Raw genomic sequence first — 72,089 nt, 5'->3', positions numbered from 1 at the left:
TCTTAAGAGCTAGCAAAGCATTATCCATAAGAACTTTACTCTCCTCTGAGTTCGATCGAGTTCATCTGCACTCTCACACAACCTATGTAGCAGGCTTGTAACGGGTAATGAAAGATTTTGTCACCAGAGCTTTTGCACGTTGTCCATATGTGGTTTTCTTGCTAAATTGCACTTTAAAATGTCAGATTTCCAAATATCACTCCACTTCTTCCCACTTGTAAATTCTCCAGCAACTTTTGCATCACCACAAAAGACACAGGTAACACCAGTTTCTATATTGGTATAAATATTTCCCCTGAACACTCCTGAGGAACTGAGGATATATAAAAAAATCATTTTGAACCTCTGTAACCTCTGCCTAAAAGAATAATTGGGACTGAATAGGAATTTCTGAACTGATGTAAACTGTATCTTCAGCGGTTAACTAAGACAGGCTCATTCCCAGTTCTCTGCAGCTTGCAGAGAGACACACTGAGAGCTGATAACATTATACATTGTACCCTCGTTTGAGTAAAGGGAGGAGGACTTGCTCATAAGGACAGGAATGAACATCTGTCTGTAATTGAGTCAGGGCTTTGCAAAGGGAATAACTGATAAGGACGGGACAGTACATACATCTGTAATTAAGACCTTGATTCAGTGAACTCTCTTATCTAAGTAATTAAGTTTTACACCAACAGACGGTGGGCATACCAGTTCAAATAACATCTTGCAATAGTACTGTCTGGGGTTACTATGTATAAATGTCTGGGTTCATGTATAAATACACAGCTGTAACCTGACAGAGTCAGTCCACTTGTCAGATGGTGGCAGTGCTTACGTGCCTTCCCTTTGACAACTGGGTCTCAAACTCCTACAGGAGAATGCACAATAAACCGTGGTGACGATAAGAAGCTGGTCTCTCGTGTTTTATTCAGATTCAACTTTAACATTTGGCGTCACCAACAGGATCCCAATATAGGGAGTGCCAAGCAGACGGGCTGAGTAAGTGGGTGGACCACTCTGGGGACTGCGGAGACTGACCGGGCACCCAATATGGCCACTGGGGGGAGCCTGGGATATTACCTCATGAGAACAAGCAGTAAATTTGATATGGAGAAAGAACTGTGGAAAGAAGTGGAAATTACTGAAAAGGGAAAGGAAGGAAAAGGCAAATGTAAAGTGGAATGGTACATTATTAGCAAGTTGGAGGAATAATGCATGTGACAAAGGGATAGAGGTATGTGCCGCAGAAGGAAAGTCAAAGGTTGGGAGAGGCTAAAAGCAGAGCGTGAAAGGGTGGATTGGCGCCGAAAACGAGAGCAGGGAAACAACGTAAGCAAACCAAGGCCGGCCTAGATAGGACAGCAGGGCTGGAATGTCAGTCTGAAGTTCGAACTGATAGGGAAACAATGGATCCTGAACACATGTCTGGCATACCGACCCTGTTTGGGGACAGTGACCGTGATGGCGACCCCGCAAGATTTATTCGGTCTCTGCTGCATGATTCTCTCAGCTGCTGAGGGGTGGAAATAGAAGGCAGAATTGAGATACCAAACCTATCAGGAGTTACAGACGGGAAACCATAATGAGAATGAACAGACAGACCAGATTATTCAAGCCTTGGAAAGGGCTCTCCAGCAACCTGTAAACATCACTGAAGTACTTAAATGCAAACCGAAGCCTGCGGAATCGGGACCAGACTATCGGGAGCGATTTATGTCCTGCTACGGCACTTTCACAGGAGACCAAGCATTTAAAGATGGGAATCCATCCCCCCAGTTTAACCCCTAACGGCTCCAATGCTTACCAATTAAGTTAGCCAACATGATTAAAACAAATAGTATGGATTGGCCTGACAAGGACCGAAATGGAATGTGACGAGCTTTGACCCAACTGTCAAATCCCGATCAACCCCGAAGGGAACTATTATTAAAGATGAATCTGTTCAGCAGGAAGGAGGACACGAGAGGGCTATATGTGGGGATCAGAAATGGGAACAAAAACATACCAAGGGACAGGTGGGGACAACAGCCCATTTAGAAATTGACAAACAAGTATGCTTCCAACCAAGAGTACCACCCCTCAGGAAGAGCCCAATGTAATATTGCAAGTTGCTCGAATTCCGGTTCCATTTCTGATTTATATGGGGACAACCACAACCACTCTCGATCAGGAAATGGTATCGGAAAAGGGAAAACAGCTATCAGACAATCACTCTGTCTGGGTTCAAAGGCAGGGTACGTACATATTCACGTACTCAGCCACAGCAGGTGGAATTCCAGGGGAACCAGTGTGAAGTTTCATTTACAGTCACCACCAGTCGGGGTGTAATCTAGCAGGGAGAGACTTGCTCTGTCCGTTGGAAGTCGAGATTCTCTGTGTGGACAAGGGTGTCACCCTGGGACTAGTGAACAACCGACATCTTCCCCAGTTGCTGACACCCCCCCAGTGGGCACTTAATCTGGACTCCACTGTGTTTGAACCCCTTCTGCCAGCGGCCAACCCTCATGTGACTCTGTGCTATGACCCTCCGGGGTGCTCAACTGAGGAAAGCCAGTATTATGCCCCCCTTGAGGGACAGAAGTTCCCAGTAATGGTGATTGGAGAGATTAAAGGATAAGAGGGCAGCGCATTACTGCCTGAAGTTCCTGATTTGCTTTGGCAACAGACAGGACTGGTCCTTCCCCATATCACTGTTTCAGTTTGCCCTGGGTTAAAGCCAAGGTGCCCAGAGTTCTATTCAGAAGGTTCAAAGGAACATCTAAACAAGTCTGATGCATTTTGGAAACAAGTCGTGTGGACCGATGAAGTTAAAATAGAGCCTTTTGACTGCAATGAGCAAAGGATTGTTTGGAGAAAAAAGGGTGCAGAATTTCATGAGAAGAACCCCTCTCCAACTGTTAAGCACGGGGGTGGATCGATCATGCTTTTGGCTTGTGTTACAGCCAGTCACACGGGGAACAATTACTGGTAGAGGAAATAATGAATTAAATTAAATACTAGCAAATTCTGTGAGCAAACATCACACTGTCTGTAAAAAAGCTGAACATGAAAAGAGGATGGCTTCTACAACAAGATAATGACCCTAAACACACCTCAAAATCCACAATGGACTACCTCATGAGGTGCAAGCAAAAGGTTTTGCCATGGCCCTCACAGTCCCCCGACCTAAACATCATCGAGAATCTGTGGATAGACCTCAGAAGATCAGTGCATGCAAGACAGCTCAAGAATCCACAGAACTAGAACCCTTTTGCAAGGAAGAATGGGCGAAAATCCCCCAAACAAGAATTGAAAGACTCTTAGCTGGCTACAAAAAGCATTTACAAGCTGTGATACTTGCCAAAGGGGGTGTTACTAAGTACTGACCATGCAGGGTGCCCAAACTTTTGCTTCAGGCCCTTTTCCTTTTTTGTTATTTTGAAACTGTAAAAGATGGAAATAAAAAAGTTTTCTTGTTTAAAATATTAAAGAAATGTGTCATCTTTAACTTATGCCTTTTGGAAATCAGTTCAACTTTTACTCGTTTAACTATTCACAGTAACAGAAACTTTAACCGGGGTGCCCAAGCTTTTGCATGCCAGTGTAATTGAGCAGGCCTCTTTTGAATCAGCTGTCTCTGCCCAGAAGGCTGAGCTGTTTGCTCTGACTCCTGCCTGTATCCTAGCAACAGACTAAAGTGCGGACTTTTACACAGACTCCCGTTATGAACTGACTACGGGGCTTTGGGGATTCCTGACTTCCTCTGGCCACCCCATTAGTAATGCCACCTTTGTAGACAACTTACTCACCGCTCTACAGCTACCTCGAGTTTTGACTATTATTAAATGTGCTGCCCATACTGGGGAATGTGATGACATATTTAAAGGTAATGCTGGGGCTGATGCTGCTGCCAAACAGACAGCCTTGAATACCACACTTTTAGTCCCCTCGGGAACCCAGCGAGCAATTAGACAAAATCTAACGATGGATATGCCAGACATCGGTGAAATATGTAACTAACTGGAGGACGAACACCCCTGAAGGAGAGCACAAACTATGGTCCCAAATGGGTTGCCACCTCGAACCTCAGACCGATTTATGGGTGACCCCTGCGTGAAAGGTCTGTGTTCCCTCCGTGTTCTTACCAATTTTGATAGATTATGTACATAATTGTACACACTTGGGCAAGGAAGGAATGGTTAACACATTATTACAACCTTGATTTCCAGAAAGCAGCTGAAAAATGAGCCAAAGCATGCTTAAATTGTAAAAAAAAACAAATGCTGGAAAGGGGATGCCTTGTGGTTCTGGAAATACCCCCTTGCCTGGTGGACCTTTTTCTTGTTTGCAACTTGAGTTTATAGAATTACCTAGAGTACATTGTTATAGGTATTGCTCAGTGATAGTAGATGGATTTAGCAGATGGATTGAAGCTGTTCCTACAACTAATACCACCACTATGACTGCTGTGAAAATATTGCTAAAATAAATAACTCCTCACTATGGACTTCCAGAAATGATCAGCTAGGACAATGGGCCAAAATAAATGAGGAAATCTGTAAAGAACTTGCTATAAAACAGCAGTTCCACTGCACCCATCATCTGAATGCAGCGACATAGTGGAAGGAGCCAGTTGAAAGATAAGTTGGCAAAACTTAGACAAGAAAATGGATTGACCTGGTTGAAGGTTTTACCCTTAGTCCTATTCCATATGAGAATCACGCCATCAAGTAAGACAGGGCTGTCACCTGCAGAAATTATCTACGGGAAGCCCATGAGAACCCCATGGGGATCCCGACCTTGTTTGCCGCTCCTCCCTCAGAGCTTACCTGCAACATTGGATATGCACACCTTGGGGGAGGAGATGGGAAAATTAACTAAAACTCTCCAAGGCTTGCATTCACAGGTATGACAGGCCTATCGAGAGGACAAAACCCAAACTAAAGGTCACCACTCCACCATCAAGACTGGAGATTTTGTCCTGCTCAGGAACTGGGATGGTAAGAAGTTGGGACCGAGGTGGAGAGGACTGTACCAAGTGCTACTGACAACACCTCTTGTAGTGATGGTGGAAGGGCAGGTCCGGCGGATACATCGAACGGACTGTAAACACGTTACTGGCAGAACTGATAAGGACTGAATAATGTACTGGTTAATGCTGATTTTAATGACCCTAAGGGAACCTGTCCCTGTCTTGGGAGGCCCCCAGTTTAACAGTTTACTGTCCCTCTGCCACACCAAGGCTAAGCACGTGGAGCGGGGAGCATGTTGGGTATGTGATGAAATTCCCCAACATGGTCAGACTATGATCCCTATGTCACTGGTGCCCCTGAATACTAGCGCAGTAAATTCAGTTATGGTGTTTTCTGATAGCCGTAATGGTAGCATTGTCAATTGCACCATATCCAGGTCTGGAAGGTGAGACTGGGGATGGTGTTGCTTTGAGGGTTGGAGACGTAGATCTCCTCCACAAGACCCCTCCAAGCTATGGCCGGGGATAAGAGTTACATCTCCAGCAGTGGCCAGTACTACTTGTTGGTGTAACCAGAATGAGAGTGCACCCTATCAAGTGGGAAGTAGTAACTGTACCAAGAGTCAAACTTATGATACCCCTGGACCACTAAATGGAACTTATTGAGTTTGGGGAAATAGGGCCTATCCCTGGCTGCCGGGAGAAAGAACAGGGCAGCGGCATGGAACCACACCCTACCAGACGGGTTCTCGAGGGGGGACGAGGGTCAGAGTGGTTGTTGCTACTTGGCCGACCTTGTGCCACACTTGAGGATCCTGGCTCAGCCTCAGGATCACCCCCACTGGAATAGGCAATGAAGGATTGCCTGATAAATTTGGTGGATTGCTTTAATTATGATTGAAATAATAAGCAGGGTGGACAAAGGAGAATTGGTAGATATTGTGTACGTGGAATTTCAGACCTTTGACAAAGTGCCACACATGAGGCTTCTTAACGAGCTCTGAGCCTGGTTGGGCGGCGATGAGGAAGGAGCTGATCTCGGGTTTGTGTAAATCGAAGGGCAGTTGCAGTGGGAAAGGGCTGGGTCCGAGCCAAACGGCTGCATAGTCTGGGCCGGGAATGTAGGATCAGTTAGTTCTGGTTCCCCAAGCTGTGAGAGTGGATGTCGGTGACGAGGATCTGTCTACATGTACGGGTGTGGGGTAAATGGTGGGAATGTTGTGGGGTTACCGATGGGGTGGAGGGAGGTTGGGGATGTGGGTTATCGGACACAGTGCGACCCGGGCGGATGAGTCCTAGGGCAGATTTAGTTGTGAGCAAGGGCGGATCTGGTCCATTGCATCAGACAGCTTTCAGGAAGCAACAAATCTCTCTTTATATTAATCACTGTCTAATCTTGCTGCTACCATTGTGTTTGTCACAGAGCCCAGAGTCTGGGAACAGCTCAATGGTAGGAAGCAGATAGTGATGATGGGAGCAAACATGAGGAAATCTGCAGATGCTGGAAATTCAAACAACACACACAAAATGCTGGTGGAACACAGCAGGCCAGGCAGCATCTATAAGGTGAAGCACTGTCGACATTTTGGGCTGAGACCCTTCGTCAGGACTAACTGAAAGGAAAGATACTAAGAGATTTGAAAGTAGTGGGGGGAGGGGAAAATGTGAAATGATAGGAGTAGACCGGAGGGGGTGGGATAAAGCTAAAAGCTGGAAAGGTGATTGGCGAAAGTGATACAGAGCTGGAGAAGGGAAAGGATCATGGGACGGGAGGCCTCGGGAGAAAGGAAGGGGGAGGGGGGAAGCACCAGAGGTCGACAGTGTTTCTCCTTATAGATGCTGCCTGGCCTGCTGTGTTCCACCAGCATTTTGTGTGTGTTGGTGATGATGGGAGGCTGTTTATTGGAGTCAAGGCCCGTGCCTCCTGGAGCTCCCCAGGGTGACACCCATTGCTACTTGTCATCTATGTCAATAATCTGGTTGAGAATGTACAGGGTACGGGTAGTGAGTTTGCAGCAAGTAATTGCTAACAATTACCTCCTTTTGCAGGATAGTAAATATAAACACCCCTCTTTCCCTCTCCACACTCAGAACCGACCAAAAGCTACTTCAGAAGATGCAAGCTCTTCAAATCAGCAAACACTGAGGGAATGTGAGTGACTTTAAAGAGCGGGGATACTGACAGTACATTATTGCAACTGGGTCTGACAGACTTAACTGATACATTCATTCTCACCTCAACTATTCCCTACTTTATTTTGTACAGATACCGTAAATTCCAGTGTATAAGCCGAGAATTAGGCCCCAAATTTTGGTCCTAAAATTAGGGGGTCGGCTGATACAGAGGGTGCCAACTTTGGAAAAATGAATACAGGGAAGACAGGTTGTATTTATTGGTTGTTTTTGAGTCAAATTCGTTCCACTCTCAACGCATTAATTCTTTGGTTTGTTTAATATCACATCTAGTGGCTGGAGCACGGAGATCAAACCACCGGGGATGACTTCAATGTCCGTGTTTTCAGCTTTCAGTGCTGCTTTTGTCTCACCCGACAACTGCGCTTTGAACACGTCCCAGACAAGTAGCGACTTTTCCTTCCCAAAATCTTCAGGATGTCTATGCCACGCCTCTTTAACCCACGTCAAGCAACCCGCTTCGTCCATCCAGCAGCATTCTTGAACATAAACAACACCCCGCGGGAATTTTCTGAGCAATCTTTGTTTTCTGTCTCAACACAAGATCACATCTATTCATAAATCGGGTGCACCAACTTCGCGTAGCTTTGAAATTTTCACTGACCTCACGGTGTTTTCGGCCCATTTCAATGCTTGAACTTAAATCATTTCTCTAGTAACAATGTATCCGGATGATCGCTGGTGATTCACTCACTCTAAAACTTTTTCTTCCAGTTCTGGCCACTGGCATGTCTTCCCACGGTTTGCACATTTCTTCTTTGGCATTTCCCTCAGCGTGTCCTCTGCCTTTCTCCGCTCTCTCACACTCTCTCGTTTACACTAAACTTCTTAGCCGCTGCAGAATTATTTGTTCCTTTAGCAAAATCAACAACCTTCAGCTTGAAGCCAGCATCACATCGCATTCGTTTTAATCTTTTGTACATGGTGGTCGCAATCTCAATACTGAGTACACGTACTGATCCCGCCACCCCGTGTTATGTTTTAACGAGATTATGATGGGTGATAAATGGTTTTGCGGGGGTAATATTTCAGAGGCTTCTTCACCATTGGAGACCTAATCCAAAACTTTCCTCCCTGATTTATTTATTAAGAATTTGCTTATAATGCTCTTCAATGTGTAAGCCTGTTTTCTTAGCAGGTTCACAAAATTTTCAGGTTCCGGATCCGGCAAAGCTGAGTACAGGCATGTGAGATCTTGTGATTGTTTCTGGTTAAATCAAAAACCTTTATAAAAGGGGTCGGCTTATACAAAGGTAACATGAAAAAGTCCCTTTTTTAACCTTGAAAATGGGGGTCGGCTTATACTCCGGAATATACGGCATGTAATGTCTAAAGGACCAGTGTCTGAGTAAATGAGACTCACCAAACTTTCTCCTGACTGAATCACTGGAAACCCTGAGTCAGAAGGGTTTCTCTCCAGTCGGTGCTCTCAGTCCTCGGGCTGGTTCACTTGCTGCTGTTCCCTCATCTTCAGTCGTGGTTTTCTTCCAGTTGTGGGCTTTTCTTCCAATAAATCTCTCACTGCAGGTATAACTTTAACATGAGAGATAATGAAGCACGTTAACAATACAAAGGAGAACAAAATATTTCTGCTCACTGAAATCTAAACAGTGAAGACAAATATAACGATCTCAGTGAACAAATCTGTAATTGTCCCTGACACATCACAAAACCTGATATGGGATAGGAAGGAGTCATCGTTCAGTCATGGTCAGATATAAGATGTAGGAACATAATTAGGTGATTCGATCCATCGAGTCTGCTCCACCACTCAACCATGGCTGAGATTTATTCCAACACCATATTCCTGCCTTCCTGCTGCAACCCTGAAGCTACTTAGCAATCATGAGTATATTAATCTCTGTCATAAACATACCCAAATGGCAGCCTCAACCAACCTCTGTGGCAACAAATTCCACTGATAAGCCATCTTTTGGCCGAAGAAATTTTTCTCATCTGTTTTAAAGGGAAGCGTCTTTATTCTGAGACTGTGCTCTCAGAACCCAGACTCTCCATCTAATGGAAACATCCTCTCCATGTCCACTGTATCCAGGCTTTTCAGCATTCGGTAGGTTTACTTAACCACCCCCTCCCCTTTCACCCCCGTCTGAACTCCATTGAGCACAGGTCCATAACCATCAAATGCTCCTCATACATAAAGCCGATCATTCCTGAGATTATTCATGTGAACCTTGTTACCAACAACTGCACTGAACACATTCCCAAGTATAACAGAAAATCAGGAAATTTAAACCACTCCAGAGTGAATGGAATAAAAAGAAACCGGAATCATCAGAGTCGCTCAACAGGTAAGGAACTGCTGTGGAGAGAACAAAAAATTTGACGATTCAGGTTCACAATCTTTTGTCAGAATGGATTCAGAATTTTTCATTTTTAGTGCAGATCTCCAGCAACTTGAGTTTCTGTTTGATTTCCACTGTCTGACAGACAGGTGACAGCGAGGAGGAATTTCCAAACACAGTTCAAACACTGAACCCCCCAGGTCTATTTCTACTTGTTCAAACACAGAACAGCCCATTTACTCACAGCCTCCCCTTGAGAGGGATGGAATATAAACTCATTCTCTCCTAAGATTAGCAGCACTGCTTCCAAAGGAACTCCAGAAAAAAAAACACTTGATCCCAGACCAGAAATACTCGCTCAACACCTCGTAAACCCGGGCAGCTTGATCCCCGGGTCCATGTTACTTGGATCTAAACAGGGGTGCAGTGCTGCTGGAGCTCACCGGAGCACCACCCCAGCACCTCTGTAAAAAAAAAATCAAAACAAGCGGGGAATTTAACAGCGGCTGCATATTAAATAGAGGGAATTTTATGGAAGCGGGGGTTGGGGATAGGGGTTGGTGGATGGGGGGGGGGGAATGCCACTAATAACATTAAGATAAGATCGTTTTTGGTGAAATCCTGGAGCTGTGACTGTGGTGGTCTGTGGATTATTCGCTAATACAAAAGTAATTTTTTCCTCACTAACAACCCTATGGCTGCTAAGCAAACAACGTTACTCCACTTGCTTGGTAAATATATTATATGATTATTAGTGAATGCAACTGTGCAATACTTTGTCATATTATTAAATTAAGTGTTATATGTTTTATTGTACCACCATTTACTGAAATGCAGTGATTGGCTATAATCTTCTTAATGTCTTAACTATCACCGTATTTCTGTGGAGCTCTGGAATTCATATATATTTCTTTCATGTTTGTTTAGTGTTTGACATTATAAAAAGCCCAATTTGTGTACGTGCTCATCACATGAATGGGGCAAGGAGTCAAGGAAGTTGCCCAGTACATGAAATGAGCAGGTACACAACTGGGTGTGACAGACAAGGGGCGATTGATAGATTCGTGGCCTAAGGTGGAAGGAGTCGATTTTAGAAAACCTAGCAATTTTCCATTATCTGAAACAGAAATACCGCAAAAGTTACTAACTTCAAACTTTCTGCATAATCACTCAAAGAGTTGAACTGCAAGTGCATGTACCGTGAGCTGTATAACTTTAGCCATTCTAACATAGGCCACTAACTTATCAATCACCGCTCGTACAGCTCCGGCAGCTAAAAGATTGGCATTGTACCACTGCTCCAGCCGTCCGGCAGAGCTCGGGCCCGGCCCTTTCCCAATGCAACCGGCCCCCAATTTACAGAAATCCGCCGAGATCAGACCCCACTCCAGTCGAAGAAACCCCCAACAGCCGCAGTCGGCACTGCGCATGCGTTTAACAGGAGGTTTTTCCGCAGCACCACCGGTGGCCGGAGGTCTGCACATCGTCGCCAGTGGCCGGAGGTCCGTACAGCGACACCAGCGGCCGGAGGTCCGTACAGCGACACCAGCGGCCGGAGGTCTGCACATCGTCGCCAGTGGCCGGAGGTCCGTACAGCGACACCAGCGGCCGGAGGTCCGTACAGCGACACCAGCGGCCGAAGGTCTGCACATCGCCACTAGTGGCCAGCGGTCACTGCAGCGCCTCCTGTGATCGGAGGCGTGAGGGACAACGGAGAGGCAAATCACAAACGCGGCAAAGTCTGCAGATAATACACACAAAATGCTGGTGGGACACAGCAGGCCAGACAGCATCTATAAGGAGAAGCACTGTCGACATTTCGGGCCGAATGTCTCTTCCTCTCTGACATTACAGGACAGTCGACCCTTTTCGATAGATGCTGCCGGGACTGCTGAGTTCCGCCAGCATTTTGTGTGTGTTGTTTGAATTTCCAGCATCTGCAGATTTCTTTGTGGTTGCTCTTTAAAGTCTGCAGATGCAGGAAATCCAGAGCAACACAAACAAAATGCTGGCGGAACTCAGCAGTCCCGGCAGCATCTATCGAAAAGGGTCGACAGTCGTGTAAAGTCAGAGAGGAAGAGAGGGAGTGGGAGGGAGGGAGATTTGTTCACCGGAAAGAGAAATCGATATTCATGCCATCAGGTTATGGGGGGGGGGGGGCGCTACCCAGACGGAATATAAGGTGCAGATCCTGGACCTAGAGGGTGGCCTTAACTTGGCACAGGAGGAGGGGATGGGTTGGCACGTGGAATCAGGTGTCATTCGACGTGTCGAATGAAAATGTTTGGACACAGGGAAGTCCCGCTCGGAGCGGATAGTTCAAAGGTCAGTTTATTATCAAAGCAGGTATCCATAAACAACTCTTGCGTTTTTTTTTCTCCAGAGAACCACAAAACAAAAAAAGCATGAAAGTCGTTCAGAGAGAAAAATCAAACTCCCATCCCACCCCCCGCATCAAAAAGAACGGGTTCCCGATCATCGACCCCCGAAACCCACCCCTCCCGCACAAAAGGGAACAATAACATCGATCCGCCCCCCAAAAAAACAACCCTACCCCGCACAACTGCGGAGGAGCTGGTGTCACCAGTGTAGAGGCGGCCGCATCGGGAGCAGCGGACACAATAGGCGACCCCGGAAGATTCACAGGTGAAGTGTCGCCTCACCTGGAAGGATGTTTGGACAACGGAGAGAGTTCGGCCATCCGGCCCTTTCACTGTGACACCCCGAACTCCACATCAAATCCGTCCAAACGAATCTGGGCGAAATTTAATGACCAATAAATATAATTCCTCTCAGCGATCAGCTGTCTGAATGAATGACTGACTTTAAAGAGGAAGGGGTGTCTATGGTCCACATTGTCAGGGTGTTGAGTTTACCAGGAGACAAAGACTGCAGGGACGAGAGATTTTCTGTTGACTAATACACTGTGTGTGGACCCCGCTGGCAATTCTGGTGGTGTGACCCGAATCGAGACAAACACCACGCTGCCCACTCCACCATCAACACGGCACAGCCGGACACATAACAGGGAACTTTACATCAGACAACACTGGATTCATTGATGAAACCCGTGATTAATGTTGTTGTCCCACTGAAATCATCAGAAACGTCCATTCAGGTGTTTTCAAATGGGAGCGCTCTCCCACGGGTGACGTCACATAGGTGAATCCACACGACTGACGTCACACATAGGTCCCCACACCGGGACCTGCCCTCGCGTGCGCGGTGTTTACGTCACCCGCGCGCTGGAGAGCTCGAGCTTTATCTGTTTAACGGCTGAGCTACCAATCACGTGACCATCCCCTCCCCCACCGCTGAAAAACAAAGCTTCAAGAGCTTCGCTTTTTCCATTGGTGCGCAGGAATGTCAATCACTGGTTACACCCAATAGCGGAAGCGGACAAGCCGACAGGGCGTTCCTCTCGCTGCGGTGCCGGAGTCTGGACAGAGCGGAACAAATCTCAATGTAAATGTCCGCTTTCTGATTTCTATTTCCCTCCGAGGGAAGTTGGGGAGTTTGTGAAGCGTCTCCTGCGGCCGGAGTCTGATGTATCACTGAGAGGTAGGAGGAGACCGCTCGGCCCGTCGGTTTGATGCCGGCTCCCCGGGGTGAGGGAGGGAGAGGGGGATTTTACTGAAAGGATGAAGATGGTGAGAGACGGGTCGGACAGGATGTTTGTCCCGGTGGGGACAGGAGGGGCTCATCTGTGGAAATGTCTGAGACCACGGTGGTGGCGAGCAGAGGGATTCACCACATTGGAGGGCAAACACCGGCAGACTGTTGCCCTGCAAGCGGGGCCAGTGATCCGGGCAAAGTGACAATTATTTGGGATTTGTTGAGACTGTCCCTGGAATATGGTGTAAAATCCCGCTCCCCATACTAACACGGGTTATACAGACCAAAGAATAAACTGCCGGAGGAACTCAGTGGGTCGGGCAGCATCTGTGGAGGGAAATGGACCGTCAACATTTCGGGCCGAGACCCTCCCTCTGGACTGAGAGTGGACGGGAAATAGTCAGAGAAAAGAGGTGAGGGGTGGGGATGGGGCAAGAACTGGGGAGTGAGAGGTGGCTCCAGGTGAGGGGGGAGGTGGGAAGGTGGAAATAGTGACAGGGGTGGGAGGTGAGTGGTTGGGGCAACATGGCAACATCGTCCATTGCTGCAGACGATGGAAATAAATTCCATAAAGGATTAACAAAGAGGTTAGAGAGTATTTGTTATAGAGAGTGCAATGAAGATTTACCAGACTGGCCCCTGGAGTGGTGGGTCATCATCAGATGGAGAAAGATCAAATGTGATAACCCTTTCATTTAGAGAATCGAGGACTGAGAGGTGAACACATTGAAATGCACAACATCATTACCAGTTGAACCAGGGATCCCAGTCTCTGAAAAATGGGGTGGACTGTCTGGGACTGAGATGAGGGGAAATGTCTCCCCTCTGAAGGTGGCGACTGTCTGTAAATTACCACCCTCAGTGACCGTCCTCACATAAAACCGAAGCCAGCAGATGTGTGGAGACCAAAGGGATCGAGGAAATGAGGATCGGGCAGAAACATTTGTCTGAGATGGGAGAGCAGAAACCATCTCATTGATGGTTAGAGGGGCTGAATGGCCTCTTCCTGCTGTTTCTCACTTGATGTCTCAGTGTTCCTGTCCAGTGAGGCTGGAGGAATGTGAATAAACTGATTTAAATGAAACCTGCGCACTTCCTGTTTGGGTCTGAGTTGTGTCTTGGACTGGGATGTGAATCGAGCCCATGACTTTGTGACCTGGAGGTGGAGGGAAAGGGATGGGGAAGACATGGAGGGAAGAACGAAATATGTATCTGGTGTAAATATGAAATAATGTGGGAAATGCGGCCAATGGGTCGGGCAGCGTGTGAGGGTGAGGAGCAGAGTCACTGGTTCAGGTGGTTGACCCTCCAACCGCCACCTGATCCCGTTTCCTGTTCACGTTTCTCTGCAGCATCTGTGGGTCACTGCTCTACGTGTATGTGTAGCTTCATCTTTCACCCGTACAGACAAGGCAGTGAGATCCAGATCTGTCACTTCCTCTCATGGTGGGTGGACAATGTTTTTTTCTGCAATACGTTCAGCATGTTTCATTCCACTGTTTTACCTGCTGAAGTGCAGCCGATGTTGCTGGATGTGTGACCCATTTATGTGAGAATTTAGCCTTTTGATTTATCTCAGCTTCTCATAAATGTGTACAGTTCAGCGAAGCTTCACTCCAGAATTTCCAAAGCAACAACCCAGTCAGTCAAATAGTTCCACACTATTAAAATAGTTTATTACATTTTTTGTACTACTTATATAATTTAACCTTTTAATATGTATATTCTTATTTTAACTCACAATTGTCAATATCTATTGTTATGAGTTAGGTTCTACTGCTGCTGCAGAGACAACAAATTTCATGACATATGCTGGTGCTATTAAACCTGATTCTGATATTGGAGACCCACCACCGGTCACCTGATCCCAGTTACCGCAGATTGTAATGCGAGATTGAAGCCTTTTCTATTTATTTGCATTCCTCAGAAAAGGCAACAGTTAATTTTCCTTCTGTGATTCCAAAGCAGAAGCTCAGTCTGTCTAATCTTTCCACACAATTAAAATGGGGATATTGTTATTATCATCATGTACTGAACTACAGTGAAAAATTTGCCTGATGTACCATCCACACAGATCAATACAATACAACAGTACATTGAGTTGATATACGACAAGACAATAACTGTAACAAAGCATTATGGCTGCAGAGAAATTGCAGTGCAGATAGACATATGGTGCAGTGTCATGTCAAGTTACATTGTGAGCTCGAGTCCATTTTATCATACATTTGGCTTATAACCACAGACAGGAAGCCGACCTTGAGCCTTCTGGTATGCACTTTAAGGCTTTTGTATAGCTTCCTTGAAGGGAGAGCAGGTTGGCTGCAAGAATGTCCAGATTGTGAGGATCTTTGTGTTCTTATCCTGCTTTTCCGAGGCAGGGGAAGTGTAGGAAGAGTCCATGGAGGGGAGGCTTGTTTCTCTGATGTTCTCTGTTCTCCAAAGCTCTCTGCAGTTCCTTGCAGTCATGAGCAGAGCAGTAGCCATACCAAGGCGTGAAGTTTCAACAAGAAGCTCAGAGACCTCGGCCTTCACCCTGTCTTGTGTAGCTGGATCCTGGTCTTCCTGTCAGATCGCCAGCAGGTGCTAAGTGTGGACTCCCTCACTTCTGTCTCTCTGACCCTCAGCACACATACCCCACAGGGTTGTCTCCCTGGCTTCCTCCTTTACTCTCTGTGCACCCATGACTTGTGTCGCCACTCACAGCTCCAATCTGCGAATTAAATTTGTTGACGACACTACACTGATTGGCCTAATCTCAAATAATAACTTTCAATCAATCTTCTGACAAGGCTCGGTCCAAACAAACTTTTCACCCTTCTTCAGGAGATTAGTTAGCGGAAGAGCGATACCAGCAAAGTTCTTAAAGAACTTACAATAATATCCAACCATTCCCAGAAACCTTCCAAGAGCCTTGTTACCAGTCGAAATAGAAAATTCAGAAAATTGCCTGGACTTTTGCCTGAACAGGAACCAATTTGCCTTGACCTACAACATTGCCGAGATATGTCACAGTGACATGGCCAAATTCACTCTTAGGTAAGTTAACTGTAAGTCTGGCCTGGGAAAGCCTGTCAAACAGCTTTTCTACTGCAGAGATACGGTCATTCCAAGTGTCACTCCCTGTGACTACGTCATTAGTATAGGTATCTGTGTGTTCCAACCCTCGAATTACAGAATCAATCATTCTCCGGAATGTTCCTAGAGCATTTTTCATTCCAAAGGGCAAAACATTGTATTCGTACAACCCAGAAGGTGTCACAAACACAGAAATTTCTCTACCTTTGTCTGTCAATGGAACACACCTATACCCTTTCAACAGATCAATCTTTGTAAGAAATTTAGCTTTTCTAGCCTTATCGATGTAATCGTCCAACCTACGGATAGGATATGCATCTGTTTTTGTTACTTCATTTACCTTTCCATAATCAGTGCAAAATCTAGCAGTGTTATGCATATATAGGTGTAAATATATATTTTCCAAACTTAGCTGGTAAATGATGCAGTCTTACGCTGGTGTGGTAAGGATATTTAGTTCAGTTCACGGGATTGAAGTGAGTGAGAGATCTGGCATCCAAACAGGTGTTGTCGACCCTCTTCCGATGTCCTCCAAATCTTCCAAGTTAGCCAAACATGACCAACTTAAGAGCACCGTCTTCAAGTGACAGTCTACCAACCCAGGCAAGGGTTTCTAGCAGATTTCACAGGGCCGCTCTTACACGCACTAATAGTCACATACTGATTCCTCTTAACTGATCCTCAACCTCCTCCCCCCACCCCCCGTGGGCATTTAAAACTTCAGTGACAACTCTTCCCACTAGCCTTTGTGTGTCTGCCTGTCCTATGAAACAAACAGCAACACTCCTTTAAATACCATTGTGCTGAACACCAGCTGTCCATCATGCAGGCCCTCCGCTCTATCTGTCTCTGTAACAAGCTGCTTGTGCTCTTCTCTCTCTCTCTTTTACAGACATGGTTCTTGGAGGCACAGTCCATAATCACAGGTCTAATAATATCATTGTTCAGCATATATTCAATTTCTTGCTCAACCAATTTACACTTTTCTACCTTCATGCAATATGGGTGTTGTTTAATCAGTTTGGCTGGTCCGAAATCTACGTCGTGTACTGAGACCGCGGTTTGCTTGGGAACATTGGGAAATAAACCTTTAAACTTCAGAATTAATTTCTTCAGCTGTTGTTGTTGCTTTGGCTGCAGATGAGCCAACTTATTATCAATGTTTTCTTGAACAACCGAGTTCATTAGCCTAACTGGGACCGTGTTTGGCTTGTGAAAAGTCTCAGATGAGTTAATTGTTTCATTCTCAGGGTTGCCAGATTCATATGTTTTGATAATAAAACCCACAGATGGTGCCTGCTTGTCAAAATAAGTCTGTATCGTATTTATGTGTAGCACCTGTGTTGGTTTGCATCGGTCGGGTGTCTTAATAACATAATTCACATCATTAACGAGAGACTGTTTCATACGGTCCACTGAATTTCGCCTTAACTGGATTCATCCACATTGGAAATAAGGCAACCACCTCACCCCCCACCTGGTATTTTCTTTCACAAGCCTGCTTATCAAACCAAAACTTCATTTTGCTTTGAGAAATCTATAAGTTTTGTCTTGCTAGGCTACAGGACTGGTGTAGTTTGTTTTTGAACTTCAAAACATAGTCTAAGAAGTTAACATGTACATCCCATCAATCCACTGTTCCTTTAACAAGGTCAAAGGTCCCCTCACGCAGTGACCAAATACAAATTCAAATGGACTAAAGCCCAGTGATTCCTGTACTGACTCTCTTACTGTGAACAAAAACAAATATATTCCTTCATCCCAGTATTTTCCATTTTCAACACAGTATGTCTTATTCATTGTTTTGAGGGTGGAATGAAATCTATCTAAAGCCCCTTGTGATTCCGGATGGTATGCAGATGATGTAATTCATTTAGCTCCCAGTTCATAAACCACCTGCTGGAATAAACCAGATGTAAAATTACTTCCTTGATCAGTCTGGATTGCTTTAGGCAAACCAAATAGAGTAAAAAAACTTAGTAAGAGCCTTTGTCACAGTTTGAGCTTTAATATTCCTGAGAGGTTTTGCCTCTGGGAATCTGGATGAGGTACTCATAATAGTTAGCAAATACCGATGGCCAGCTTTAGTCTTTGCCAATGGGCCAATACAATCCACTATAACTTTGGAAAAGGGTTCACTGAATGCAGGTATAGGCCGGAGTGGGGCCACTGGGGTGACCTGATTAGGTTTATCCACAACTTGACAAGTGTGACAGGCTCTGCAAAAGGTCACAACATCTTTCCTCAAATTAGTCAGTAAAGTTCGTTCATAATCCTTTTTACAGTTTAATTCACTCCAAAATGGCCACCTAAGGACATACTGTGGGGCGAAGTTAAAGTTTACAGGACTGAAAATTTAGGAACTACAAATTGGTGAACAATTGCCCATTTCTCACTCACAGGTGTAGCAGGTGGCATCCACTTCCTCATTAACACTCCATCCTTGGGATAATACCCGACTGGCACTTTCTTAATCTCATCATCAGAGAGAGCTGTTTCTTTTAAAGCTTCAATCTCAGGGTCTCGGTTCTGTTCTGCTATAAACTCCTTCCGAGACAGGGATAAGTCTTTCTCATCAGACTGTCTACATGAATCCTGTTGAAACAATGACGACAGAAAAGTCCCTGACAAGTCAGCATAATTTGAATCCCAATTTTGGCTATCACTGGTATCAGAATCATGCTGCACAGAACTGTCTGCGTCGGCAGACTTTTTAGCCATACTGTGAGTTACTGCGCAGGAAGGATAAATGTTAACATCCATCTGTGGGTCGTCAGTGGTTGGTTTAGTTGTCAACTGCACTACAGGAACAACTTTACCATCTGCCAGGTCATTCCCTAACAGCAAAGTAACATCTTCCACCAGTAAACTGGAGCACAATCTGATCTTAACAGGTCTGGAAACCAACCCTGACTGTAAAGGTACCTTGGGCAATGGCACAAAAACCACGCCGCCCCCAATACATTTAATAAGATTTACCTCACCAGTGTCAGTCTCATCACCAAACTTTAGAACGCTGTCTCATATAAGTGACTGAGAAGCCTCAGCATCTTGAAGAATTTTCACTGGTACCTTCGTAGACCCTTCCTTTACTAATACAAACTCATCAGACATAAAATAATCAAATACCTTCTTAACTCGGTCAGACCTCTCAGTCCTTAACTGAGTCTCAACAGAATGTTCAGAACCCTGTGGGGTTATAGGTGCTTCAACATACTGAACACAGGCATTTGGGACTGCCTCCTTTTTCTTTTTCTTCTTCAGGATAGAACAGTTAGCCATCATATGAGCAACTTCTTACAATAGTAACAAGTAAGACCTGAATATTTCTCCTTCAACTGCTTCCCTACATCCTTACTCGTGTCACTAGTCCCAGCTTTAATTTCTGGTTTACCCTAGTGATCCCTGCTACTCTTTTTGGAAACTCTTATTCTGGGTAAATTTAACATTATGAGTTAAAGCGAACTCATCTGCTAATCTAGCAGACTCCTGCAATGTAGCAGCATCTTTTTCATCTAAATACGTCTTTATGTCATCAGGGACGCACCTTTTGAATTCTTCAATTACAACCAACTCTTTCAAGCTGTTAAAATCATCATTTATATTTTTATATCTGCACCAGCCAAAACACAAACTTCTCACAAGAAAATTCCATATAAGTCTGGTTCACAGATTTCCTTGAATTTCTAAACTTTTGCCTGTATGATTCTGGGACCAACTTGTAAGTTTGAGCATAACCTGTTTCACTATGTCATAATCAGCTGCTTCATCAACTGTCAAAGCAGAATAGGCTTGCTGAGCCTTCCCCTCAATTACACATTGTAAGAGAATAGGCCAACCCTTTTTTGGCCACTTTAAACTCCGAGCAACCATCTCAAAATGCTGAAAGTATTTATCAACCTCTGCCTCGTCAAGTGGAGGTACCAATTTAACTTCCCGACTGTCCTCAAACTTATCACCAGAGTCTAACGCTAGACCCCTTTTCTGCAATCTCTCTATGTTTTCCAGCTCGAACACCCTCTGTCTTTCTGCTTCCTCCCTCTGTTTTTCTGCCTCTCTAGCCTCAAACTGCCTCTGCCTTTCCGCAGGCTCCATCTTTAATTTTTCTAACTTGTAATGGAGCTCAAGCTCACTAGGTTTACTTTCAGGAAACACCTCCAACTCCTCCACTTTAAACACACCTCAGATACATGATGTTCAGCTTCTTCAATAGGTTCGACAGCACAATCTCACCCTCACTGCAGAACTCCACACCAGGCTTACTTCCCTCACAGGAAAATATCCACTCACAGGAGACCTGGCCCACGCCCAGGTTTACGGCTGCACAGGTGGAAGGTCAACTGAGGAAGATCTGTACCAGCAAGGCGGCTGGACCGGATGGAGTTTCCCCACGATTACTGAGGGCCTGTGCAACTGAACTGGGAGAACCACTACAGCGCATCTTCAACATGAGTCTAGATCAGAGAAGAGTACCCAGACAGTGGAAAACATCTTGTATTGTCCCGGTACCGAAGAAACCACAACCAAAGGAGTTGAATGACTTCAGACCTGTTGCCTTGACGTCGCACGTGATGAAGACCAAGGAACGGCTGATAATACAGAATCTGAGGCCACAAACCAGGCACGCCCGGGATCCGCTTCAGTTTGCGTATAAGGAGAAGGTGGGAGTGGAGGATGCTATCACGTATTTGCTGCACAAATCACTCTCTCACCTAGATGGGGTCAGTTGTGCTGTGAGGATTACATTCCTTGACTTCTCTAGTGCCTTTAACACCATCCAGCCCAAGATCTTAAAGCACAAACTAACGGAGATGGGAGTAGACTCTCACATGGTGGATTGGATAGTGGACTACTTGAGAGATAGACCTCAGTATGTGCGGTTGGGAGACTGTAGGTCTGACACAGTGGTCAGCAGCACAGGAGCGCCACAGGGAACCGTACTCTCTCCGGTCCTGTTCACCCTGTACACATCTGACTTCCAATATAACTCGGAGTCCTGCCATGTGCAGAAGTTCGCTGATGAGACGGCCATAGTGGGGTGTGTCAGGAATGGACAGGAGGAGGAGTATAGGAAACTGATACAGGACTTTGTGATATGGTGCAACTCAAACTACCTGCGTCTCAATGTCACCAAGACCAAGGAGATGGTGGTGGACTTTAGGAGATCTAGGCCTCATATGGAGCCAGTGATCATTAATGGAGAATGTGTGGAGCAGGTTAAGACCTACAAGTATCTGGGAGTACAGTTGGACGAGAAGCTAGACTGGACTGCCAACACAGATGCCTTGTGCAGGAAGGCACAGAGTCGACTGTACTTCCTTAGAAGGTTGGCGTCATTCAATGTCTGCAGTGAGATGCTGATGATGTTCTATAGGTCAGTTGTTGAGAGCGCCCTCTTCTTTGTGGTGGCGTGTTGGGGAGGAAGCATTAAGAAGAAGGACTCCTCACGTCTTAATAAGCTGATAAGGAAGGCGGGCTCTGTCGTGGGCAAAGTACTGGAGAGTTTAACATCGGTAGCTGAGCGAAGGGCGCTGAGTAGGCTACGGTCAATTATGGAAAACCCTGAACATCCTCTACATAGCACCATCCAGAGACAGAGAAGCAGTTTCAGCGACAGGTTACTGTCGATGCAATGCTCCTCAGACAGGATGAAGAGGTCAATACTCCCCAATGCCATTAGGCTTTACAATTCAACTGCCAGGACTTAAGAACTTTTTTTTTAAAGCTATTATTAATGCTTTTTGAGTTAGTGATTTAGATGCATATCATATTATTACTGAGTTAAGTATTGTATGTACAACAAGTGTATGGGACATTGGAAAAAATGTTGAATTTCCCCATGGGGATGAATAAAGTATCTATCTATCTATCTATCTATCTAATCCTCTGCATCTGTGCCTTCCTGATTGTCAATTTCACCTTAGCAAGTTTAAACCTTTTCACAATACACAACAACATGATCCTTCTGGCGTCCTCTAATGCCTCAGAGGTTGGTGCTTCCAGACATTTATCAACATCCATTGCTGCTGATTTTGCACACACAAATAAATCAAAAGGGATTTCCCCAATGAAATCAATAATTAATTAATCAACACGCCCTCAAATTTGTTCATATCCCAGATGCAGGCCCCAATTTTGTTATGAACAAATATTTAGAAACTAAAGCTTTAGAAATTAACCAGCAACAATAGACTACTCCTGGAGCCTAGTTTTGATGTTAAAACCACTATCTTTATTAGTATTTACTTATAATAAAGTAAATTAAGCAAGATAAACAAAAGTTAACAGTTTTATGTGTATATATGTGTGTAAATTGTTACGTACCCCAAAACTGGGTCACTTACCAGCAAAGATAGAGAGGTCCGTTGAAGTCTGATGGTACTATTTTTAACAGTATTTATTGATAAAAATACACAAAAATAATCTCAATGCAAACATAGATATATACGTCATCAATACTAAATCTAAAAGCGCGGGTATAATAATAATCAATAAGAAATAACTCTATCGTTGTGTAGGGGATAATGTATTGTCCGATGGAAATATAAAAGTCACTCAAGTTCATGCAGGCTGCAGCCTTTTGTTGGAGTCAAGAGAGACAGATGTTTTAAACTTGCCTGCTTTCCTTTTTATGATGTCGATCCTTCGAGAGTTCTGTTTTTGTAGTCGGTCCTTTAGCTAAGCCGTTCCGTGGAAAACTCGTCATCCGAGCAAGGATGGACACACATACAAGTCACCACCGGCAGTCACTATTAAACGCTGTCACGGGATTTCTATTGTTTCTCCTGGTGCGTCTAAAGGGGTTGTTCCCCAGACCCTCTTTTATCCTTACTCATGGGGTCTCAGATGTCAATCAGGTTGGGATGATGCAATCTCTCAGCCAGCCCCCTCGGCTCATTCCCTGAGGGCTTCAAATAAATAGTACAGCACTCAATACACAATTCCGTCTCCAAGAGACAATGGCCATTTCCCGTGGCTTTGTATTGCTGAGGGGCCAGGACGTTCCAAACCCCATGTGGATTCTGCGTGTCTTTCTCTCATTTCCTGCGTCTCCTGACCTGAATTAATAGCGATCTTGCGATTCTCAAAAAGGTGGGGGCTACTTTGTACCCTTCAGCCCCTCAGAGTTGGGGCACAGGCGTAACAAAATATAACTCCCAAACTATTGAGCTCGGGGGAAACAAGGCTTAGAGTCTTGAGATGGTAAAGTATGGAAGTTCAGTTCATCCACGGAATAGGTGATGAGAGAGAGATATTTGTAATCCAGGGTAAATGTCGAGAGAAGGCAATTACGTCGATTTCCAAAGGTTCCATTGTGGTGAAACGAGAGAACAGTTGCTGTAGATTTTATGCTTCATCGTTTCAAATCCACATACGAATTATCACCGAAAGTGACTTGTCACAATGGGTATCGCCTTCAAGTGAATTATCACACCACACCCAGCCAAGCGTTAACACATAAGTAGTCTTCACAGGATACCCCAAATCCGATCCACACCTATGGATCAAATGAGGTGATAACCACACATTCGATGTATGGTGAATCAACACTTAACCCACCCTTGTGGGCATAGGAAAGCTCTAAACAGTGACCCTTGGCTACTAGTTCCCTGGTTTCGATCCTTCCATTTTTCCTCCTTCATCTCCATCTGACTCTGAGTGTCTGAGTCCTCGGTTAAAACTAAACAAGCTGTGAGCGATGTAAACAAGCTGCAAGCCCGACTGATTTGCCTTCTTAATCACTCGCTCTCTTAAAATGAATGTTCTCAGCAAGCAAAAGTAAGGAATTAATAAGAATGTGAACTGACTGGTGTGCCAGTAGTTGGGATGACTGAATGAATCCTTTCCAACATTCTGAGCAGGTGAATAGTTCAAAATGTGTGAACTGACTGGTGTTTCTGTAGGGTGGAGGACTGAGTGAATCCCTTCCCACAGACTGAGCAGGTGAACAGTTTCTCCCCAGTGTGAACTCGATGATGTACCTTCAGTTTAGATGACCGAGTGAATCCCTTTCCACAGACTGAGCAGGTGAACGGTTTCTCCTCAGTGTGAACTGACTGATGACTCAGCAGGTTGGATGACGAAGTGAATCCCTTTCCACAGACTGAGCAGGTGAACGGTTTCTCCCCAGTGTGAACTCGCTGATGTTTCTGCAGGTTGGATGACGAAGTGAATCCCTTTCCACAGACTGAGCAGGTGAACGGTTTCTCCCCAGTGTGAACTCGCTGATGTTTCTGCAGGCTGGATGACTGAGTGAATCCCTTCCCACATTCTGAGCAGGTGAAAGGCTTCTCCCCAGTGTGAACTCGCTGGTGTATCAGTAGGTTAGATGGCTGAGTGAATCCCTTCCCACATTCTGAGCAGGTGAATGGCTTCTCCCCAGTGTGAACTCGCTGGTGTGTCAGTAGGTTAGATGACTGAGTGAATCCCTTCCCACAGAATGAGCAGGTGAATGGTTTCTCCCCAGTGTGAACTCGCTGATGTACCTTCAGTTTAGATGATTCAGTGAATCCATTCCCACACACTGAGCAGGTGAACGGTTTCTCCCCGGTGTGAACTGACTGATGTCTCTGCAGGCTGGATGACAAAATGAATTTCTTCCCACACACTGAGCAGGTGAACGGTTTCTCCCCAGTGTGAACTGACTGATGTCCCTGCAGGCTGGATGAGTAAGTGAATCCCTTCCCACAGACTGAGCAGGTGAATGGTTTCTCCCCAGTGTGAACTCGCTGATGTACCTTCAGTTTAGATGATTCAGTGAATCCCTTCCCACAGACTGAGCAGGTGAACGGCTTCTCCCCAGTGTGAACTGACTGATGACTCAGCAGGTTGGATGACTGAGTGAATCCCTTCCCACACACTGAGCAGGTGAACGGTTTCTCCCCGGTGTGAACTGACTGATGTCTCTGCAGGTAGGATGACAAAGTGAATCCCTTCCCACAGACTGAGCAGGTGAACGGTTTCTCCTCAGTGTGAACTGACTGATGACTCAGCAGGTTGGATGACTGAGTGAATCCCTTCCCACACACTGAGCAGGTGAACGGTTTCTCCCCGGTGTGAACTGACTGATGTCTCTGCAGGCTGGATGACAAAGTGAATCCCTTCCCACAGACTGAGCAGGTGAACGGTTTCTCCTCAGTGTGAACTGACTGATGTCTCTGCAGGCTGAATGACAAAGTGAATTTCTTCCCACAGACTGAGCAGGTGAACGGTTTCTCCCCAGTGTGAACTCGCTGATGTACCTTCAGTTTAGATGATCCAGTGAATCCCTTCCCACAGACTGAGCAGGTGAACGGTTTCTCCCCGGTGTGAACTGACTGATGTCTCTGCAGGCTGGATGACAAAGTGAATTTCTTCCCACAGACTGAGCAGGTGAACGGTTTCTCCCCAGTGTGAACTCGCTGATGTACCTTCAGTTTAGATGATTCAGTGAATCCCTTCCCACAGACTGAGCAGGTGAACGGACGCTCCCCGGTGTGAACTCGCTGGTGAGCCATTAGGTCAAATGACCGAGTGAATCCCTTCCCACAGTCTGAGCAGATGAACGTCTTCTCCCCAGTGTGAACTCGCTGATGTACCTTCAGTTTAGATGATTCAGTGAATCCCTTCCCACAGACTGAGCAGGTGAACGGCTTCACCCCAGTGTGAACTTTCTGGTGTCTCTGCAGGGTGGATGACTGAGTGAATCCGATCCCACAGACAGAGCAGGTGAACGGCCTCTCTCCAGTGTGAACTCGCTGATGTATCTGTAGGTGGGATGACCAAGTGAATCCCTTCCCACAGACTGAGCAGGTGAACGGTTTCTCCCCAGTGTGAACTGACTGATGTCTCTGCAGGCTGGATGACAAAGTGAATTTCTTCCCACAGACTGAGCAGGTGAACGGTTTCTCCCCAGTGTGAACTCGCTGATGTACCTTCAGTTTAGATGATTCAGTGAATCCCTTCCCACAGACTGAGCAGGTGAACGGTTTCTCCCCAGTGTGAACTCGCTGATGTACCTTCAGTTTAGATGATTCAGTGAATCCCTTCCCACAGACTGAGCAGGTGAACGGTTTCTCCCCAGTGTGAACTGACTGATGTCTCTGCAGGCTGGATGACAAAGTGAATTTCTTCCCACAGACTGAGCAGGTGAACGGTTTCTCCCCAGTGTGAACTCGCTGATGTACCTTCAGTTTAGATGATTCAGTGAATCCCTTCCCACAGACTGAGCAGGTGAACGGTTTCTCCCCAGTGTGAACTCGCTGATGTACCTTCAGTTTAGATGATTCAGTGAATCCCTTCCCACAGACTGAGCAGGTGAACGGTTTCTCCCCAGTGTGAACTCGCTGATGTACCTTCAGTTTAGATGATTCAGTGAATCCCTTCCCACAGACTGAGCAGGTGAACGGTTTCTCCCCAGTGTGAACTCGCTGATGTACCTTCAGTTTAGATGATTCAGTGAATCCCTTCCCACAGACTGAGCAGGTGAACGGCTTCTCCCCAGTGTGAACTTTCTGGTGTCTCTGTAGGGTGGATGACCGAGTGAATCTCATCCCACAGTCCGAGCAAGTGAACGGCCGCACCCCGGTCTGAACTCGCTGGTGTGCCATCAGGTCAGATGACAGAGTGAATCCTTTCCCAGAAAATCAGCAGATGACCAGTTTCTGACTGGTGTGTCCACATGTGGGATGACAGACTAAGTGCTTTCTTACACACAGAACAGGTGAATGACCTTGCTCAGTGTGAACTTGCTGATGTACCTTCAGTTGAGATGACTGTCTGAATCCATTCCCAATGTCTGAGCAGAAGAATGGGCTCTCCCCTGTGTAAAATGACGGGCGTGCCAGTTGGTCAAATGACTGAGTGAATCCTGCCCCGTAGTCTGATCAGGTAGGATGGTCGATTGAATCCCTTGCTTCACTTCTTAAATATCTAGACAGAGACAGGAAAACTGGTGTGCCATGTCTGAGCTTCCGGGAGACAAATTCCTTCTCGTTTTTAACCTGTAAAAAGATTTACAAAATCCATCAATGGGTGTAGGTCAACACTTCGGATGAGATTGCCAAGGTTTGAGTTGCCAAGGTTTGATCCAGCATCACACTGTTACAGTGAGGTTCCACCCAAGTTGCACAGAGAAATCATCTTCTAACTGGGCACAGTGCTGGTATCTGAAATAACCATCAATTCCCTGATGCTCTTCTTGTTTCTATAGGAATGGGGCATTTCTGTGGTCTCCAGTTTGTGCCTTGGCTCAGTTTGGCTCCCTCCATTGGTATTATTCCCTGTTCCTGCTGAGCTGCATGGGTGCCTGGCCACAGAGTAACTGAAAAATTCTCACACAAATAGTCTTTCTTGACGTGCAGCTGGGATTTTCTTATATGTATTATTAACTTAAAGTGCCACAATTTTAATGCCTTATAAAAATTTCTTGCTGAGATGAATGGTTGGTCCGCACAGCTGTTAAAGGTTCTTGCAGAAAAGTACCAACAAAGAAACAGGCCCTTTGGGCTATCTAGCTTGTGCTAAACTATTTAAACTCCCCACTCCCACACCCCAACCATTCAGGTACCTACACAAAACTCCTTAAATGTTGAAATCCAGCTCGCATTCACCATTTGTGTTGGCTGTTCATTCCACACCCAGATGACCATCTGTGTGAAGAAGTTTCCCCTCATGTTCCCCTTAACATTTCACCTTTCACCCTTAACCCATGGCCTCTGGTTGTAGTTCCACACCATCTCCGTGGTAAAAGCCAACTTGCATTTTATCTATGCCCCTCTATCACAATCAAATCTCCCCTCAATCTTCTACATTCCAAGGAATAAAGTCCTAACCTGTTCAATCTTTCCTTGTAACCCAAGTCCTCCAGACCTGGCAAAATCCTTGTGAATTTTCTCTGAACTCTCGGAACCTCTTTTACAACTTTCATCTATCTACTGTTGTCAGTGCTTTGGTTCATGAAGGCCAATGGGCTGAAATCTTTCTTTCCGTCTCTACCTAACTGTGATACCACTTTTAGTGAATTACAGACTTGTATTCCCAGGTCCCTTTCCTCTACAACACTCCTCAGTGCCCAACCAGTCACTGTATAAGACCTACAGTGGTAGGTCCTACCAAAGTGCAACACCTCACACTTGTCTGAATTAAATTCCATTTTCCATTTCTCAAACCATTTTTCCAGCTGGTCCAGGTCGCACTGTAAGCCATGATAGTCTTCCTCGCTGTCCACTACACCCCAATCTTGGTGTCATCCACAAATTTACTGATCCAGTTAACCACACTATCATCCAGATTACTGATATAGAAGACAAACAACAACAGATCAAGCACTGATCCCTATGACACACAACTAGTCACAGACCTCCAGTCAGAGAGGCAACCATCTGCTACCATACTCTGGCTTCTCCCAAAGCCAGTGTCTCGTCCAATTTACTATCTCATCTTGAATGCTGAGTGACTGAACCTTCTTGACCAACCTCCCATATGAGACTTTGTCAAGTGCCTTGCCGAAGTCCATGTAGACAACATCCACTGACTTGCCTTCATCCAATTTCCTGATAACTTCGAGAAACTCTATAAGATTGGTGAGCCATGAACTACCAAGCACAAAGCCATGTTGTCTATCCTTAATCAATTCACATCTATCCAAATACTTATATATCCATTTCCTGCACATAAGTTCCAATAACTTTCCCCCTACTGATGTCAAGCACACCAATGTACAATTTCTTAGTTTATTTTTAGAGCCTTTCTTGAACAGCGGAACAACATTCGTTGTCCTCCAATCCTCCAGTACCTCACCTGTCACTAAGGATGATTTAAATATCTGTGCTTGGGCCCCGACAACTTCTGCACTTGTCTTCCAAAGGGTCCGAGGGAACAATTTGTCAGGCCCTGGGGATTTATCCATGGCAATTTGCCTTCAGACGGCAAACACCTCCACCTCTGTAATCTGTACAGGGTCCATGAAGTTGATGCTGCTTTGCCTCACTTCTATAGACTCTGTGTCCACCTCCGGAGTAAATACGAATGCAGAAAAAATCTCCCCCATCTATTTTGTCTCCTCATACGGATTACCATTCTAATTTTGCAAAGGATTAATTTTTTCCCTTGAAATCTTTTTCCACTTAACATATCTGCAGAATCCATGAGGATTCTCCTTCACCTTGTCTGCTGGGGCAACCTCATGCCTTCTTTCATCAGTGTTCACTTGAATTTCCTGTATCTCATAAGTAGCCCATTTGTTCCTATCTGCCTGTACCTGGTATGCACCTCCTTTTTATTGATCTGGGAGATGAAAGCCAAAGGGGTGATAGAGCTGCATGGTGGGGGGTGGGGCATGGGGGGGTGGGTAAACTAAAGTTGCAGGGGGAATGACAGAACAGATAGAGGAGAGGTTGTGGAGACAGATGTTGTTCAGACCTCAGACAAGGTCAGGAATGAAAAACGTTGAGCATGTTGCAGTGAATATGCTGAGCCCTGTATATAACCATATAACAATCACAGCACGGAAACAGGCCATTCCGGCCCTCCTAGTCCGTGCCTAACTCTTAATCTCACCTAGTCCCACCTACCCGCACTCAGCCCATAACCCTCCACTCCTTTCCTGTCCATATACCTATCCAATTTTACCTTAAATGACACAACTGAACTGGCCTCTACTACTTCTACAGGAAGCTCATTCCGCACAGCTATCACTCTCTGAGTAAAGAAATACCCCCTCATGTTTCCCTTAAACTTTTGCCCCCTAACTCTCAAATCATGTCCTCTCGTTTGAATCTCCCCTACTCTCAATGGAAACAGCCTATTCACGTCAACTCTATCTATCCCTCTCAACATTTTAAGTACCTCGATCAAATCCCCCCTCAACCTTCTACGCTCCAATGAATAGAGACCTAACTTGTTCAACCTTTCTCTGTAACTTAAGTGCTGAAACCCAGGTAACATCCTAGTAAATCGTCTCTGCACTCTCTCTAATTTATTGCTATCTTTCCTATAATTCGGTGACCAGAACTGTACACAATATTCCAAATTTGGCCTTACCAATGCCTTGTACAATTTTAACATTACATCCCAACTTCTGTACTCAATGCTCTGATTTATAAAGGCCAGCGTTCCAAAAGCCTTCTTCACCACCCTATCTACATGAGACTCCACCTTCAGGGAACTATGCACTGTTATTCCTAGATCTCTCTGTTCCACTGCATTCCTCAATGCCCTACCATTTACCCTGTATGTTCTATTTGGATTATTCCTGCCAAAATGTAGAACCTCACACTTCTCAGCATTAAACTCCATCTGCCAACGTTCAGCCCATTCTTCTAACCGGCATAAATCTCCCTGCAAGCTTCGAAAACCCACCTCATTATCCACAACACCTCCTACCTTAGTATCATCAGCATACTTACTAATCCAATTTACCACCCCATCATCCAGATCATTTATGTATATTACAAACAACATTTGGGCCCAAAACAGATCCCTGAGGCACCCCGCTAGTCACCGGCCTCCATCCCGATAAACAATTATCCACCACTACTCTCTGGCATCTCCCATCTAGCCACTGTTGAATCCATTTTATTACTCCAGCATTAATACCTAACGACTGAACCTTCTTAACTAACCTTCCATGTGGAACTTTGTCAAAGGCCTTGCTGAAGTCCATATAGACTACATCCACTGCCTTACCCTCATCAACATTCCTCGTAACTACAAAAAATTCAATAAGGTTTGTCAAACATGACCTTCCACGCACAAATCCATGCTGGCTACTCTCTAATCAGATCCTGTCTATCCAGATAATTATAAATACTATCTCTAAGAATACTTTCCATTAATTTACCCACCACTGATGTCAAACTGACAGGTCTATAATTGCCAGGCTTACTTCTAGAACCCTTTTTAAACAATGGAACCACATGAGCAATACGCCAATCCTCCGGCACAATCCCCGTTTCTAATGACATCTGAAAGATCTCCGTCAGAGCTCCTGCTATCTCTACACAAACTTCCCTCAAGGTCCTGGGGAATATCCGGTCAGGACCCGGAGATTGATCCACTTTTAAATTTCTTAAAAGCGCCAGTACTTCCACCTCTTTAATTGTCATAAGTTCCATAACTTCCTTACTTGTTTCCCACACCTTACACCATTCAATATCCTTCTCCTTAGTGAATACCGAAGAGAAGAAATCATTCAAAATCTCTCCCATCTCCCTCGGCTCCACACATAGCTGACCACCCTGATTCTCTAAGGGACCAATTTTATCCCTCACTATCCTCTTGCTTTTAATATAACTGTAGAAGCCTTTCGGATTTACTTCCACCTTATTTGCCAAACCAAACTCGTAACTTCTTTTAGCTTTTCTAATCTCTTTCTTAAGTTTCCTTTTACATTCTTTATATTCCTCGAGCAATTCCTTTACTCCATGCTGCCTATATCTATTGTAGACATCCCTCTTTTTTCAAACCAAGTTTCTAATATCCCTTGAAAACCATGGCGCTTTCAAACCTTTAACCTTTCCTTTCAACCGAACAGGAACATAAAGATTCTGTACCCTCATAATTTCACCCTTAAATGACCTCCATTTCTCTATTACATCCTTCCCATAAAACAACTTGACCCAATCCACTCTCTCTAAATCCCTGCACATCTCCTCAAAGTTAGCCTTTCTCCAATCAAAAATCTCAACTCTAGGTCCAGTCCTGTCCTTCTCCATAATTATATTGAAGCTAATGCTATTGTGATCACTGGACCCGAAGTGCTCCCCAACACATACATCTGTCAGCTGACCTATCGCATTCCCTAACAGGAGATCCAACACTGCCCCATCTCTAGTCGGTACTTCTATGTATTGTTGCAAAAAACTATCCTGCACACATTTCACAAACTCTAAACCATCCAGCCCTTTTACTGAATGAGCTTCCCAATCTATGTGTGGAAAATTAAAATCTCCCACAATCACCACCTTGTGTTTACTACAAATATCTGCTATCTCCTTACACATTTGCTCTTCCAACTCACGCTCCCCATTAGGTGGCCTATAATACACTCCTATCAGTGTTACTACACCTTTCCCATTCCTCAATTCCACCCAAATAGCCTCCCTAGAGGAGCTCTGTAATCTATCCTTCCAAAGCACCGCCATAAGATTTTCTCGGACAAGCAATGCAACACCTCCTCCTCTGGCCCCTCCTACTCTATCACACCTGAAGCAACTAAATCCAGGAATATTTAGTTGCCAATCACACCCTTCCTGCAACCATGTTTCACTAATAGCTACAACATCATAATTCCAGGTATCAATCCACACTTTAAGCTCATCCACCTTTCTTACAATGCTCCTAGCATTAAAATAGATACATTTAAGATACTCTCCACCTCCTCCTCTCTTTTCATCCCTAGCAATGCATTCAAATTTATTATCCTTTTCTTTCTTCTCCCCTACAACTTCGGGCTGAGCGCATCCCTTCTCCATCACCTGCCTTTCCTCCCTCACACACTGTCTACTTACTTGCTCTACTGGTGAACTAACCTCCTCTCCCATAGTTTCCTCAAATTGATTTCCGCCCCCCCATCTTACTAGTTTAAAGTCTGCCCTGTAGCCCTAGCAAACCTCCCCGCTAGGATATTGGTCCCCCCAGGATTCAAGTGTAACCCGTCCTTCTTGAACAGGTCACGCCTGCCCCAGAAGAGGTCCCAATGATCCAGAAACTTGAATCCCTGCCCCCTGCTCCAATCCCTCAACCACGCATTCATCCTCCACCTAATTCCATTCCTACTCTCACTGTCATATCTCAATGTAAGGAGCAGCGTAGGAAAGGCGGATGTGTTCAGGGCATGGATCAACACCTGGAATTATGACACTAGGATCTGGCAACTGTGGACTGGGACAGGCTCCTTTATGGCAAAGGTGTGCTTGGTAAATGGCAGGCCTTCAAAGTGAAATTTTGAAAGTGCAAAGTGGGTATGTGCTTCTCAGAATAAAAGGTAAAGATAGAAACTGTAGGGAACCTTGGATTTCAAGAAATATTGAGACCCTGGTGAAGCACAAAATGGAGTTGTATAACAGGGATAGGCAGGTAGGTTGTTACAGAGTATAAGCAATGCAAGAGAACACATAAGAAATAAATCAGGATGACTAAAAGAAGGCATGAGGTTGCTGTCGCAAAAAAGATGAAGGATAATCATCAGGGATTCCAGCGATAGATTAAGAGCAAAAGGATTACAAGGCACAAAGTGGGTCCTCTGGAAGACCAGAATGGCAATCCACGTGTGCAACCAAAGCAGATGGGGAGATGTTAAATATGTTTTCATCTCTATTTTCTCAGGAGATGGACACAGGGTCTATGGGAGTGTGGAAAAGGACATGACATGGTGCTCCCTCGGACCCTACAGGAGGCAAGTGCAGAAATTGTCGGGCCCCTAGCAGAGATAACCAAATCATCCTTAGTGAATGGGGGGTGGGGGGAGGGTGGTTATCAGAGGGTTGTAGGATAGCCAAAGTTATTTCACTGTTCAACACAGAACATTGAAATCCACAGCAGATTCCAAACCATTCAGCCCACAATGTTGTGCCAACCATGCAACTTACTCTAGAAACTGCCTAGAGTTTCCCTCGCGCAGAGCCCTCTATTTTCTAAGCTCCATGTACCTGTCTAAGACCCTATTGTATCTGCCTCAACCACCGCTGCTGGCAGTGCATTCCACCCACACACCACTCTCTATGCAAAAACTTACCCCTGACTTTCCCTCGGTATCTATTTCCAAGCGCCTTAAAACTATGCCCCCTCCTGTTAGCCATTTCAGCCCTGGGAAAAGCCTCTGACTATCCACTTGATCAATGCCCCTCATCATCTTATGCACCTAAACAAGGCTCTAAGCATAAACAAGGAAACTATACATTGTTTTGAGGATTTGTTGGAAGTATGCAAAATTATGAGGGTAAAGATAGGGTAAATGCAGCAGGTTTTTTCCACTGAGGTTGGGTGGGATGACAACCAGAGGTCATGGGTAAGTGAGGAAGGTGAAAATTTAATGGGAACATGTGGGAAAGCTCTTCACTGAATCGACTGTGAGAGTGTGGAATGAGATGCCAGCACTGGTGCATGTGAGCTCGATTTCACCATTTAAGTGAAGTTTGGATAGGCAGCTGGATGGTAGGGGTATGGAGTGCTATCATCCCAGTGCAGGTCATTGCATCAGACAGCTTAAATGTTTTCAGCATTGTCTAGATGGACAAATGGTCTGTTTCTGCACTGAACTTCTCCAGGTTTCTATGACAGAGAAGCTGGACAAAATTGATTGGAAGGGGAAACTGGTAGCAATGTCGATGGAGCAGCAATGGCTGGAGTTTCCGGGAACAATTCGGGAGGTGCATGGTAGATACATCCCAGTGAAGCATTAGAATGGCAGGAGGACACAACCATGGCTGAAATGAGAAGCCAAACCCAACATAAAAGCTAAAGAGAGGGTAAATAATAGAGCAAAAAATATTGGGAAGCTGTTACAAATTAACAGGTCTGAACAACATCTGTCTGGTGTCAAGAAAACAACCTCTCCCTCAATGTCATATAAACTAAAGAGCTGGTTGTGGATTACAGAAGGAATGGAGACAGGGTAAATCCCTTTGCTGTTGAGAGGGTGAACAGCTGTACTGAGGAAGAAGGGCCCAAAGGATACTGGGGACCCAATTCACCACAACCACAAACTGTTCCTGCTGCTACCATCCAGGAAACAGTACCACAGCAAAAGGACCAACAGGCTCCAGGACATCATCTTCCACCAGCCCATCAGACTGATTAATTGATTTCTATGTTATATTGACTGTCCTAAGTGCAAACTATTTATTATGAATTACTATAAATTACACATTGCACATTTAGATGGAGACATAACCAACAGATTTCTACTCCTCATGTATATGAAGGATGTATGTAATAAATTCAATTCAATTCACCCTTTCCACTATCTGTGCTCTCATTCTGGCTCCCATTCCCCTTACAACTTATTTTAACCACATCAGCCCCCCCTCCCCCGACACTAGCTGTAGTAAGCCTTACCACAAAGGTATTAGTCCCCTCTTGTTCTGTTCCCCTAACTAACGAATCCTCTATCAACCCCTTGAATGACCTCTGCCAGGTAATCCACCCCCCCAACCAGTTTCTAAAGTGGTCTACCTGTTGTTGTGGGGTTGACCACAAGAGTACTCTGTGAGGGCTGTTTAACCTCATTCCCCTTCCTGACTCTCACCCAGTTTCCTGTGTCCTGCACCTTGGGTGTAACTCACCTCTCTTCATATCATATCTATCACCTCCTCCAACTCCTTGGATGATCCGGAATTCATCCATTTCCAGCTCCAACTCCTTAAGTGCAGGGTTACAAGCTGCATCTGGATGCACATCTTGTAGGTGAGGGCAACAGGGACAATGGAGGTCGCCCCATCTTCCCACCAATGTCCCCTCTAATTTCTAATGACCAGTGTGCACATGAAGCCTGTATTGTGCATTTTTTTAATCCAGTGTCAACATGTGCACAGTGAATTTTATATAGAGAGGTATTCATTTTAACAGATAGCAAATCACTGTCGATAGGAACTTTGATCTCCTCTGGGTCTGATCAAGTTCACCTGCACTCTCACACAACCTATGTAACAGGCCTGTAACGGGTAATGAAGGATTTTCTCACCAGAGCTTTTGCACTTTGTCCATATGTGGTTTTCTTGCTAAATTACACTTCAAAAAGTCACATATCCAAGTATCACTCCACTTTTTCCCACTTGTAAATTCTCCAGCAACTTTTGCATCTCCACAATAGACACAGATAATACCAGTTTCTGTATTGTACATAAATATTTCCCCGAACCCTCCCCTAGGTGAACTCATTGATGGCAATGCCAATGAATCTGAAGGGAAGGGCAGTAGTCTGTCTCATTGGAGACATCTGGCACATTTGTGATGTGAAAGCTAATCGTTGCCCAGGGCAAAAAGCTGTTTGATATAATTACCTTCCCAGAGAGAATGAATCAAAACATGTTCTCACGGGCAGAAAAGTTCAGACCAGGAGGAGGTGGAACAAAGCAACACAGACAAAATACTGGAGGAACTCAGCAGGCCAGGCAGCATCTATGGAATAGAGTACTAATGCTGAGTTCCGCCGGCAGTTTGTGTGTGTTGCTTGGATTTCCAGCATCTGCAGATTTTCTCCTGTTTGGGATTGGAGTTAAAACAAATGTGATTTTCTCAACAGCTGATGTAAAAGATTGTTGTGCCCTATCTCCGAGTTCCCAATCCTTACATTTAGATAGCTGGAGCTCAGCTCTGTCTGAGAGACACATCGGTTCCCATTCCCTCATCAGCCGGAAGCTCCCCGGGGCCCGAATAAGGATCGTGGGGCTGAGAAAGAGGGACGAGAGCAGGACTGTGCCGGGATTGAGGGTCGAGTGACTGGACTCACTGCAATTGTCCCTCAGTCGGTGTTGTAAAGGCTGACCCAGAAAATCGTTCTTACCTGCGCCGAGTTTCCGAGGCCTTTTGTGAACTGCGCATGCGCAACATTCGGGAACATCGGCATCTTTGACGCCTGCGCATTCAATCGGGGCTTCAGCGCAGGCGTCAAAGATGCCGAATTTTTCAAACGCAGCGCTTTCTGGGTAATCAAGGTGCCATTAAAGGTTTCTGCAGGCACCAGTTACATGTCCATATCAATTTTTTGGTGTATAGAAAACTCAGCAGCTCTTTTAACACAGAAAGCAGCCCCCATAATGAATACAATTAATATCAGCAAACTTTCTGCGCGTTTAATGCCAAAGTAGAATATTCTTAAAAATGCAGATATGAAACACAAGAGATTCTGCTGTTGCTGGAAATGTAGACACATACACATAAAATGCAGGAGGAACTCTGCAATGCATGCAGCAGCTAAGCAGAGGAGTACACAGTCCAGACATGCTGAAGGGGTTCGGCCTAAATGTTGTCTATTTATTCCTCTCCACATTTGCTTCCTGATCTGTTGATTTCCACCAGTATTTTGCAGAAATAAACCACCTTTTTTTTCGATCAACCAGTTTCCAAATGTTTCTGATCTTTCATTTGTAACGACATCCTGTTGGTCTGATTCCTCATCTTCCTCCTCCTTGTAAACTCCAGGCCCCATCTCTTTCTGGAGCCCCAAAGCCCTGACTCAGGCTGGCAACTCTTTGGTTTCTGACTCTGCTCCATCGAAGATTCACTCCTTACTCTGCTGTCAGACTTTAGAGATGCATTGCAACAGCCCAGCTGTCTGAGGCACAGTCCTTTGAAATTAGTGAAAATCACCCAAAACATTGAAAAGAGCAAGGTTGACAAGTGAATTCAGAGCCAAAGCAAAAGCAAAAGACGGTGTACAAGGAAGCCAGAGCTAATGGGAAGATAGAGGATTGCAGGCTTTTAAAAACTTGCAGAAGAAATCTAGGAAGGTCATTCAGAAGGAACTGATGAATGATGCGAGTAAGCATGGGACTAATATCCAAGAGGATACTAAAAGCTTTTTTAAGTATACAAAATGTAAAAGAGAGTCAAGGGTAGATATAGGACCAATACAGAATGATGCTGGAGATATTGTAATGAGAAATGCAGAGATGGCAGTGGAACTGAATGAGTAGTTTGCATCAGTCTTCACAGTGGAAGATGTCTGTAGTATATCAGACATTCAAGAGTATCAGGGAAGTGACAATTATGACTGAGGAGGTGCTTAGGAAGATAATGGTCTGAGTGTGGATAAATCTCCTGGACCTGATGGAATGCACCCTAGGGTTCTGAAGGAAGTAATTGGAGAGACTGCAGAGGCCTTGACGATGATCTTTCAGCAAACGACAGATTCTGGCATTGTACCAGATGACTGGTAAATTGCAAATGTTACCCGCAATTTAAGAAGGGAGGGAGGAAGAAGAAAGGAAGCTATAGTCCTGTTAGCCCGGCAAAAGTGGTTGGGAAGTTGTTGGAAGCGATTTTTAGGGATGAGATTACGGAGTACCTGAGACACATGACAAGAGATGCCAAAGCCAGCATGGATTCCTGACATCAGTGGTTTGGGAAGTTGTTGGAATCGATTTTTAGGGATGAGATTACGGAGTACCTGAGACACATGCCAAAGCCAAAGAGATGCCAAAGCCAGCATGGATTCCTGAAAGGAAAACCCTGCCTGAGAAACCTACTGCAAATTTTAAAGGAAATTAAAAGCCAGGTGGACAAAAGACATGAAATAGATATAGTGTACTTGGATTTTCAGAAATCCTTTGACAAGGTGCCGCACATGGGGCTGCTTAGCAGGATAAGAGGTCATGGAATTACAGGAAGTTACTACCGTGGTTGAACATTGCTAGGTCAGCAGAAAACAGAGAGTGGGAATAAATGTATCGTATTCTGTCTGGCTGCCAGTTACCAGTGGAGTTCCACAGGGGTCAGTTTTGGGATCGCTACTTTTTACGATATATGTCTATGATTTGGACTACAGCATTAATGGATTTGTGGCTAAAATTGCCGATGATACAAAGATAGGTGGAGGAGCGGGTAGTGTTTAGGAAACAGAAAGACTGCAGAGAGACTCAGATAATTTCGGGGAACGGGCAAAGAAATGGCAAATGAAATATAAAGTTGGAAAATGGATGGTCATGCACCTTGGTGGAAGAAATAAACGGGCAGAGTATTATTTAGATGGGGAGATCCTTCAAAATGCAGAGAGGCAAATGGAATTGGGAGTCCTTGTGCAGGATACCCTTAAAGTTAACTTCCAGGTTGAGTCAGTGGCGAAGAAAGCAAATGCAATGTTGGCATTCATTACTCAACGTATAGGATATAAGAGCAGGGATTTGATGTTGAGGCTCTATAAGGCACTCCGGAGACCACACTTGGAGTACTGTGTGCGGTTTTGTGATCCTTATTTTAGAAACGATATACTGACATTGGAGAGGGTTCAGAGAAGATTCAGGAGAGTTATTCCAGGAATGAGAGGGTTACCGTATGAGGAATATCTGGCAACACTTGGGCTGTATTCCCTGGAGTTCAGGAGAATGAGGGGGATTTATACTAACACTTTGAATGTTAAAAGGCCTGAACAGATTAGATATGGTAAAGTTAATAACCATAACCATATAACCATATAACAATTACAGCACAGAAACAGACCATCTTGGCCCTTCTAGTCCATGCTAAACGCTTACTCTCACCTAGTCCCACTGGCCCGCACGCAGCACATAACCCTCCATTCCTTTCCTGTCCATATACCTATCCAATTTTACTTTAAATGACAATACCGAACCTGCCTCTACCACTTCTACTGGAAGCTCGTTCCACACAGCTACCACTCTCTGAGTAAAGAAATTCCCCTAGTGTTAACCTTAAATTTTTGCCCCCAACTCTCCCGTACTCTCAATGGAAAAGGCCTACCCATGTCAACCCGATCTATTCCCGTCATAATTTTAAATACCTCTATCAAGTCCCCCTCAACCTTCTACAGTCCAAAGAATAAAGACGTAACTTGATCAACCTTTCCCTGTAACTTAGGTGCCGAAACCCAGGTAACATTCTAGTAAATCTTCTCTGTACTCTCTCTATTTTGTTGACATCTTTCCTATAATCGGTGACCAGAACTGTACACAATACTCCAAATTCGGCCTTACCAATGCCTTATACAATTTTAACATTACATCACAACTCCTATACTCAATGCTGTGATTTATAAAGGCCGCATACCAAAAGCTTTCCTCACCCCCCTGTCCAGATGAGATTCCACCTTCAGGGAACTATGCACCATTATTCCTAGATCTCTCTGTTCCACTGCATTCCTCAATGCCCTACCATTTACAATGTATGTCCTATTTGGATTATTCCTACCAAAATATAACACCTCACAATTATTAGCATTAAACTCCATCTGTCATCATTCAGCCGACTCTTCTAACTGGCCTAAATCTCTCTGCAAGCTTTGAAAACCTACTTCATTATCCACAACACCACCTACCTTAGTATCATCTGCATGGTAGGGGATTTATTAATTTCCCATGGTAGGGGATTCTTGGACAAGAGGGCACGACTTCAGAATTTAAGAACATCCATTTAGAACTGAGATGCGGAAAAATCACTCTAGTCAGAGGGTGGTGAATCTGTGGAATTTGTTGCTACGAGCAGCCGTGGAGGGCAAGTCATTGGGTTTATTTGAGGCAGAGATAGATAGGTTCTTGATTAGCCAGGGCATTGAAGGGTATGGGGTGATGGCTGGGGAGTGGAGATGACTGGAAGAATTGGATCAGCTCACTATTGAATGGTGGAGCAGACTCGAAGGGACAAATGGCCTACTTCTGCTCCTATATCTGATGGTCTTATGGATTCACTCATCCATGTGTCTCCATCCATTTCCAATTTTCAAAAGGTATGTACATTTCAATATCCTAAACACGTGGATTTCTGTAGATGCTGGAAATCCAAAGAAACACACACAGAAATTGCTGGAGGTACTCAGCAGGTCGAGCAGCATTTATGAAATTAATCAACAGTGGACATATCGGGCCGAGACCTTTCTTCAGTTCTGGAAAGTTACGGGGAAGGCGCCAGAATAAAATATCATGGGGAGGGGAAAGTGACAGATGAAGCCCGGTGAGTATGAAAGGTAACGGGCTGGAGAGGGAGTAATCTGGTAAGAAAAGGCAGTGGAGCAATAGCGATACAGTTCCTCTTGTCCCGCCCTTCCAGACAATGACCCTCTGCAATCAACATATTCTGCTCATGTAAGCGGGCAGTTCACTCCACCTTGTCCATGGAGTTTCACAGCATCGATGTGTGTAGTGAGGTCTACGATGTCCAATGCCGGTGTTTCTGTCCACACCGATCTCTTTTTTTCTGTCATGTTACAGCAGTGAATTTTCCTGCAATGGGGAAATATCTCTGTCTATCTGTGCTTCTGTCCATCTATCTATTTTTCTATCTTCCATCTATGTTTCTGTCAATTTCTCCCTCACAAAAATACATACGTTCACAGGATCTCTCTCTCTCTCTCTCTCTCTCACACACACACACACACACACACACACACACACACACACACACACACACACACACACACACACACACACACACACACACACACACGTTTTTCAATTTATTTGTCCAAATGGAACTTCATTTTTTTGGTCTTTTTCACTTTTCGATATATTCTGTGCTTATCTTTTCACTGCTCACCGCACTTCAGGTATTCAGGAGTATTTATTGAAATTCATGCAGAAGAACAAACTGGATTTTAGTGAGAATTTTGATAACTTTCCCCAAATTAGTCCGGGTCAGGGTGGCAGGAAACAGAGGTCCAGGAGAACTTGGCTTTGTGGATACTGAAATGACCTGACCACAGAGGCAGAGGGTGCTGGTAGAGTGAGAAGCGTATTCTCTCTGGAAGCCGGTACCCAGGAGTGTTCTGAACCGATCTTTTCCAACAACCCTGTTCGTTGTGATTTTTACTTCACTCAGAAGGTGATGCGAACATGGATGCAGGTTCAATTTCAGCATTGAGGAGAAGTTTGTCTGGGTACATGGATGAGAGAGGTATTGACATCTAGATTCTGGGTGCACATGGCTGGGCTCAGGCAGAGAATGGCAAAGACCAGATGGGCTGAAAGCCCTGATTCTCTGCTGTAAGAGAATGAATTACATTGTTCGTCCTATACCAGTCCAATTTCGCAGGAGATTTAAATTATTCCAATGAAACGTTCTAAAAAAAACCCTGCAAATACAAGAAACACTCAATGGATGAAGAACATCTGTGGAGACGAACAAAGTTAGAGTTTCAGCTCCAACACCCTGTGTCGGAATGGCTTCAAACAATTTCTGATGTGATTTCAGGTCTCCAGCATCTTGAGTGTTTCTTTAATTTCCAGCTGCTCACAGACAGACGACAGTGAGTGGGAATTCCCAAACATGGTGAGGATACTGAACCCGAGGTAGATAACCAACGATGCAAACACCGAACAGCTTAATCCAGGTACTCACTGCCTCTGCGTATTGAGATTGCCCCGCAGGTCTATTCGATCTGTCTGCTCTTTTCTATCTGTGCCATTCAGCCCCTCTAACCATCAACAAGATGGCGGCTCCTCTTCCATTTCATTGCATTCTCTATAACAAATACTCTCTAACCGCTTTTTTCATTCTCTCTGGAATTAATTTATCTTCTGTAGCCCGGTGTTGCCCCAACCACTCACCTCCCACCCCTGTCACTATTTCCACCTTCCCACCTCCCCCCACACCTGGATCCACCTCACACTCCCCAGCTCTTGCCCCATCCCCACCCCTCACCTCTTTTCTCTGACTATTTCCCGTCCACTCTCAGTCCAGAGGGAGGGTCTCGGCCCGAAATGTTGACGGTCCATTTCCCTCCACAGATGCTGCCCGACCCACTGAGTTCCTCCGGCAGTTTGTTCTTTGGTCTGTATAACCCGTGTTAGTATGGGGAGCGGGATTTTACACCACATTCCAGGGACAGTCTCAACAAATCCCAAATAATTGTCACTTTGCCCGGATCACTGGCCCCGCTTGCAGGGCAACAGTCTGCCGGTGTTTGCCCCCCAATGTGGTGAATCCCTCTGCTTGCCACCACCGTGGGCTCAGACATTTCCACAGATGAGTCCCTCCTGTCCCCACCGGGACAAACATCCTGTCCGACCCGTCTCTCACCATCTTCATCCTTTCAATAAAATCCCCCTCTCCCTCCCTCCCTGGGGAAACGGTATCAAAACGATGGGCCGAGCGGTCTCCTCCTACCTCTCAGCGATACATCAGATTCCGGGCGCAGGAGACGCTTCACAAACTCCCCAACTTCCCTCGGAGGGAAATGGAAATAAATCAGAAAGCGGACATTTACTTTGAGATCTGTTCCGCTCTGAGGGGAGATCGACACTTGAGCGGGAAACGGTTTCAGCGGGGTAACGCCCTCACAGCTGGTACGCTTCCGCTATTGGTTGAAACCAGTGATTGACATCGCATCGCACCAATGGGAGTAGAGCAGGCCCTGAAGCTTTGGTTTTCAGCGGTGGGGAGGGGTGATCACGTGATTGATAGTTCAGCCGTTAAACCGATAAAGCTCGAGCTCTCCAGCGCGTGGATGACGTAAGACACCGCGCATGCGATGGCAGGTCCTGGTGTGGGGAGCCCATGTGTGACGTAAGGCGCGTGGATTCGCCTGTGTGACGTCACCTGTGGGGGAGCGCTTGTAATTAAAAACACCTGAATGGACGTTTCTGATGATTTCAGTGGGACAACAACATTAATCACGGGTTTCATCACTGAATCCAGTGTTGTGAGATGTAAAGTCCCCGGTTATGTGTACGGGTATGCCGTGTTTTTGGCGGAGTGGGCAGCGTGGTGTTTGTCTCGATTCGGGTCACAACAGCAGAATTGCCAGCGGGGTCCACACACAGTGTATTAGTCAACAGAAAACCTCTCGTCCCTGTAGTCTTTGTCTCCTGGTAAACTCAACACCCTGACAATATGGACCATAGATACCCCTTCCTCTTTAAAGTCAGTTATACATTCAGACAGCTGATCGCTGAGAGGAATTATATTTATTAGTCATTAAAGTTCGCCCAGATTCGTTTGGATGGATTTGATGTGGAGTTCGGGGTGTCACAGTGAAAGGGCCGGACGGCCGAACTCTCTCCGTTGTCCAAACATCCTTCCAGGTGAGGCGACACTTCACCTGTGAATCTTCCGGGGTCGCCTATTGTGTCCGCTGCTCCCGATGCGGCCGCCTCTACACTGGTGACACCGGCTCCTCCGCAGTTGTGCGGGGTAGGGTTGTTTTTTTTGGGGGGGAGCGGATCGATGTTATTGTTCCCTTTTGTGCGGGAGGTGTGGTTTTCGGGGTTTGATGATCCGGATGCCGTTGTTTTTGATGCGGGGGTGGGATGGGAGTTTGATTTTTCTCTCTGAAAGACTTTCATGCTCTTTCTTTGTTTTGTGGTTCTCTGGGGGAAAAAAAACGCAAGAGTTGTTCATGGATACCTCCTTTGATAATAAACTGACCTTTGAACTATCCGCTCCCAGCGGGACTTCCCGGTGTCCAAACATTTTCATTCCGTTTCCCATTCCCGACCCGGCGTGTCAACCATCCCCTCCTCTTCTGCCAAGTTAAGGCCACCCTCAGGGTACAGCAGCTGCACCTTATATTCCGTCTGGGTAGCCCCTCCCCCCAAACTGATGGCATGAATATCGATTTCTACTTCCGGTGAACAAATCTCCCTCCCTCCCACTCCCTCTCTTCCTCTCTGACTTTTCACGTCCTCTCACGTGCTTAGCACGTCTCTCTGGGTCCACTGCTCCTATTCGCCACTCTCCTCTCCTATTAGATTCTATTTTCTTCTGCTCTTCAGCTTTCCCATCTACCTGGCTTCACCTGTCATCATCCAGCCAGCCATTTCCTCGCCCGCCCCGATTTTATTCAGTTATTTCCCCCATTCCATCTCAGTCCTGAAGGAGGGTTCAATTAGAAACGTCGACTGTTGACTCTTTTCGATAGATGCTGCCTGAGTTCCGCCAGCATTTTGTGTGATTTCCAGCATCTGCAGATTTTGTCGTTTTTATGAATTTCCTCTCAGTTGGAGGGGTTGGGTGGAAGACTGGATATGGCCGGTGCAGAGAGATCAACCGTACAGAGCCTCGACGTTGATTTCTTTCTCTTCATTCCTGAATCTGAACTTCCCATCTTTGAGCTGGAGAGATGTCTATGAGATTCCGATCTGCACCACAGTCGATGGGTGAAAAGGAAGCTGCCAGCATTACACAACTAGAGGAAGCTGACTGCTGAGAGAAACAATCGGTCAGGATTCCCCTCCCTGCTGACGGGGATTCTCTTATACAGAACGCTTGGAACATGCGCCCGGAATTGTCCTGGATCACCACAATAGAGTCAGGAAACTTTTCTCCTGCATCACTCTGATTCCTCTTGAGACAGGCGCACGCGCTCTACTTGCATAACCTCCTCCATGGACTCGATGCCGTGTGGCGAGCGAGGAGCCAGTCGGTTATCCAGCCGTCAAGTGGAACAGACAGATTAATCATTTCATCCAGACTATCCTGCTGGTCCCGGACTGCGATCTCCCGTAGGACCCCTGCATTCAGTCCACACTGGAAGGCAGTGATGAGAGATCTCTGATGCAAACCCCTCTCTCCTGCAGGCGTGTGGAATTTAACTGCCCCCGTAAAATGTCGAACAGGCTGAGTGGAGGTCCATCTGGAAGATAGACCATGTACGCCAGTTTTTGCCCACCGTCACCAAAACAACCAGGCTGGGCATGGAATGTCAGCTCGCATCTGGGAATAAACATCCTGCAACAATCAGGATCAGCATAATATCCGCCTGGTTGTGAAATATGAAATGTGAAAAATCCGTTGTTGTGCTTGGTTCAAGTCTCGACAAGCACTATGACAGAAATAATTGATTTTAGTACTATCACACTGAAATAATAATTAGCCAGGGGTCCTGTCACGACCACGGATTCGGCAGCGCAGCAGATACGGCAATTGCGCTCATGAGGATGCACGTGTCAGAAAATTATTATTTCATTGTGATAGTATTTAACTCAATTCTTTCTGTCATAGTGCTAGACGCAGCCCCTAAGGCGCAACAGAACTGTATTTGTTGGAAGACCCGGATGAGCGGCTTGTCCAAGGTTTCCTTAGCCACAATACACTGTATTAAATTGCAGGGAGATGGGAACCAGAATGCCAGAACAGTTAATGTTGAGCTGTGGAGGCGGATGTTGGGAAGACTGCAGACAGAGCAATGAATCAAAGGTTGAGCATGGTGCGACTACTGACCCGAGCTGCATGTATTTCAATACAGGAAGTAACGGAGGCAAGTTGTGTAACGAGCTGGAGATGAGGGAGCTGGTTGGGCAGACAGAGGCAACGTGTAGTGAGGAGAGGCTGTCGATAGGGCAAATTGCAGTCAACAAGATGCAACATAAATGGTGGACAAAATCGAAAAGCGTGCATACAGAAATGAAGAAGTTATATTTGAATGAGGCGGTACACAGACTAAGGCAGATAAACTTGCAGCACAGTTGTCAATCGGAATGATGTTATTGGCGTCTCTGAAAAATCTAAAAGGGTGGATACAGGGCTGAACTGAATAGTGGCTGAAAAAAATAGCCTGGTGCTTAATGTCCAAGGATACACGTTATATCAAAACAAAGCAGGAAGGTAGAGTGGCCGGCGTTGCTCTGTTGGTGAAAAATAAATCAAATTATTCGAAAGAGGAGACATGCGGTTGGAAGACGCTGATTCTTTACGAATAGAGGGGAGGAACTGCAAGGGTAAAACGACAGTGATGGGAGTTGAATACAGACTCCAAAACGGTGGTAAGAATTTGGCTTCCAAACTTCAAAGGGGGAAACAAAATGCTTGCCCAAGGGGTGTCATGGTCCCTTCTGGCACCCGGCTATCTTCCTCAGGAATTGGGCCTTAATCACCTCCTTTTGTTCCCAATCATTCCCAGGTTCCACTAACTACAAACACGTGTTTTCTATCAGCAACTGCAGTATAAAAACCCTGTGACCACAAGGAGCTGCCAGTTTATTGGTCGACTCGTGTACGAGTAAACTCGTTCCATGGTTCTTAGGACTATCAGTTCTAAGTCAAACATCGTACCTGAATTCTGTACTAAAACCAAGACTCCGGTTAAAGACTCCCTTGGCACCAATTCCGCGCTCGCAACGACCGTAACGCCTCCCGAAATGGCCTCCGCGCCCGTGTTCAGCATTTGGGTTCGTTCCAGAGCCACGTCCTTGCAACAGAACGAACTGACCACGATGAACCCAGCGGACACTGATCCCGTACACCAGGCCCAGGCCAGCCAGGGCTATCTATTGGGCACCCACGACCAACTACTTCGGGAGATCAGGGAAAACCTTCGGACACCAACCACGAATGTGCAGGAGGTCAGTGAACAAGCGGACCGGGTCTCCGCTTCTGTTTCTCTGGCTGCTTACTCTTCATGAGGCTTCGCGAAGTGTGGCCAGGTATTCCATTGAGTTCCGGACCTTGGCCGCAGACTCTGGGTGGAATGACAAGGCCCTACGCGAGGTGTCCCGACAGGGCCTCTCGGACCAGATAAAGGATGCTGCGAGGGACGACACTGACTGTCTGGACTCTCTGATCTCGCTAGTCATTCGGTTAGATCATCGACTTCGAGAACGTCTGAGAGAGAAGACCCGTTACTCCGTTCCTCGGGCCATCCCACGGTCCACCTTACCTTCTCCAACCAGCCCTAACCTCTCTCCCACTTCCGTTCCTCGGGCCAACCCAGGGTCCACCTTACCTTCTCCAACCAGCCCTAACCTCTCTCCCACTTCCGTTCCTCGGGCCATCCCACGGTCCACCTTACCTTCTCCAACCAGCCCTAACCTCTCTCCCACTTCCGTTCCTCGGGCTATCCCACGGTCCACCTTACCATCTCCAACCAGCCCTAACCTCTCTCCCACTTCCGTTCCTCGGACCATCCCACGGTCCACCTTACCTTCTCCAACCAGCCCTAACCTCTCTCCCCCTTCCGTTCCTCGCAGAGCTCCCGCTCCTACTGTTCCGGTGCGTTTGACGACACTCCCTTCAGCCCCCTTAGACTCGGATGCAGATTCCAGCTACTGTGAATTACCAACGACAGTCTCTGTCCCAATCCACTCTGGTGGATTCCGGTGCCGAGGGCAACCTGCTGGATGAGGACTTAGCCTCCCAGGCTGGAATACCTCGCGAGCTGCTAACTACACCCCTGAAGGCCCGGGCCTAGGACGGAAGACTGCTGGCTCGGGTGACCAACCGTACACCTCCCCTGACCGTGATCCTATCCGGTAACCATCGGGAGGAGGTGCTATTCTGTCTCATTCGTTCACCTCAAGCTCCGGTAGTTCTAAGGTATCCATGGCTGACACAAATCTCTCATCGACTGATCTGCCGGGAGGATAGCCAAGTGGAGCCAGGCTTCTCACGCCAACTGTCTGCGGTCAGCCCCATCTCTCAGGGGAGCTACCGCGACCCCGCCTGTTCCGGAACCCCTCGATTTGTCCCGAGTCCCCACAGAGTACCATGACCTGGGACCCCTGCACCTTCGATTCTCGCCAACTGTCCCCCACCGAGCGGAATGACGATGTGGGGAATCGGAACTCCTGGCAGTCAAACTAGTCCTGGAAGAATGGAGGCACTGGCTGGAAGGGGCAGAACAAACGTTTGTGGTATGGACTGATCATAAAAACCTGGGGTATATTCAGACCGCCAAACATTTGAACTCCCAGCAGGCCTGTTGGGCATTATTTTTCCGACAGTTCAAGTTTTCCCTCACATACTGTCCAGGGTCCAAGAACGGGAAGCCGGACGCGCTCTCCTGCCAATACAACTCCAAGGAGGACACTTCCAGCCCAGGGACTGTCCTCCCACCATCCTGCGTGGTTGCCACCCTCACTTGGGAGATCAAGTCGAAAGTAAAAGAAGCCCAATCGGATGACCCCGACCCCGGCAATGGACCCGGCGATCACCTGTTTGTGTCAGTCAGGCCTCAGGTTCTTCAACGGGGGCACACGTCTCAGTTCACCTGCCACCCCAGAAGTGACCGGACCCCAGCGCTCCTGAAAAAACACTTTTGGTGGCCGTCCATGTAGGCGGATACCCGCTCCTATGTCTCGGCATGTTCCTTCTCTGCCCGGCGAAAAGCCTCTCATCGGCCACCTGCGGGTTTACTTCGTCCTCTACCTGTCCCTGGTCATCCCTGGTCACACATCACCCTAGACTTGGTCACCGGTCTACCATCTTCACATGAGAACACCACCATACTCACCGTGGTAGACCGATTCTCCAAGGCACTTGGTAGCCCTCCCTAAACTCCCTTCCTCCTAAGAAACCGCAGACCTTCTCATCTGCCACGTCTTCCGCCTCCACGGAATCCCCGCAGACATCGTCTCCGATCGAGGTCCTCAGTTCATCTCACTGGTATGGAAGGCTTTCTGTCAAGCCTTGGGTACAACGGTCAGCCTGTCATCCAGCTTCCACTCCCAGACCAACAGGCAGATGGAACGGGTCAACCAAGACCTGGAGGAGACACGACGTTGTGTAATGGCAAACAACCCGTCGACTTGAAGCGACCACCTCCCGTGGGTTGAGTACACCCACAACTCTCTAGTAAGCTCAGCCATTGGACACGACGTTGTGTAATGGCAAACAACCCGTCGACTGGAAGAGACCACCTCCCGTGGGTTGAGTACGCCCACAACTCTGTGGTAAGCTCAGCCATTGGACACTACGTTGTGTAATGGCAAACAACCCGTCGACTGGAAGAGACCACCTCCCGTGGGTTGAGTACGCCCACAACTCTCTAGTAAGCTCAGCCATTGGACACGACGTTGTGTAATGGCAAACAATCCGTCGACTGGAAGAGACCACCACCCGTGGGTTGAGTACACCCACAATTCTGTAGTAAGCTCAGCCATTGGAAGGTCCCCATTTGAGTGTTCCCTGGGGTACCAACCCACGCTGTCCCCCGCGCAGGTAGAGGATATTGCGGTACCATCGGTTCAGGTCCTTTAAGGTGTGGGAGGAGACACGCACGGCCCTACTCAGATCAGCAAGACGTAATAAGAAGACAGCCGACCGAAACTGGACTTCGGTGTCCGAGAACCAACGAGGGCAGATGGTGTGGCTTTCATCCAGGACATCCTGCTGAAGAACGAGCATAGGAAACTTGCCCCTTGCTTCCTGTGACCATTCAAGGTCGAAAGTGTTATCAATCCCGCAGCGGTTCGCCCAAAATTACCAAGATCCATGCGCATCCACCCAACTTTTCATGTTTCCCAGTTAACGGAGTTTCCGTCTGCCCCTTGTGTCCCCCGGCTGAGACTCCCCCACCTGCCCGTATCATCGATGACCATCCGGCATACACTGTCCGAAGACAACTGGATGTGCGCCGTAGGGGCAGGGGTCTCCAATACCTGGTAGACTGGGAAGGGTGTGGTCCAGAAGAGCGTTCTTCATCCTAGACCCATCCCTCATCCAAGATTTTCATCGGGAACATCCAGACCGGCCTGGAGCATCGCCTGGCAGCTCCCGTTGAGGGAGGGGAGATGTCATGGTCCCTTCGGGCAATCGCCCACCTGGCTATTTTCCTCAGGAATTGGGCCTCAGTCACCTCGTTTAGTTCCCAATCATTCCCAGGTTCCACTAACTACAAACACCTGCTTTCCAGCAGCAAATGCAGTCTAAAAGCCCTGTGAGCACAACAAGGAGCTGCCAGTACGTTGGTCAACTCCGGTGTGAGTAACCTCGCTTCATGGTTCTTAGGACTACCAGTTCTAGGTGTAGCATCGCTCTTGGATACCGACTCCATTAATAACGACTCCCGACTCTGCCTCCGCATCCGTGTTCTGCACTTGGGTTCATCCACCGAGTAACACTCTTGCCTCGCTTTCACTCTTTCTCTATCTGAACAACTTTTTATACGATATTTTTGTCTAACTTACCTTAATTTTTAATCTTGTCTCTCCTGTGTGTTTTATTAGTTGTCTCCTGTTGTTTATGTAAAAGCTTTCCAATCCTCTCACTTCCCACTGTTTTCTTCCTATATTATATGACCCCACTTTTGCTTTGATCAAATACAGCAGAAAATCTGTCGATGTTGGAAATCCAAGCAACACATTCACAAAACACTGGAGGAAACCAGGAGACCAGGCAGCATATAAGGGAAATAGTAAACAGTCGACGTTTCGGACCAAGACCCTTCATCAGGACAGGGGAAAAATAAAGATGAGACGTCAGAGGAAGAAATGTGGGGGTGAAAGGGGTGGAAGAAGCGGTAAGTGATAGGTGAAACTGGGAGGGGGGATTAGTGAAGGATAAAACTCCTTAGGATAGAATTTCCTTCACGATTCTCGAAAGATCATTGCTAATGCCTCCACATCACTTCAGCTGCCTCTTTCAGGTCTCTGGGGTGTACATCATCTGGTCCAGGTGACCTATTTACCTTCAGACCATTTGCTTCCCAACAACCTTCTCCCGAGTAACGTGATTTTACACATTCTGACCACTGACATCTGGGACTTCCATATTCCTGTCAGCATCTTCGACAGATAAGAGTGATGTACAAGACTTATTCGGTTCACCTGCCATCACCTTGCACTCCCACCACATTACTACCTCTCCAGCATCATTTTTTAGTGGTTTGATATCCACTTTCGCCTCTCTTTTACACTATATGTACCTGAAGAAAAATTTGGTATCCTCTTTATTACTGGCTAGCTCACCTATGTATTCCATCTTTTCCTTCTTAATTATTTTAGTTGCATTGTGTTGGTTTTTAAAAGCTTCCCAATCCACTAACTTCCTAGTAATTTTTGCTCTATGCCTTTTCGTTGTTTTTTATGCAGTCTCTGGTTTCTCTTATCTGCCACGGTTTTGTCACCTTACCTTTACAATTCTACTTCCTCTTTGTGATGTGTAAATCCCCTGCCTTCCGAATTGCTTCCAGAAATTTCAGCCACTGCTGCTCGGTTTTCATCCGTACCCAAGTTCTTTACAAATCAGTTTTGACCAATTTTTTCTTTTATGCCTCTCTAATTCTCTTTATTCCACATCTGACTTTAGCTTCTCCTTCTCTAATGTCAGGGTGAATTTGATCATATTAAGATCACTTGTCTTTAAGAGCTCTTTCAACTTCAGTGACCTAATTAATTCAGGTTCATTACAACACCCAATCCAGAATAGCTGATCCCCATCTGGGCTCAAGCACGAACTGCTCTAAAAAAGCATCTTGTAGGGATTCAAGGAATTCCTCCTCTGAGACCAACACCATCCTAATTTTCCTAATCACCTGGATGACAATCCCCCATGACTAGTGTAACATTGCCCTTTTGGTACGCATTTTCCATCTCCCAGTGTAACTTGTGGACCACATACTTACTACTGTTTGGAGGTCTCTATACAATTCCCATGAGGGTTTTTTTTTACATTTGCAGTTCTTTAATTCTACCCACAGATTCTGCACTTTCCAACCCTATGCCGCCTCTTTCTAATGATTCTATTTAATATTTTACCAACAAAGCCACACAACCCCACTACCAGCTTGTTCTTAGCTTGTTCTTACAGTAAACAGGTAGGGATCTGGGAAACAAGAGGACCTGCAAACACAAAGTACACTGCGGATGCTGTGGTCAAATCAAGACGTACAAACAAGCTGGATGAACTCAGCAGGTCGAGCAGCATCCGTTGAAAGAAGCAGTCAAAAAGAGGACCTACAGATGTTAGAAATCTAGAGAACATTACACAAAGTGCTGCAGGAGCTCAGCATGTCAAGCATCATCTATGGATGGGAATCAACATTTTGGGCCAAGACCATTCATCGGGGCTCTTGATTCCCACGTATGTGGAAAATCAACAAGAATAGAAAGTAGTGGAAATAGAAAAACCCTTTGACAAAATTTAGTTCAAGGCTTTAAAAAAATGCAAAACGGAGCTCAATACTTAACAAATACAACAGAGGCAATACGAACTTTCATCAATACCGACATTAACTTTTTTTATAAAAATATATTTGTCCCATTTCAATCAGTAAAATTTACAAAGATAAATAAGAACTTCAGAAAAGACTATTGGCACTCAAACCCACTAGAATAACACTACCTTGGACAGAAGGAGGAAGAGAAATAACACACATGAAAAAAAAATCACACAAGAGTCAGATAAAACTAAGTATATATTTTCATCAAAAATGAACAGGATTCAGTACTCCATGTGTGTATATGCAATTGTGATAAGTAACACAGACCAGGAAACTTCAATGTGAGGCCCACTCTGAAAAATTAATTATCACTATGGAAGGAAACATCAACCACTGGAATGAGTATGACCCTCCATGGGAGACATCCCAATGACCTCAGCAGACGAGATGGTGACAATGAAGCATTGAGCACCTGACAGAGAGTTGGAGACCTCTTCCCAGAAACAGAGGGGTCCCTTGCAGAAAAACAGGACAAAGTAGTTAACAAAAGAAAGAAAAAAAAAATCAGAAATACATTAAATACAACAAACAAGGCAGTAAGTACAGAAAATGCCAAGAGAAGCCAGACACAATCCAACACAGTCCAGGATCCTGCAGCAGTTTAACTCAATCTGATTACTTACAAAGCTACTAACAACTGGCAAATATCATTCACCAAAATCTTGCTTTAAAATACCAACTCACGAATGCCCTCCATCACTTCATAAAGGCACCATAAATTCCAGCCTGATACAGTTTTAGAGTCAAAATCTTACAAATTATATGATAATCAATACATTATTTCACAAAGGACAATCTATAATAAACTTCCGGATATAACATTACAAGATAAACAAGCAGGAACAACTGCTTCAATAGATAAAACTTTTCCCAACACACACATGTTCTTCGACCAGCAGAGCACCTCACCACAGGTGTTGCTTGTGCCATCAGTCAGACAAACAAAAGATTTTCTCTGTCAATCAGCTTCCAAATGTTTCCACTCTGTCATTTGTAGCCACGTCCCGCTGCTGATTCCCTTCTCCTCATCATACATTCTTACCCCGACCATCCTCCAGTACACCAAACTCTGCCCTGTGCGGACCCGCCTCCGGTTTCTGACCTTGCTCAGTTGAACATCCAATTAATGGTTTCCATTCTGATTTCAGTCTTTAGAGGAGAGTGGTGTTTTATAACAACCCTGTAGAAGCAGGGAAAATGACCCATAATGTGGAATGTGCCCTGAATAAGGAGGTTAACTACCAATGTCATTCTCTATCAGCGCAGAGATTTGAGGGGTGAAGAACATGTCAAGCAGAACTGCAGTCAGCTCAACTTCTTCAGTCTGCAGAAAATAAAACGGAAACCTCTTCACCTAGAGTGGTGACTGTTTGGAACCCATCACCACAGGGAGAGAGAGAGAGAGAGAGATGAACAACAGGGGAGGATTTAAAAGGACTGTCTGGAGCAGGATCTCTGGCAGGGTCCAGCAGGCCTGAGTTGAGTCTCTACTGTACACAAGGTGTGTTATAAATTCACTAAGTACTGGAAACCAAGTTTAAAATAGAGCTGATTTATTTGTCTCAGATGCAGAAGATTAAGCTCCAGTCCCATTAAAGGTGAATGTGCAGCAGAAGAAACTCCCCCCAAGTCCAGTGACCAGGGTGCAGAACTGGGTGTGGTGAGCAGCAGCAATAATTGCAGAGTTCAGCACCGACAGTCACTCTCGAAATTACATTCTGCAACGGTGATGGACAAATATCCAGCATGAAGCTTATTGAAACTTTCTCCCCAGTGTGAACCCGGTAGTGTGTCACAAGGATAGATTACTGTGTGAATCCCTTCCCACATTCACAGCAGGTGAACGGCCTCTCCACAGTGTGAACTCAATGATGCACATTTGGTGGAGATTACTGAGAGAATCTTTTCCCAAAGCCTGATTGGCCTCTACCCAGTGTGAACTTGCTGCTGTCTGAGTTGATAAGCTGACTGAATGAATCACTTCCCAAACTCACAGCAGATGAACGGCCTCTCCCCAGTGTGAACTTGCTGGTGTCTCAGTAGATGAGATGACCGAGTGAATCCCTTCCCACAGTCTGAGCAGGTGAACAGCCTCTCCCCAGTGTGAACTCGTTGGTGAATCTGTAGGGTGGACGACTGAGAGAAAGTCTTCCCACAGACTGAGCAGGTGAAAAGCCTCTCCCTTGCATGAACTGACTGGTGCCTCCGTAGGTGAAATAATAAAGTGAATCCTTTCCCACAGTCTGAGCAGGTGAACGACTTCTCCCCAGTGTGAAATCGCTGGTGTCTATGAAGGTCGGATGATCGATGGAATCCCTTCCCACAGACTGAGCAGGTGAATGGTCTCTCCCCAGTGTGAACTCGCTGGTGTGCCAGCAGATCAGATGACCGAGCAAATCCTTTCCCACATTCACAGCAGGTGAACGGCCTCTCCCCAGTGTGAACTCGCTGGTGTATCAGTAGATCAGATGACCGAGCGAATCCCCTCCCACATTCACAGCAGGTGAACGGCCTTTCCCCAGTGTGAACTCGCTGGTGTGCCAGCAGATCACATGACCGAGTGAATCCCTTCCCACAGTCTGAGCAAATGAATGGCCATACTCCAGTGTGAACTGACTGGTGTGCCAATAGGGAGGATGATCGAGTGAATCCTTTCCCACACACTGAGCAGGTGAACGGCCACTCCCCAGTGTGAACTGACTGGTGTGCCAATAGGGAGGATGACTGAGTGAATCCCTTCCCACAGTCTGAGCAGGTGAACGGCCTCTCTCCAGTGTGAACTCGCTGATGTTCCTTCAGTTTAGATGAGCATGTGAATCCCTTCCCGCAGTCTGAGCAGGTGAATGGCCGCTCCCCGGTGTGAACTCGCTGGTGTGCCATTCGGTCAGATATGGCCTAGTGAATCCTTCCCCACAATTTCAGCAGATGACCAGCCTCTGCTCAATGTGAATTGACTGGTGTGTCCACAGCTGGAATGATCATCTGAATCCCTTCTCACACACAGAACAGGTGAATAGCCTTGTCCCAGTGTGAACTTGCTGACGTACCTTTAGTTGAGATGAACGAGTGATTCCATTCCCAGTCTGAACAGCTGAATGTTACCTGTGTAAAATAACGGGCATGCCAATCGGTCAGATGATAGAGTGAATCTCTTCCCACAGTCTGAGCAGGAAGGATGATTGAGGGAATCCCTTGCTCCACTTCTTAAATATCTGGACAGAGACAGCAAGACTGGTTTGAATTCCCATAGGCAATTTCCTTGTCATTTTTAACCTGTAAATAGATTTACAAAATCCATCAGTGGGTGAAGGACAACATTTCAGATGAGATCACATTAGTTACCAAGGTGTGATCTGACATCACACTGTTACAGTGAGGTTCAACCCAAGTTGCAGAAAGAAATCATCTTGTAACTGGGCACATGGTTGGTGTCTGGAATGACCATCAAATTCTCTGATACTCTTCCAGTCTCTATAAGAATTGGGCATTTCTACCTTCTCCAATCTGTGAATTGGCTCAGTTTGACTCTCTCCATTGGTGTTATTCCCTGTTCCCACTGAGCTGCATGGGAGCCTGGCCCCACAGGAACTGAAACACTCTCATGCAAATACCCTTTGTTGATGTGCAGCTGGGATTTTATTTTATGTACTGTTAACTTAAAGTACCACCGTTTTAACACCACGTAAATATCTCCTGCTCAGGTGTATGGTTGGTCTGCACAGCTGTTAAAAGAAATTAGAGTGAATATTAGTATTGTTTAAGATTCTTGTCACAGTCATAGAAAGATTCAGACACATTGGCCCATCTCGTTGGTGCCAAGCTATTTACGCTTTCCACTCCCATACCCCTACCATCCAGGTACCTATACCAACCTCTAACACGTTGCAATCGTGCTCGCATGCACCACTTGTGCTGGCTGCTCATTCCACACCTGGATGACCATCTCAGTGAACAAGTTTTCCCTCTTGATCCACTTAACAGTTCACCTTTCACCCTTAATCCATGGCGTCTGGTTGTGGTCCCACCCCATCTCAGTGGAAAAATCTGGCTTGCATTTACCCCATCTATGACCCTCAAAACTGTGGAATACCTCCATCAGATCTCCCCTCACCCTTCTACTTTCCAAGGAATAAAGTCCAGTCCAGTTCAATGTTTCCTTCTAACCCAAGCCCTCCAGACCTGACAACGTCCTTGTAAATTTTCTCTGAACTCTTTCAACCTCTTTTACATCTTTCCTGTAGGTTGGTGACCAAAACTGCACAAAATATTCCAAATTAGGCCTCACCAACGTCAACATAACATCCGTCTATTGTTGACAGTACTTTAGTTCATGAAGGCCAATGGGCCAAAATCTTTCTCTCTGTACCTTTTGAACTATGACACCACTTTCAGTGAAATATAGACCTGTATTCCCAGATTCCTTTCCTCTACAACACTTCTCAGTTCCCGACCAATCACTGTGTAAGACCTACCCTAATAGGTCCTGCCAAAGTACAACACCTCACACTTGTCTGCATTAAATTCCATTTTCCATTTCTCAAACCATCTTTCCAGCTGGTACAGTTCGCACTGCAAGCCACGATAGTCTGCTCACAGTCCGCTAAACTCCCAGACTTGGTGTGATCCACATATTTGCTGATCCAGCTAACCATACTATCATCCAGATTACTGATATAGATGACAAACAACAAGAAATCAAGCACTGATCCCTGTGGCACACCACTAGTCACAGGCCTCCGGTCAGAGAGGCAACCATCTGCTACCACACTCTGGCTTCTCCCAAAGACTGTGTCTCGTCCAATTTACTATCTTATCTTGAATGCTGAATGTCTGAAACTTCTTGACCAACCTCCAATGTGAGACTTTGCCAAGTGGCTTGCTAAAGTCCATGTAGACAACATCAGCAGCCTTGCCTTCATCCACTTTCCTGATAACTTCCTCAAGAGACTCTATAAGATTGGTTAGACATGTCCTACCCTGCACAAAGCTATGCTATCTATCCTTAATCAGTCCACATCTATCCAAAAACTTGTATATCGAGTTCCTGCACTTACGTTCCATTAACTTTCCCACAACTGATGACAAGCTCACCAATGTACAATTTCTTAGTTTAATTTTAGAGGCTTTCTTGAACAGCGGAACAACATTGGCTGTCCTCCAATCCTCCAGTACCTCACCTGTCACTAAGGATGATTTAAATATCTGTGCTTGGGCTCCGACAATTTCTGCACTTGTCTTCCACAGGGTCCCAGGGAACAACTTTTCAGGCCCTGGGGATTGATCCATGGCAATTTGCCTTAAGACAGCAAACACCTCCACCTCTGTAATCTGTACAGGGTCCATGAGGTTGATGCTGCTTTGCCTCACTTCTGCAGACTCTGTGTCCATCTCCTGAGTAAATATGGATGTAAAACTACTATTTAAAACCTCCCCCATCTACTTTGTCTCCCGTATAGATTACCATTCTGATCACCCAGAGTGGGCATGTTTCTGCAGTTGCTGGAAAAAGAGGAACGCAAGCACACACAATGCTGAAGGAACTCTGCAGTTCAGGCAGCAACTAAGCAGAGGAGTACACAGACCAGACATGCTGAAGGGGTTCGGCCTAAATGCTGTCCATTTATTCCTCTCCACATTTGCTGCCTGATCTGCTGATTACCTGCAATATTTTGTAGAAATTAACCAATTTTTCAATTAACCAGTTTCCAAATGTTTCTCATCTTTTATCCATAGCCAGATCCTGCTGGTCTGATTCCTCTTCCCTCCACCTGCTCAAAACCTCCAGACCCCATCTTTTTCTGGAGCCCCAAAGCCCTGACTGGTGCTGGCAACTCTTTGGTTTCTGATTCTGCTCCATCGAAGATTCACTCGCTAGTCTGCTGTCAGACTTTAGAGATGCATTGCAGCAACCCAGCTGTCTGAGGCCCAGTCCTTTGAAATGAGTGAAAATATTTTAAGTTGCTTGAAGTGGTAGAGGCAGATACAATAGGGTCTGTTAAGAGAATCTTAGATAGGTTCATGGAACTTAGAAGATCAGAGGGCTCTGTGGTAGGGCAATTCTCGGCAGTTGTCTGGAGTAGGGTACATGATCGGCACAACATTGTTGGCTGAAGGGCCTGTAATTTGCTGCAGATTTCTATGATTCCATGAAATTCAAGGGAAATCTCTTCTCCCACGGAATAGTGACTATTTGCAACAGAGAGTATGAGAGATAAACGGCAGAGATACACTTTAAGATACTGATATGGAACAGAAACATGGACTGGGACCAGATGGATTGAGTGGCCTCTCTAGTGTACATTGTGAGTGTAGTAGAGAGTGAACGTAATATTAAACACCAGTCTAGTTTAAGGCTAACATCAGCAGAACAGACTCCTCCAATGCTCAGTGACCAGGGTTCAGTCCTGGGTGCGATGAGCAGCCGCAAGAACTGCAGAATCTGACAGTAACAGTCCCTCATGAACCTGCAGCGGCCTTCAGTCACCGTGATGGTTAAATATTTAACACAGAGCTGATTTGAACTTCCTCCCTGATGTGAAGTTGCTGGTGTTGCAGCAGCTGGGATGACTGAGTAAAACTTTTTGCTCACTCCGGACAGAAATGTGGCCTCTATTTATTGTGAACTCACTAGAGCATCACAAGGTGGGTTAACTGAATGAGTCTCTTCACACACACGGAGCAGGTGAACGGCCGCTTCTGGGTGCGAAGCTGTTGATGTATCTGCGATGGCCGATTGATTCCCTTCCAAAATGAGAGCCAGTGAATGACGTCACACTGCTATCAACGCCATGGGATATTTCAGGTTTTTTCACTTATTGATTTCAGCGTGCTGTGTGTGTCGGAATGGCTGTATCTATTCAGTAAATCTAATTTGCATGTTTATCCTGTGACATTATATCCGGACGGGATCATGTATCGTCCTATCTCTGATAACGGATCGGTAGTAATGCAATTGTTTCACTCCGAATCTAAAACTAGATCAGGTTTGTATTGATTGTCATTGATAGTATCTTTCATGATCGTCTCATAAAGCAGGATTTTGGTGAATGCTGCTTGCCACTTGATGGCGTCTTTGTCAGCAATCAAACGGCATATTCTGCTTCAGAGCACAACACTTCGTCTTGAGTTTGTGACTCTTTTAATGTGCATTTTTGTTATTTCTGTGTCAACCGCCTGGTCCTGTATTGACACAAGGAGCTACGCAGTTTCTGGGAAGAGGTCTCCAGCTTTGAGCCTGACGTTGGACGCTTTCCTCCTTTGCTCACATCGTGGGGATCTCATCCATGGACGATTATGCTCATCTATTGGCTAAACCTTTCTTCTATAGCAGTGTTTCACAGCCCCAGTGCCGCAAGTCAAGGCGAAATGCCGAGCACCCTCGTTGCTAATCCCCAACAACGTCTGTTAGGTTGGTTAGGTCGGACGAGATCGCCAAGTGTCAGACCCGTTGTGACGACGAATGCTCAAGGCCTGCAGTGCGATGCTTCTTCCTTTATTCCAGTGCCACATCCTTTTTGGAAGTACCTGCTCTACTAACGGTCGATCAGGTCTGATACCGCAAGTTAGAGGCAGCATTGCCCCGCCAGGAATCTTGAATGCCCCCCACCCCCGGCGAGTGCTATTTGCTCCTAAAGCCATCTTAGGACACGTAACTGCCCCCAGAGGGAATCACTGTTCCATTGTGATAATTCCTTCATCTTTCTGGGTTGAGCTTTCATTTCAGTTCAGAATAGCACACGCTCGCAGCGTGTTGAATCCTGCTTTTGTTGATGCAAATACATCCTTAGAAGAGTTACTGTGAGTGGGACAGAGGAAATGCAACTCCCTCAACACTGAGTGTGTGCAGCTCCCTCAACATCTTGCTCCTTCCTCTCTCCATAGTGCGCTCACCAGATCTGTCACTTCCTTTCTCCCTACCCCTCCCTCCTCTCAATCCTCAGCACACATTCCTCTCTGCTTCTCTCCTCCATCTACTCTCACTCTCCCTTTCCTGCTCTCCACTCTTATCTTATTAATACCTCTCCCACTTCCTCACCTCCCTCTCTTACTCTTCTCCTCCCAACTTCCTCTCACTCTCACTTCTCTACTCCACTTTCTGTCTACAAACCACACCCCACCTTTACAGACCAACCCGGATCCTCGGCCCATGTTCACTCCATAATAGCACCTTTCAATGTGCAAGTGACAGCGGAACTTACTGGCATTTGGAGATGGATGAAGCAGAGGAGGGAAAGAAAGAGACAGAGAGACAGAGGAAGAGGGAGAAGGAGAGAAGGGAAAGTGGGAAAGGGAGAGATAGAGAGAGTGGGGGGAGAGAGAGAGAAGAGAGAACAGGCTGAGTGGTGGTATTGAAAGAGAGGGAGAGAGAATCGAGAGACAGTAGGAGTGTTAGCGAGACAGACTGAGGAGAGATGAGAGGGAAGTGGCGGAGGCAAGAAACAGGGGAGAGAGATGGTGGCGACAACCAGTGAGGGGAGAGAATGGCGGGGAGATGGATGTGGGTGAGAAATAAACAAGGAGCGAGTGAGGGGGCAGAAGGAGGCGTGGGAGACAATGACTGAGGAGAGAGATTGGAGGGAATAGTGGAGGGAAGAGAGATGGGGAGTTAAACTGGGATAGAAACCAGGGATTGAGCCGGTGGAGATATACGAGGGAAAGGGACGGGCCTTTTGATATCTCTGTGGATCAGTGAAAGAGAAACTGACAGGATCAAAAAGGGCCACTCATTTTAAATGCAGACATATGGAATTTTCTAAAATTCTAAATCTTCCATGTAAATTCCTTTAGGATCAATGAAGTGTTTATCTATCTGAGTGTAGGTGGGTGGCTGGGTACATTTGAGCTGGAGATACAGGGGGAAGGGCACAGAAGCATAGATCAGACACGGCCATGCTGAATAAACATGATATCGTAAGACTTCCTCCTCATCTGAATTGATTTCCCTGTAGTCTGAGGGTGTATCCCTGGACCTGGGCTCCGTATTATGGAAAACATCCTCTCCATATGCTCTCTGTCTCGGCTTTACAGTATTTGGGAACCCCGCCCCCGCAACTCTACACCCTGCCCATAATTCTAAACTTCAGCGGGAACAGCACAGAGACATCAAATACCATGAGCTGTAGTCTTGTTAAGCAGCTTCAGCTGCAGCACCTTGTTCAGAATCATCTGAAAATCCAAACAAACAACACACACCACCTTTCTCATTTCACCAAAGAATTCTGAGTGATCTGTCTGGAAAGATTTTTCCTGAGGCCGACTTTGGCTGTACCGGGGAGGATTGAAAAGGACTGTCATGGAACAGAATCAGTGGCAGGGTCCAGCTGGCCAGAGTTGACTCTCTACTGTACACTAGGTGTGTTATAAATTCACTTAAGTACCAGAGACAGAGTTTAAAATAGAACTGATTTATTTGTCTCAGATCCAGAATATTAAACTCCAGTCCCATTAAAGGTGAATGTACAGCAGAAGAAACTCCTCCTATGCCCAGTGACCAGGGTGAAGAACTGGGTGTGGTGAGCAGCAGCAATAATTGCAGAGTTCAGCACCGACAGTCAGTCTCGAAATTGCATTCAGCAACGGTGATGGACAAATATCCAACATGCAGCTTATTGAAACTTTCTCCCCAGTGTGAACCCGGTAGAGTGTCACAAGTGTAACATGCTGCAAGGTTTCACTGCTAATGTAATGGCCTCTCTGTAATGTTTCACTGCTGAGGTAATGGTTTCTCTGTAGCAGCAATGTTTAGGTTAAGCCTGGAGATAACAGGGTTTTGGAGTGTGGGGCTATCCAACGAGAGAAACGTTCTTTCTTGTGAGTCTGGAAGAGGGAATTTATGGTCTTTCGCTAGGGAGAGATGAGAAGACACGAATGGAGAGAGCGGGCCATTCTTCTTTGTTTACTTACCTAATCCTGTAGTCAAAGTCAGAATTATAAAGCTCAATCGTTTAATCGTATATTGTGTACTGTTTGTAATTTCAGGGAACTGATTTGTAACAGGGGACACATCACACAGCATCCACCCGAACGAGATCTCACAAGTTTGGCCAGCCTGTGGGGATATCACCCCCTACATTAAGCTGCTAGCCGAAGCGAGAGTTACATAAGCCGAGATGACTAAGTGAATCGCTTCCCACAATCACAGCAGGAGAATAGCTACTCTCCAGTGTGAACCCAATGATGCACATTTGATGGAGATGGCTGAGAGAAACTCTTCCCAATGTCTGAGCAGGTGATCAGCCTCTACCCAGTGTGAACTCGCTGGTGTCTCTGTAGTTGAGATGACCAAGTGAATCCCTTCCCGCAGTCCGAGCAGGTGAACGGCTGCTCCCTGGTGTGAATGCGCTTGTGTGCCATTAGGGTGGATGACTCAGTGAATCCCTTCCCACAGTCTGAGCAGGTGAACGGCCTCTCTCCAGTGTGAACTCGCTGATGTACCTTCAGTTTAGATGACCGAGTGAATCCCTTCCCACAGTCCGAGCAGGTGAACGGCCTCTCGCCAGTGTGAACTCGCTGATGTACCTTCAGTATAGATGACCGAGTGAATCCCTTCCCACAGTCTGAGCAGGTGAACTGCCTCTCTCCAGTGTGAACTCGCTGATGTACCATCAGCTGAGATGAACAAGGGAATCCCTTCCTACAGTCTGAGCAGGTGAACGGCCTCTCTCCAGTGTGAACTCGCTGATGTACCATCAGTTGAGATGAGCAAGGGAATCCCTTCCCACAGTCTGAGCAGGTGAATGGCCTCTCGCCAGTGTGAACTTGCTGATGTACCTTAAGGTTAGATGAGCAAATGAATCCCTCCCCGCAGTGTGAGCAGGTGAACGGCCGCTCCCTTGTGTGAACTCGATGGTGAGCCATTAGGTCAGACGACCGAATGAATCCCTTCCCACAGTCTGAGCAGGTGAATGGCCTCTCGCCAGTGTGAACTTGCTGATGTGTTTTCAGGTTAGATAACTGATTGAATCCCTTCCCACAGTCCGAGCAGGTGAACGGCTGCTCCCCGGTGTGAACTCGCTGGTGTTTCATTAGGGAGGATGACTGAGTGAATCCTGTCCCACAGTCTGTGCAGGTGAATGGCTTCTCCCCAGTGTGAACTCGCTGGTGTACCTTCAGTTGAGATGACTGAGTGAATCCCTTCCCACAGTCTGAGCAGGTGAACGGCCTCTCTCTAGTGTGAACTCGCTGGTGCACCATTAGGGCAGATGACCGAGTGAATCCCTTTCCACAGTCTGAGCAGGTGAACGGCCTCTCTCCAGTGTGAACTCGCTGATGTACCTTCAGGTTAGATGACTGAGTGAATCCCCTCCCACAGTCTGAGCAGGTGAATGGCCTCTCTCCAGTGTGAACTGACTTGTGTACCAGTAGTTTAGATGACTGAGTGAATCCCTTCCCACAGTCTAAACAGGTGAACGGCCTCTTCCCAGTGTGAACTCGCTGATGTACCTTCAGTTGAGATGACCGAGTGAATCCCTTCCCACAGTCCGAGCAGATGAACGGCCTCTCCCCAGTGTGAACTCGCTGGTGTTCCATTAGGGCAGATGACCGAGTGAATCCCGTCCCACAGTCTGAGCAGGTGAATGGCCTCTCTCCAGTGTGAACTCGCTGATGTACTTTCAGGTTAGCTGAGCAAGTGAATCCCCTCCCACAGTCTGAGCAGGTGAATGGCCTCTCTACAGTGTGAACTGAGTTGTGTACCAGTAGTTTAGATGACTGAGTGAATCCCTTCCCAGAGTCTGAACAGGTGAACGGCCTCTCCCCAGTGTGAACTCGCTGATGTACCTTCAGTTGATGTGACTGAGTGAATCCCTTCCCACAGTCCGAGCAGGTGAACGGCCTCTCCCCAATGTGAACTCGCAGATGAGCCATTAGGTCAGATAAGCAAGTGAATCCCGTCCCTCAGTCTGAGCAGTTGAATGGCCACTCACCGGTGTAAACTCACTGGTGAGTCATAATGTCAGATGACAGAGTGAATTTTTCCCTACAAATTCAGCGGATGACCAAATTCTGCCCAGTGTGAACTGACTGGTGTGTCCACAGGTGGGAAGACTGACTGGATCCCTTCTCACACACAGAACAGGTGAATGGCCTTGTCCCAGTGTGAAGTTGCTGATGTACCTTCAGTTGAGATGTCCAACTGAATCCATTCCCACTGTCTGAGCAGGTGAATGGGTTCCCCCATGTAAAATGACGCGGTGCCAGTTAGTCAGATGATCGAGTGAATCCCTCCCCACAGTCTGAACAGGAAGGAAGATGAAGTGAATCCCTTGCTCCACTTCTTAAATATCTGGTCAGAGGCAGCAAAACTGGTGTGATCTGTTTGAGATTCCAGTAGACAAAATCCTGGTCATTTTCAACCTGTAAAAAGATTTACAAAATCCATCAATTGGTGTAGGACAACATTTCAGATGAGATTACTTGACTTGTCAAGGTGTGATATTACTTCTCTGATGCTCCTCCTGTCTCTATGAGAATGGGGCATTTCTGCCATCCCCAATCTGTAACCTGGCTCAGTTTGACTCTCTCCATTGGTATTATTCCCTGTTCCCACTGAGCTGCATGGGTACCTGGCCCCACAGTAACTGAAACACTCTCACGCATTCCATGCACCCACCACTCTCTGTGTAAATAAACTAACCCCTGATATCCCCTCAGTATCTATTTCCCAGCACCTTAAAACTATGCCCCACATGTTAGCCACTTTAGACCTGGGGAAGAAAGCCTCTGGCTATCCACACGATCAATGCCCCTCATCATCTTTTCACCTAAAATATGCTCTAAACATAAACAAGGGAATCATACATTGCTTTGAAGTTTTGTTAGAAGTATACCAAATGATTAGGGTACAGATAAGGTAAATGCAAGGAGCATTTTTCACTGAGGTTGGATGCGGTGATAACCAGAGGTCATGGGTAAGTAGGGTAGGTGAAAATTTAACAGAAACATTTGGAAAAGCTCTTCACTGAAATGGTTGTGTGAGTGTGGAATGAGATGTCAGCACAAGTGGTGAATATGAGCTCGGTTTCACCATTTCAAAGAAGTTTGGATGGGAGCCTAGATGGTAGGGGTATGGAGGGCGATGGTCCTGAAGCAGGTAGTTGCATTTGACAGCTTAAATGTTTTTTCAGCATTGACTAGATGGGCCAAATAGCCTGTTTCTGTACTGAACTTCTCCATGTTTCTATGACAGAGAAGCTGGACAAACTTGTTTGGAAGGGAAAAGGTAGGAGTGACAACGGAGCAGCAATGGCTGGAGTTTCTGGGAGCAATTCAGGAAATGAGTGATCGATACATCCCAAAGAAGTGGAAGTATTGGAAAGGCAGGAGGACACAACCATGGCTGAAATGAAAAGCCAAAGCCAACATAAAAGTCAAAGAGAGGGCAAACAAAAGAGAAAAATTATTGGGAAGCTTTTGGAAACCAACAGAAGACAACTAAAAAAAAAGTCAGATGAAATCAGTGCATGGAATCATGATATTGTAGACATTAATGTGACTTGGTAGCACCCAACAGTCTGAGGCATTTAGAGGAATAACATATCCAGGGCCTCAATATCTCTTAAAAACCAAGGTTCCCTGCACCAGTTACCATTCAACCTTTATTTTGGCAGGCACATACAAACTCCACACCCTCAAAATTTCACTTCTGAAGGCCTCCCACTTACCAAGTACTCCTTTGCCAGAAAACAGCCTGTCCCAAGCCACACTTGTCAGATCCTTTCTGATACCACAAAATTGACCTTTCTCCAATTGAGAATCTCAGCCCGTGATCCAGACCGCTTTTTTTCCATATTTACCTTGAATCTCATGGCATTATGATCACTAATTTCTGTCACCAGCTCTGGATCATTTCCTAACAGCTTATTGCACACTTCTATGTCGGGAATTCTATGTACTGATTAATGGCACATTTGACAAACTTTACCTCATCCAGTCCTTTTACAGTATGGGAGTCCCAGACAATATTTGGAAAGTTAAAATCACTTACTGAGACAACCTTTGTTTCTTGGCAAGGTCTGCGATCTCTCTGGAAATTTGTTCTTCTAAATCCCTCAGACTGTTGGGTGCAACCAAGTCCCAGTAATGGCTACAATATCATAATGCCCTGTCCTCAGCTCATCTGGCTTTCCTACAATGCTTCTTGGATTGTGATATACACAGCTCAGCACGTTCATCGCACCATGCTCAACCATTTGATTGCTGACTCTGTCTGAGGTCTGAACAACATCTGAGTGGTGTCAAGAAAACAAACTCTCCCTCATTATCACAAAAACAAAGGAGCTGGTTGTGGAGGACAGGAGGAATGGAGGCAGACTAACCCCTATTGACGTCAATGGACCTGGGGTTAAGATGGTGAACAGCTTTAAGTTTCTCAACATAAACATTGCCAAGGATCTCAACTGGTCCGTACATACCAGCTGTGTTTTCACCTCAGATGGTTGAAGAAGTTTGGTTTGGGCCCCAAATCCTAAGAGCTTTCTACAGGGAGACAATTGAAAGCATCCTGACTGGCTGCATCACTGCCTGGTACGGGAACTGTACTTCCCTTAATTGCAGGAACCTGCAGAGAGTGGTGCAGACAGCCCAGTGCATCTGTAGATGTGAGCTTCCCATGATTGGTGGAAAAGAATAAAGTGAACTTGTGAAAAAGATAAGGTAATGAACTGATTGTGGTGTGGTTATTGATCCGGCGAATTTAAGTTTACACCGTAAAAAGTATTCCATTTGGATACATCACACCTTTGTACAGCTACTCTCTTCTGTTGACTTCAAGAAATAGCAGAAAACTGGGGACTTCGCAGAGCACATCATGGAAACAAGCCTCCCCTCCATGGACTCGCTCTATACTTCCTGCTGTCTCAGTAAATCAGGCAACATAATTAAAGATTCCCAGAACTCCAGACCAGACATTCTCAATTCTCAACCACCCATCGTGTCAAAGATAAATGAAAACATAAAAACAGAAAACGTACCACCAGGCCTAGGGACATTTTCCATTCTGCTGTTATAAGCAAACTGAATATTACTCAGCTTCCTTCTTGCATTGATAGGGATATATCATGAATATGATATGTAATAAGAAACATTGGCTGCACTTCGGCAAGTTGTATCAGTGGAATGGAGTCAATGAAAAAATGCCCACCCACAATGAGAGGTCGTGACAGATCTGGATCTCACTCCCTTGTCTGAACAGAATAAAGATTAAACTGCACAACCATGAGAAACAAACCCACAGACGTCAGACACCAGTGTAGAAAACCCATGCATGACAGCAGGCATGTGGAGGGGGGAGGGAAGGGGAGGGGATAGGATTTTTGGTTCCATGGCTCTCTTCCAGGGAAGGTGGGACCTGTACAGAAGGGACCACAACAAGAGAGAAGGTTCTTTGGAAGCTGAAGATCTGAAGGCAGATAAGTCACCTGGACCTGATGATTTACACCCACAGTTCTGAAAGAGGTGGCTGGAGAGATTGTGCAGGCATTACTAATAATCTTTCAAGAATTACTAAATTCAGAAATGGCTCTGAAAGACTGGAACATTGCAAAAGCCACTCCACTCTTCAAGAAGGGAGAGAGGCAGAAGAAAGGAAACTATAGGCCACTTAGTCTGACAGTGGTTTGAAAGATGTTGGAGTCGATTGTTAAGGATGTGAGTTTGGGGTACTTGGAGGCACAAGATAAAATAGGCCAGAGTCAGCATTGTTTCCTCAAGGGAAAATCTTGCCCGATGAACTTAGTGGAATGCTTTGAGAAATAATAAGCAGGGTAGACAAAGGAGAATTGGTTGACATTGTGCACTTGGATTTTCAGACCTTTGACAAGGTGCCACACACGAGGCTCCTTAACGAGCTCTGAGCCTGGTTGGGCGGCGATGAGGAAGGAGCTGATCTCGGGTTTACATTGTTATGTGTGATGAGAAAACCATGGGGAGATGGGGTCCAGAGTTGGCCCCCCGTGAACTATGCTGCTAACGAGAGGGAGAGATAAAGAGGGGGAGAGGCGCCATGCTGCACATGCTGATAATGAGAGAGACACAAGGATTTAAAATTATGGCTTTTTCGCTGATTGTTGACTTTACTCCCAAGGACTTTGCCTGCTTGTGTGAATCCTTGCTGACACAGCAGAGTGATGCCAGATGCCTGCTGAGACAGGAGGGAGTGGCCAGTTTGATGGACATGATCAGCTGATGGATGGCTGGAACCCCGGCTGGGGAGATAAAAGACGAGTCTGCTGAGACACAGGCAGACACGCCACTGGACACTGAACGAGTGTTGTGCACCCACAGGAAGGTGGGGACTTGGAGGATCGATTCGGGGGAATCGGTCCAAAGCTCACAGTGTGTGAAGGCAGGCCAGTGGGGGCTTGTGTGTGTGTCCATTCTCATCTGGGTGACAAGTCCAGCACTGAAGAACGGTCTAGCCGGGAACGGAAGGGTCATAATCGATGACCACAACAGGTCAAAGGAACAAGAACACAATGGATGGTTTGTCTGCTGATTCCGCTCATCTCTCGTTCGCTCTCTCTCTCTCTCTCCAATGTCACAACAGCAACTACCTCAACCCAAACTGAACTGAACTCTGCATTATCTGAAGACTATTCATTTACCCCTAGACTACGATAGAGCTCGGTTTTGATTCTTATTTCTACACTTCTGTATTTATCATTGCTAACCTGTTTTATATGTATATTTGCATTTTTGATACTGTATTACTTCATTTATTAATAAACACCTATAGTTAAAGTACCACCAGACTCCAACATGTCATTCCATTTCTCCTGGCTTGGTTACCCAGTAACGGGGTACGTGACAACGCAAATCGAAGGTCGGTTGCGAGGGAAAGGGTCGGGATGGAGCCAGACGGCTGGACAGTCTAGGCCTGGAAAGTAGGATCAGTTAGTTGTGGTTCCCCAGCAGTGAGAGTGGATGTTGGTGACATGAATCTGTTTGTGTGTACGGGTGTGGGGTAAATGGTGGGAAAGTTGTGGGGCTACTGGCCGGTGGAGGGAGGTTGGGGATGTGGGTTATCGGACACAGTGTGACCCGGGAGGAAGGGTCCGAGGGCAGATTACGTTGTGAGCAAGGGAGGATCTGGTCCATTGCATCAGACAGCTTTCAGGAAGCAACAAATATCTCTTTATATTAATCACTTTCTAATCTTGCTGCAACCATTGTGTTTGTCACAGAGCCCAGAGTCTGGAAACAGCTCGATGGTAGGAAGCAGATGGTGATGATGGGAGGCTGTTTATTAGAGTCAAGGCCCGTGCCTCCTGGAGCTTCCCAGGGTAACACCCATTGCTACTTGTCATCTATGTCAATAATCTGGTTGAGAATGTACAGGGTACGGGTAGTGAGTTTGCAGCAAGTAATTGCAAACAATTACTTCTTTTTGCAAGATAGTAAATATAAACACCCCTCTTTCCCTCTCCACACTCAGAACCGACCAAAATCTAATTCAGAAGTTGTAAGCTCTTCAAATGAGCAAACACTGAGGGAATGTGTGTGAGTTTAAAGAGCCGTGCTACTGACAGCACATTAGCAGATCTGGAGTGATTGCAACTGGGTCTGATAGAGGCATAACTGGTATTTCTGGGCACATTCAGCTCACTCCAATCATTCCCTACCTTCCTTTGTACAGTTATGTGAAGCCTAAAGGACCAGTGTTTGAGTAAATGAGACTCACCAAACTTTCTCCTGACTGAATCACTGGAAACTAAAACTCAGAAGGGTTTCTCTCCAGTCGGTGTTCTCAGTCCTCGGGCTGGTTCACGTGTTGCTGTTCCCTCGTCTTCAGTTGTGGTTTGCTTCCAGTTGTGGGTTTTTCTTCCAATAAATCTCTCACCCCAGGTGTAACTGTAACATGAGATATAAAGGAGCATGTTAACAATACAAAGGAGAACAAAATATTTCTGCTCACTGAAATCTAAAAACTGAAGACAAATATAATGATCCCACTGAACAAATCTGTCCCTGCCACATCACAAAACCTGATATGGGATAGGAAGGAGTCATCGTTCTGTCATGGTAAGAGATAAGACGTAGGGACGGAATTGGGTGATTCAATCCATCGAGTCTGCTCCATCACTCAACCATGGCTGAGATTTATTCCAACACCATATTCCTGCCTTCCTCCTGGTACCCTGATGATACTTAGCAATCATGAGTATATTAATCTCTGTCATAAATATACCCAAATGGCAGCCTCAAACAACATCTGTGGCAACAAATTCCACGGATCAGCCATCTTTTGGCTGAAGAAATTTTTCTCATCTCAGTTTTAAGGGGAAGCATCTTTACTCTGACACTGTGCTGTCAATCGCAAACTTTCCATGTCCACTGTATCCAGGCTTTTCAGCATTTGGTAGGTTTACTTCACCATACATCCCTCCACCACCCCCACCATCCCGCATCACCATTCATCCGGAGACTGTGGGCACACACCACGTGATCATGCGTCCAAAGCGGAGGGCGGAGCAGATCTGCGGCGCACAGCCTCAGGTGACCTGTTGGCGGGAGTTACATTTCAATTCTGCGGAAATAGACAGCCTGGGCTCCTGGTTTGGATCGTTTAATGCAGATTCAGTGAAGCCGACAAATTTCTGACGAGCCCAGATAACTGGGTACTAAATGAGAAATTGACCCTCGGTTCGGAGCTGATGGCCAACATCGGATCTCCCCGCTCGGGATCGCTCTCAGTACTCACCGATGGGAAAGTGATATCTTCGGCCCGCAGACAGTGATCCCGACCCCCGGCTCCCCACCCAGGAGGCGGGAACCCTTTGCCGATCCCGGAACAGATGTACTGCGGAAGCGAGCACGCCGCCCACCTGTAGACTGTGAGCATGCGCGAAGTAATTGTTGCATCATCAGGAGGGCGGGGCCTCGGACGCAGTCGCCCAGATACTGCCCATCTGCGGTTAAATGGCAGGGGCAAACGATATCAAGTGACCTGTGGGGGTCTCCCACCCCCAGACAAAGATCCAGCTACCCATCACCCTGTAAAGAAGCAAACGCTGTTCACATCGCCCCTCACCCTAAATGAGTTAGACATTTCAACCCGCAGGAAAAAATATATCGTCTGTCCACTGTATCTATTCCTCTCGTAATCTTATCAACGTCCATCCAGTCTCACCCCAGCCTGCGCCGCTCTGGAGTAAACAACACAAGTTTGTTCAACCTCTCGTTATAGCTCATGGCCTCTACTCCAGGCTATATCCTGGTAAACCTCTTACACACCCTCTCCAAAGCCCCGACATCCTTCCGAGAATGGGGGCGCCCAGAACTGTCAGAAACACTCTAGATGTGGCCTAACTAGTTTTATAAAGCTGTGTTACGAACTGTAACGTTTGAGAAACGAACCAGCAGCAATAGAGTTCACACTGGAGTCTGGTTTTGATGTTAAACCATTTCTTTGTTAGTATCTACTTACAGTAACTTAACGAAA

The 72,089-nt window shown here is 46.0% G+C and overlaps 2 protein-coding genes and 1 long non-coding RNA gene across 4 annotated transcripts; all 3 read right to left on the bottom strand.

Moving 5' to 3' along the window:
* Window positions 1-14,701: 14,701 nt before the first annotated feature.
* LOC140724211 (uncharacterized) lies at window positions 14,702-21,716 on the bottom strand. Its single transcript, XR_012098063.1, has 2 exons — window positions 18,526-21,716; window positions 14,702-18,024 (listed from the first exon to the last, which is right to left on the bottom strand). It is a non-coding gene; the product is annotated as an uncharacterized lncRNA (long non-coding RNA).
* A 78-nt stretch (window positions 21,717-21,794) lies between these two features.
* On the bottom strand, window positions 21,795-36,700 carry LOC140724203 (uncharacterized). Its single transcript, XM_073038691.1, has 2 exons — window positions 36,611-36,700; window positions 21,795-27,107 (listed from the first exon to the last, which is right to left on the bottom strand). Exon 2 carries the CDS (start codon window positions 26,712-26,714, stop codon window positions 23,997-23,999), a length of 2,718 nt encoding a protein of 905 aa, XP_072894792.1. The 5' UTR covers window positions 26,715-27,107; window positions 36,611-36,700; the 3' UTR covers window positions 21,795-23,996.
* Window positions 36,701-62,132: 25,432 nt separating this feature from the next.
* On the bottom strand, window positions 62,133-71,852 carry LOC140724204 (uncharacterized). Of its 2 annotated transcripts, none has more exons than XM_073038692.1 (3): window positions 71,349-71,852; window positions 70,329-70,498; window positions 62,133-65,005 (listed from the first exon to the last, which is right to left on the bottom strand). In XM_073038692.1, exon 3 carries the CDS (start codon window positions 64,514-64,516, stop codon window positions 62,891-62,893), a length of 1,626 nt encoding a protein of 541 aa, XP_072894793.1. In that variant the 5' UTR covers window positions 64,517-65,005; window positions 70,329-70,498; window positions 71,349-71,852; the 3' UTR covers window positions 62,133-62,890. The 2 variants fall into 2 exon arrangements, with proteins under 2 accessions (XP_072894793.1, XP_072894794.1); XM_073038693.1 differs by lacking the exon at window positions 71,349-71,852 and adding an exon at window positions 70,943-71,063.
* Between the last annotated feature and the right edge of the window lie 237 nt (window positions 71,853-72,089).

The sequence above is a fragment of the Hemitrygon akajei genome, unplaced genomic scaffold (assembly GCF_048418815.1).
Source record: "Hemitrygon akajei unplaced genomic scaffold, sHemAka1.3 Scf000173, whole genome shotgun sequence".
NCBI classification, from domain to species: domain Eukaryota; kingdom Metazoa; phylum Chordata; class Chondrichthyes; order Myliobatiformes; family Dasyatidae; genus Hemitrygon; species Hemitrygon akajei.
This window is presented reverse-complemented; position numbering and strand designations above follow the sequence as displayed.

Excerpts from the sequence above, each read along its gene's own strand:
- LOC140724204 (XM_073038692.1), bottom strand. The coding sequence starts at position 64,516 with ATGGCTCATCTGCGAGTTCACATTGGGGAGAGGCCGTTCACCTGCTCG.
- LOC140724203 (XM_073038691.1), bottom strand. The coding sequence starts at position 26,714 with ATGGCACACCAGCGAGTTCAGACCGGGGTGCGGCCGTTCACTTGCTCG.